Source organism: Melozone crissalis, unplaced genomic scaffold, assembly GCF_028551555.1.
Source record: "Melozone crissalis strain CALT ecotype California unplaced genomic scaffold, PUWL_Pcris_2 ptg000005l_1, whole genome shotgun sequence".
NCBI lineage: Eukaryota > Metazoa > Chordata > Aves > Passeriformes > Passerellidae > Melozone > Melozone crissalis.
Genome location: NW_026535783.1, coordinates 2,620,125 through 2,692,213, shown reverse-complemented (window position 1 = coordinate 2,692,213; position 72,089 = coordinate 2,620,125). Strand labels below are relative to the sequence as shown.

General features: G+C 41.7%; 1 protein-coding gene and 1 pseudogene across 1 annotated transcript; both read left to right on the top strand.

Annotated features, from left to right (window-relative positions):
* Nucleotides 1–15,967: 15,967 nt before the first annotated feature.
* Nucleotides 15,968–37,433, top strand: LOC128942546 (chromosome-associated kinesin KIF4-like; annotated as a pseudogene).
* A 20,921-nt stretch (nt 37,434–58,354) lies between these two features.
* PHAX (phosphorylated adaptor for RNA export) lies at nt 58,355–67,764 on the top strand. The gene is made up of 5 exons (XM_054284639.1): nt 58,355–58,469; nt 60,511–61,130; nt 62,844–62,964; nt 64,776–64,859; nt 65,912–67,764. Exons 1-5 carry the CDS (start codon nt 58,374–58,376, stop codon nt 66,179–66,181), a joined length of 1,191 nt encoding a protein of 396 aa, XP_054140614.1. The 5' UTR covers nt 58,355–58,373; the 3' UTR covers nt 66,182–67,764.
* The last annotated feature ends 4,325 nt before the right edge of the window (nt 67,765–72,089 follow it).

The window sequence follows — 72,089 nt, the reverse complement described above, 5'->3', positions numbered from 1 at the left end:
ACAAGGGTTTCCCAAGAGGCTGGGATCATAGGTCTGTTGATCAATAGGGCACACCTGATAGCAGCTTTGGAAAACTTCCTCCTGAGATAATTCCTGTGACGTCTGTTCTGATCCTGCCACGGCTGCAGCTGGGATTGCAGAGCAATCCACAGCCGGGACATTAAAGCAGGCTTTGTTTTGTGTGTCAGGGCAGATAGCCTTATCTCTGCACTAAACTAACTCTGATAAAACTGAGGTGGGTGATGGATACAGATGTCTTCACTTCTAAACCATTTAAAAGCCTTTTTTTTTTTTTTTTCCCCCAGAGGCAGATCTCAGCAATCTTCTTTTCTTACCAAGGATATGCACTCCCTCCCCCTCTGTGTGTGCAATCCCTTTTCCAGGGGTTAATCAGGCACCACAGGGCTGCAGTTCAGATCCTAAGTGGGTTATTGACAAAGTGAGTGCCTCGAGAATGCACTTCCCCTTTACTGGGAAAGCCTCAGCTGCCCTGATGTGCAGGGAGGTGTTTTCTCCATTTGGGGAAAGAAGAGGGGAAAAAAAGACAAAGACAAAGGGAAAGACAGAATGAGAAAAATGAAAAGAGGAAAAGAGAAAAGGAAAGAAGGGGAAAAGGTGAAAATAGGAAAGGAAAAATGAAGAGGAAGGGGGAAAGGAGGAAAAGGAGGAAAAAAAAGGAGGGGGAAAAAGGAGGAAAGGAAAGGAAAGGAAAGGAAAGGAAAGGAAAGGAAAGGAAAGGAAAGGAAAGGAAAGGAAAGGAAAGGAAAGGAAAGGAAAGGAAAGGAAAGGAAAGGAAAGGGGAAAGGAAAGGGGAAAGGAAAGGAAAGGAAAGGAAAGGAAAGGAAAGGAAAGGAAAGGAAAGGAAAGGAAAGGAAAGGAAAGGAAAGGAAAGGAAAGGAAAGGAAAAAGGAAAGGAAGGGAAAGGGAAAGGGAAAAAGGAAAAAACCCAAGGGAAATTGTTAAAATGCTTTCTTAAAGGGAAAGCAAGCCCAACAACAAGTTGGAGTTATATCTGGTACGCAATAGCTGAAATACCAGTAACAATTTTACAGTGGTCATTTTTTCCCCTGATCCTGAGACATCTGCATGGTCAGATGGATTTTTCTTCCCTCCCAGAAGAGCATTTGCTAACAGAGGAGTGTAGTCTGGCTCTGGGGCAATGTCCTGCAGGGCAATAAAGATCAAGGCAGTGTTGCCCCCATGGTCTGATCCCCGCTGTGCCATCCCCAGACTGCTCCTCCTCCTCCTCAGCCACTCTGATAGAGTGCTTTCACAGGGCTTTTGGTGCTATAGGAATTCCCCTCTCAGACTACATGATACATTTTAAAACATACAATATTGTCAGACAGGTGGGAGTCACTCTAAAGCAGGCTTCCATGCCTCCATCCACTGGTAAAGCTGAATTTTATAGCAGGCTTTTCCTTCCACTAATAGGAGACCTGCAAGGAAAGGCTTTCTCCCTCCTGGCTGCACTTTTTTGGGCACAAGGTGGAAGCTGTTCCCTGAGATGTGATGGGAACAGGCTCACTGATAGCCTTGGATGTGCGAGCCAGACTTCTGTGTTCCATTACTACTGCAAGCCATTACCACTTTCCAGCTTTGAGGAATGCCCCTTCCTTTTATTTTTAACAGAAGTGCCTCCCAAACACAATAAAACAACATATGCAAACTCTCCAGTCCCGCCTATTGCCCCTTCCTACTTATTTCTTCTTTTTGCTGGATGCCTACAGAATGCTTTGCTTCTGCTTGTAAACTTTCGGGAATTTGTTTTCTCTGTTTTCTTTTTCTTTTGAGGAGATGTTTTGTATTTTAGATGCTGGACACCATATTTTTATGTGAAAAGAAGATATTTCTTATAGATTACATAGATGAGGCCTTAAAAAGGATGTTTCCCATCCTCTTTCCTCCCCTTCTGCACTTGAAGCTCAGATGTCAAGACCAGAAAAACAGTGTGATAAAGAAAGAAAGCAAAGGAAGCACAAGTGTAGAGCAGCACCTGTAATTCTGAGCAAGAATTACCTGCACCAGGTATTTCTGGAAAATCATATATCATAAAATATATTTGGTAGACAAGGTGAAGGACACACAGCCATTTATTAGATGCTGGCAATACCTGATGGCAGATGGTTTAACTGAGGCTTTACTATCCAGTAGAATTATGATAATGCCTCCAGGTTTGATGTTAGGAAGCCACAATGAAGTGTCAAAAAAGGCACTGGAAGGCTCCTATTGTCCACATCAAGAAATCAGGAGGAGTATGTCATGTTCTAAATATTCCACTTTGACAGAAGAACAATTTCTCTAGATGCACCACACTGGTTCTTTTCCTTCTCTCTTCACTGAAAGCACCATTTAATTTGCTATTTGATCCATAATGTGAAATACAAAGCTGTGTTCCGTGTCAGGCACACACAGGCAATGTGTGCATTTGTGATTGCGATATGTGTGGAGACCAACCATGGGGCAGTTGCGAATTCTAATAATGACTGAGGAAAATAAAGCATGGAAGAAGGCCTTTGAACCTATCCTTTGTTTGCAATTAACCTTGGTTGATTTAGGAGCATTGGAATTAAAACGTTAAGGAGGTTGCCTTTTGCTTGTAGTTAATCCTTAAAGAGTTCTGCAATAATAACCTTTTGAAGTATAATTTTAGAATATTGCTGTATCCTTGAAACTATAGCTTTGGAATATATATAAAGGAAATATGCTTATCTCATGCCTTAATAAAGCAGAGAAAAACAGCTTGAGAAATGAACATCACCTCAAGGATTTATGGTTTCAACCAAGGGAAGCTGGACATCACTGTTATGAGATTTATAGTCCCTGCAATTAAAAGCTGGATCCACATGTGGACAGCTGGACCTCCCCAGATTGGATTCTTCTTTTTACTTTCAGAAACCAAACCACCACCAAAGGGGGTACTCCTTTCTGGATTGCATCCTGAGAAAAACTAAATCACAACAGCGTATAGAATTGTGACGTAAAAATTAGGAATAGAAACTGCTGAGAAAGCTGATGAGTACCCCTATAAATACCTGTGAGCCTCAACTATTGGTGTGCAGTTGGAGGGAAACCTTCCCCCACTGTACCCAGCGCTGTATTGCTCATACTTTACCATATTAATTAATAAATTGATTGCTGCTGGAATATTGGCCTGGTCAAGCTTCTCATTCATAACAATAACTGCAGGGATTTCTCAGGTTTCTTCAGCCTCTGTCAGTGAGGAGGGTGCTGCCTCTACCCCCTGAGGCTGAGCACAAGGAAGGAGGGATAGGAATCCATGTGGGAAGGGGGGAGACCTGCCTGTCCTGCCATGGATTTGTGAGGTGGATTTTTCCTTGTAGTTTGGTCACAGCAGCCTCTGGCAGTTTTTAGGGAATAGCAGTTTGCTGTGGAAGCACTTGTGTTAGAACGATCAGCATCAACTCCCAGCTGGAAAGTATACTTCAATGCAAAACTGCTTTCCAGGCTTCGAAAATTACCCCTTTCTCTCCCCTCACACCTAAGTTTACTATAAAATAAAAATATCTTCCCCAAACTATAGTTTTTATTTCCTTTTTGTGCTGGGGACAGGCTTCAGGTAATGTCTTGTTCAGGACACAGTAAAAACAAGGGGCTGCAACTGAAAGTGAGGGCACATCTGGCCCCTGCTTTGAAGGTTTTGCCAACCAAATAGTGAAGGCATGTGCAAAAAAAAGTGTCACTATCCCAATTTTATAGATAAGAATCCAAGATGCAGAAAAGTTGGTTTTTTCCCTATATTAGCAAGGAATGGGGGTGAGTGGGGGTGTAATTCATGACCCATGGGGGGAAAAATTATATATATATATATATATATATATATATATGTATGTATGTAAATATCTATATATATGTATATATATTGTATGCATATATATATGTGTATGTATTTATTATATACCTACATATGTGTATATATATTTTTTTTCTTTCCCAATATTAGCAGGGAACAGGGGTGAGAGGGGATGTAATTCATGGCTTATGGGGGAAAAAAGTATATATATATATGTATGTATATGTACATATATGTATATATTTATATATATGTGTATATATGTATATATATTATATATATGCATATATATCATATATATATGTATATGTATATATATTATATATATATATGTATATGTATATATATGTGTATATATATATTCTTTGTATATATATGTGTATATATATATTCTTTCCCAATATTAGCAAGGAACAGGGGTGAGTGGGATGTGGGATGTAATTCATGACCTATGGGGGAAAAATTATATATATATATATATATATATATATATATATATATATATATATATGGATGTATATGAATGTATATGTATATATTTATATCTATAGATATGTGTATATATATATTATATATATGTGTATATATATTATATATATGTACATATATATATTATATATGTATGTATCTATGTATCTATGTATCTATGTATTTTTTTTTCTTCCCCAATATTAGCAAGGAATAGGGGTGAGTGGGGATGTAATTCATGACCTACAGGGGGGAAATTATATATAAATACGGATGTACATATGTATGTGTATATTTATGTGTGTATTTGTATATATATATAATGGATGTGTATATATATATATTTTATATATCTGATGTATGTGTGTGTGTGCATATGTATATATATATATATATATATATGCACCAGACTCAGTCTTCTGTTTCAGCTTTTTATTTTTTTAATCCAATCTCGCATCTCAGAAAGGAAGTAAAAAAAATACTGATTATGAGCACAAAACTGTGGGCAAAACCCCGCCAACTATTTCCCTGCTGCGTTCTGCATTTTTAGAAACATTATATGCACATGTTTTGAAAACATTTTTAAAAATATTCTAAGCACATATTTCAGGCTTTATAACTCCGAGTGGGAGGAAGGGGGAAAAGACAGGACCGTGCTGCAACAGTTGTGTGCTGTGAGAAAAATCCACAGTGCATGAGCTCTCCCTAGTGGGATCACAAATCTCTGCAGCAAAAAAAAAAAATTCTGCTTGCACTGGGTTTGCTCCATTACTTCCCTCCACTGTGTATTCACAGGGGTCATTTCCTGACAATTAATTATTTGCAAGGAGGACTAATGATTCAATGAAGAAAATTAATTTTGAGAGTCTTTCTGTGACCCTCCTGGACAAAATCATAAGGGTTTTTTGGGAGGGGTTGGGTTTAGTTTTGGGGTTTTTGTGGTGTTTGGTTTGGTTTGGTTTTTTGGATTCATTTTTGGGGTTTTGGGTTTTTTTTTTTTTCATTGGTTGGTTGGCTTTTTGGTGGTTTTGTTGTTATTGTTGTTAGTTGGTTTGGGTTTGGGGTTTTTTTTTTTTTTCTTTTTGGTTGTTTTTGTTTGGAGGGGTTTTTTTGGTTGTCTGGGGTTTATTTTCTTTTTTTTTTTTTAATTTTTCATTTCTGTTCAGTAGGAAATTCAAATTCACGTGTTCTTGCAGTCCATCAGTGCTACTCATTTTAAATTTTTACAATTTTTGTTCACATGAAACAAACACCTTTTGAACCAGAAAACCCCTGGCTCCAGTGCACAACCTTACAGTAAATAGCAATAATACAGACAATAAAAAGCTCTTTTATAATATCAATAATAGGGAAATAAAAGCTCTTTTCCAGCACTCTGCATCCTAGGGTTAAAACAGACAATGGTTGGACCTGACCATGATTTTAGACGAAGGATCATCCACATAAAGCAATGCAGAGACAAATGAACAAACCCCTTGCCACTCAGTAAAAACCTTCCTGGGTTTTTGGAACTGTGATTTATCGGTGGCTCTGCAGAGAGCATGGTCATCCCTTTCTAAAACCACATTTGTGCATTTTGGGGGAATGTATTTCCTTCCAGAGGAGGAAAATCGAGAGTTGTTAATTTAAGGCACACGTTAAAATTAAAAAATTAAAATTAAAATTTCATTTAAAGCACACATTAAAATTAAAAATAAGATACATGTATTAAGCACAGCAGAGGATTAATCAGACCTGATGATGAAAGGGGCATTTCTCCATCTCCTGGAATCATCCAGGAAATTCAGGATGCTGTCCCAGAGGAAGCTGTTGGACTCTGTGTAAGAGGAGCTGCACAGAATTCCCTGGGCTTTATCCTGGATGAGTTAATGCTCTCTCTGGCTTTAAACCCCTGAATGTGTGGATTACAAAACCATATAAAAATTGGGAGAGATTTATTCTTAAAGGTTATTTATTGCACCGGTGTGCTGAAGCAGCACAACATTTGCTTTCCCAAAATGGAAAATAAAGCAGTTTTAGTAACCACATCTAAACATGGTTGATTTTCTCTGTAATTGGATTAAATTGTATTTTTTTGAGACCAAAAACCTCTTCATGGACAAACTTTCAAAATTATGAAGACACTGGTTTTCTACAAAGTACTGAAATCAGATGCTTAAGGTAACAAACCTATGGCCATCTGTTTCTTAAATAATCATCTCTTTATGTGGTAGCATTGTATTTACCATAAACCTTAAATTTAAGTAATTAATTTGCCTCTGCATTAAGCTACTTGAAGAAAAGTTTGAATTTTATTGAATGAGTATCTGCATTTTTCGCCTTCTTTTCACCCCCACTGAAATCTCTTCAGTCATTTAAAAACAGCATATGCACACAAAGTAATTAATAAAAAAAAAAATCCGCTTTCAAATATATTTCCTTATAAAATCAAATTCTACATCAACTCAGTGAAAATCAAGGTCCAGTCAAGCACTTTATCCTTTATGGTCAGGGGAAACTGTCCAATTGACTTGAAAGAATTTGGAAGGAAGTGCTGGCTTTAAATTAAATTATTATCTTCTTTTATATCACTGTGGCCTGAAGAAGAACTTTTAGATATTTTCTTTGAGAGCGAACCAAAATTTTCCAAGGCCTGAAAAACTGCATGTGACATGATGTTCAACTCAACACCTCATCACATATTTCACTCTCCTCCTAGGTGGGGTGCTGATTTAGAAATAAATCCTCAACTTCACCTTCAGCTGCTTCTCTACCCTAAATTTTCCTCTTTCTTTTACGAGTAAGAACAGTGGTAAAAGGATCCTTTTGTTATCATTCCTTCCTATTCTATTCTTAGCCAGCCTTCTGATGAAATCCTTTCTTCTATTCTTTTAGTATAGTTTTAATGCAATATGTATCACAAAATAATAAATCAGCCTTCTGAAATAATGGAGTCAGATCCTCGTCTCTTCCCTCATCCTAATACCCCTGTGAACACAGTCACAGAAAACATGTTTAAAAGGCACAAAATTTTGCTGTATATAACAAATCAGACTGTGAACTGGAATTTGGGATGGGTCATAAGAAGTACTGACACCAAAAATTCAAAAGGACATTTGTGCCTCGTTACAGAGACAGGAGATTCTCCTTTGGGGAAGAAACAACTCTTGTATTTTGAGGGGAAGTGGGGTTTTTTTCCTGCTTTAGTTCATATATGGCATATAACCCCTTTGTCAGAAGGTACTGGATTTATTATTAGGCATTTTTTAAAATATTATTAGGTAGTTTATAAAATATTATTACATATTTTATAAAATTTTAAGTATTTTAACTCCTGTGAGTGCAGAAGAGGGAGGAAAAGATGGAGGAAGCCCTTGGACATCCTGACTTTGCTGTGTGTTTCTTTTCAATGCCTTCCTACCAGATAAAAAGTCACAACCTGTAAAAATATCTTACACCTTCAGATAATAAAATAATAAATATATAATAAATAATAATAAAATATCACCTATACCTTGGCACATTCTAACCAGCTGCTGTGTCAAGGGCACAGGAATTTGGCAGAAAATAATTCTCCCCTTGCTTTCCAGCTGGTCCTCAGAGAGGCTGGGTATGGCTGGGCTTAATTTCTGATTATAAACAACTTGGCACACACAGAGTCTGGTCATGTCCACTGAGAGCTGTCACAGGCAGAAATTCACAAATACAGTGAATTTATAGTGGTTTGCTAATTCAATCCCATAGATCTGGCTGAGTTCAACCAGTGTTTGCATGATCCAGGATCCACGAACAGCGCAGGTTATTGAGGTGACAGGAAAGCAGCTACAGGATAAATGCATTTACTGCAGGGTGTTGATATCCATCACGACAGAAAATACAGTGACAGGAATCTGTTTGTGACACGTGGACAGACAGAAATATCATATAACTACATAAATGGATATTCCTGGGTGTGCTCCAAGGCAGCTGGAGGCGCCAAGCTCACCTGAAGGTGTCCTTTTGTTGTTGTATCAAAAGGAAAAAACATTTGCAGCAGTATTAAAACGCAAAGGTTTCTACGTTTCTGCATCCCGCCATTTCATTAAAATATTAAATTTCCACCATTTTTGTAAGTGTAATAAATTATCATATAACACACATTTTCCAATTAGAAGAGGAGTTGTTTAGGAAATTTTTCCCCAAAAAACTGCCCCATTGGAGTTGGTCCAAAGCTTCTTTGCCCCGCTTCTTATTATGTTTCCTTGTAGGTGCTCTACTCAAAAATAAGGCTAAACAGTATTTCAGGAACGTGTTATAAAGTTACATTATTGCTCTAAAATCTAAGAGAAAGGGCAGAAAAAAAAAAATACCAGGAGCTACATTACCACATATAGAAGTTCTAAAAGTCACATATACATCAAAAATACATAAAAACGGCAAAAAATCTTTAGGCATCACCTTCAAGAGAAGAGGAGAGACGCAACACAGCCCATTGACTGATTCCAAGCAGGCAGAGGCTCCCACTGCCGCCTCTTTGCAAAAACCCCATTTAAAAAAAATCCATGTTTCAAAGGAAATGGAGTCCAATTTTTTTCCCCTTATATTGCCATAAGTGAAGTACGCCCACACAGAGGGGTTGAAATGCGTGCTGTACTCTCTGAAGGCTTGCACTGGGGAAGAAACAAACAAAAAAAAACCCCAAAAAAAACCCACAAAAACCCCACAAAAACAACAACAACAAAAAAAAAAAAAAAAACAAAAAAAAAAAACAAAAAAAAAAACCAGCAGAAAATAATCCAGAGTCTGGATTTATGGGACCACAGCAGAAGGAACTGCCTGCACATTTAACATATGTAAAAGCAATTTTTCAGCTGGAGGAGCCTGGCAGGGGACAGGGGATAATTTCTGATGCACGACATAATGGAAAAGAACATCTCAGATGCTGGACCAGGACCATGCAGCCCAGGGACAGCTGGTGGGACAGGCATTCCTGCCCCTCTGTGTGTGCACACACCCCACATGTGCACACCTGCACGTATTAGGCTGATTTTAATTACATAAAATGGAAAATATGCTTGCCTTTCCTGTTATTTTTTGAATATGTGCTGCCTTTCTTGGGACTGGCAGGGCAAAACAAATGTTGAAGTGTAATCTTGAATAAGAAAAATGCCTGAGAAAGCAAAACTCACTATCATGATTCATGGGGGAAATTGTTACTAAAGAATGCTATGCTAGGAGAGGGAAAAAATGGACATTAAAGGTAGAGAGGAAATATATTTTTGGTACAAATCTGCTTTCCTTCTCTTCAGTCCCCCCTTCCCTTCTTTGTTTCAACGCCTCAGTTTTAATTTTCACCCTGTGTGCAGCCCGCGAATCAGCTGAAATGGAACAATGCATTTTGCTTTCTCTCCTCCTCCCCATTCATTAATAAATGCCATCCTTCACCTTTTTTTTATGGGGTACTTTTTTTATACTTTCCAATTAATTATACGTAAGATTCTAGTAAAGGTCAAAATTTGATTGAAGGCTAAAAATTTATAATTAAAACTAATAATTAGCAATTTTTTAAAATATTCTTCCAGTGTCTGGCTCCTTTTCCCCATCAGGAAGAGCAAATAGCATCCAAGCACCCTTAGGAAACAGGGGACAGCAATGATGGGAAAACCCAGTCCTGGTGAAATCAGTGGGACCAGAATTTGCTTCTCCCTGTTTCTTCTGCATTTCTATCCTTCTCTTCCCTATGATTAAAAAAAACAAATTGTAATTTTTATTAAGTGTATCTTTTTTTTTATGGAGTACTGCTTTGTTACTTTCCAATTAATTATACATAAGATTCTAGTAAAGGTCAAAATTCACTTGAGGGCTAAAAATTTATAATTAAAATAAAACTAAAAATTAGCAAATTTTTTAATATCCTTCCAGTGTCTGGGTCCTTTTCCCTAACAGGAAGAGGAAACAGCATCCAGATACCCTTAGGAAACAGGGGGCAGAAATGATGGGAAATCCCAGTCCTGGTGAAATCAGAATTTGGTTCTCCTTGTTTCTTTTGCACCAAGCATTTCTACCCTTCTCTTACCTATGGTTTAAAAAAAATAATTGCAATTTTTATTGTGTCTCACACTGAACAAGAGTGTGAGACATCTAATAAAAATTACAATAACTAATAAAAATTACATATCTAATTGCCCAGAACACTGTTTTGGGGAAAATACCAGATTTCTAAGTGGTGGTGGTGGCCTCCTCTCCTGTTGTTTGCATCCATTAACTCAGAAAGGATGGCACAGGGTGCTCAGCACCTCTGCAAATGCCTTTTCCTGCACAGCCACCTCCAGGCTATTTCCCAATTAAACAATCCATTGCAATCCATTGGCATCCCCTGTCCTGATATTTTGGGTTGTTTCCCCTTTTTCAACCCCCTGGCAGGGTAATGTATTGCAAGGAAATGAATAGCTGGAAAAATTGTGCAGAAAAATCGCTTCTTCACCGGGATTTATGTGAATTTCACTCGCCACATCCAAAGGCTGAGACCAAAACCATTAAAATTATTGCTTAGAGTAGCTTTTTGTAGCAGCCTGCATTAAAAACAAGGCATGGAGGGGGGGAAATTCCTTTTTTTTTTTTGCAGTTTTTAGGGTCTGAGGCCTGTCCTGGGCTGCCTGGAACAGGAATCAGCCCCTGGAACATCTTGTGCTCCTCATGGCATGGTGGACACGTGTGATCACAGCCTGTCCTTGTCACCACGCCAGAGAGGTCAAGCCAGGCAGGAATGTCTTCCAGACCGTCAGAATTTAAAAATATATATATAATAGAAGTCATATTTTGCAGAGGGTTCATGTTCTGCCCGTCCTCTCTGTCTTGGTTATTTCATTTAATTTTTTTTTAAATTCTTAAAACCCTGCACGTCAGACAGGACAGCAAATTTAGCGTAACAAATTACAGGCTTAAGAAATGACAGACTGGCGAGGAGAGGTGGGATAGCTTCTCTTCGAGTCATTCTTTCTCAATTAGCTCAATTTTGAGGCAGGGGATTGCCTGGATGGCACAAGGGAGGTGACTTGAGAAGGGAGGATCCCTCTCAGCTCTAATGATGCAATGTAACTTAAATTTTTGCTTTGTGCTGTTTGTTTGTACCTTTAGGAGAAGAAATGTCTGTTTAGATTATATCCTTGTCAAACATCTGTCTGCCAGTGCTAACTTTCTGCGCTGAAAATATCCCATAATTAGGACAAACTGCAGCAATGAGCCCTGATCCCTTGAGACCCAGCCCCAGCAGATGCTGAGCACCTCCTGTGAACTAAACAGCAACAGGAACCATCAGCACTCAGTGTTTGTTGTATGAGGCTCTGTCCCTTCCTGGGTAAATGAAGATGCCATTCAGCATTAAAAATATTTATTAGCTGCCTTCCTGGTCGTTATGAAGAAGTTAGGAAGAATGGTGTTTCCCAGACCACGATGCCTAAAAGGAACAAGGGTTTTGAGAAAACAGCAGGAAGGAGGTTTGTGTGTGTGTGTCGCAGACATCTTTTATGGAAAAGCCTTTCCTTAGGATTTTTCCTCCTGAAAAGCTGGGAGGCCTCAGGAACAAAATGCAAACAATGGCTATCTGCTGCTGTGGAATGCAACAGGTGCATCTGGGATTGGGTTCATGTTGGTTGTTTCTGATTAATGGCCAATCACAGTCAGCTGGCTTGGACAGAGAGACACAAACTTTTTTTATCATTCTTTCTTTTGCTATTCTTAGCTAGCCTTCTGATGAAACATTTTCTTCTGTTCTTTTAGTATAGTTTTAATGCAATATATACAATAAAATAATAAATCAAGCCTTCTGAAACATGGAGTCAGATCCTCGTCTCTTCCCTCATCCTCGGACCCCTGTGAACACTGTCACATGTGTGACCAGGTGAAAGGGATCATTCCAAAGTCTTTTCTGCAAGAGGCTTAACATGCACATAATCTCCAGACTGTACGTTATGTACTGGTCTATCTAGCTCTCTGCTCCGAGTTCCAGCCACGTGTTTCTCAATTTCTCTGAGCTGTTTGCTTAAAGCCACCATGTAGGTGGCCAGTGTTATCACCCCAATGTGGGTGGACATTCCCTTTTGTATTCCATATGGTCTTCCACACAGCATTTCAAAAGGACTCAGCTTTCCTTTAGCCTGAGTTTTAGTTCGAATTTGCAATAGTGTCAGTGGAAGATCTTGGGGCCAGGGTAGATTAACTTCTTGCCCCAGTCTTAAAATTTGCTTCTTAATTGAATAATTCATTTTCTCTACTTAGCTGTTTGATTGGGGGCAGTGTGGAGTGTGAAGTTCTCAATCTATGCCCGGGTGGCTGCTAATCTGTTGCACTGCTTTGGAAATGTAATGTGATCCTCTACCCGAGGTTATTGTGGCTGGAACTCTGAAGCGTGGTATTATTTCTTGTAGTAATACCCTGGTCACCTTTCTAGCTTTGACAGTTCTGGTGGGGAATGTTTCTGGCCACCCTGAAAATGTATCTATCAATACCAGTAAATACTGATACCCCCGTTTCCTTGGGAGTTCTGAAAAGTTAATTTGCCACTGCTGTGCAGGCCCATGGCCTCTCCCAATCTGAGTTTTGGCCGGGGGGTATTTTGGGGTTAGTCTGGAGGCAAGGATCACATTGTCGGCTCACCTGAGTGATAGTGGCATATAAATTCCTGACAATAATAAATTCTTTCAATCAGATGTGTGTTCTAGGAAGCCTGTGGAAACTACCACTTCAAAGTCAACACTTCATTTCAATGCACTCTGTACCACTGGCAGCCTTGGTCATTTTGGGAAAGGAGCCACACTCTATAAAAAGCTTTTAAGTAGTTAGGTCCTAGTGTGTTTTCTAGTACTCCTCCTTCACTAGTGATCACGAAAATGGGAAGGGATTACTAGCTCTCTTTCAATGGTAGCCCACCCCTTGCAGTTGTACGTCTCTTTTGATTAGTATTATTGTGTTATGGCTTACCTTCAAGGAAAATCTGTCCCTAATTACCTTACCTTTTGCTTTCTTTGCCTCTACATCTACCAGCTCATTTCCTTCCTCCAGTTCTGAGCTCACTCTCTGGTGTGCCTTAATATGCTTTTTCAGGTAGCTGAACTGCTTCCAGCAGCTGGCTTGTCTCTTCTTTCCCTGTGAGGTCAGCAGTCCCCTCTCCTTCCAGATGGCTCCATGTGCATGCCCACTCTGAATGCACACCTCGAGTCTGTATAGATGTTTATTTTCTTTTCCTTTTGCTGTTTCTGAGGCATGGATCAATGCATTTATCTCAGCCTTCTGTGCAGAGGTCCCTGTTGGTAAGGGTCCAGACTCTATTACCTCTCTGCAGGTAGTCACTGTGTACTTTGCAATGTCGCTTTCCCCTGGCAATGTAGCTGCTCCTGTCAGTGAACCAATGAACCAGGTCTCTGCGTCGTCCAGAGGAGTCCTTTAAGTCTCGGCAGCTGCAGTAGGTAGCCTCAATGGTCTCCAGGCAATCATGGTGTACTGCTTCTCCTTGATTGCCACTGAGAAAAGAAGCTGGGTTGACAATATTAGTCACCACTATCTCTACATCACCTTGCTCTACCATGATGGCCTGGTATTTCAGAAACCTCTGTGGTGAGAGCCAGTGGCCACCCTTTACTTCCAGTACTGCGGACACTGTGTGGGACACCCAGGGTAGACTTGGGTGCCTCTTGAATATTCAGCACAACTGCTGCTACAGCTCCGAGGCAACCTGGCCGACCTTTGGCTGTTGCATCTGGTTGCTTAGAGAAGTAAGCAACTGCCCTCTGGTATGGACCCAAGTCTTGAGCCAATATTCCCAGGGCAATTCATTGCATGGAAAAATAGAAAGAATGGTTTACTTACATCTGGAAGTTTCAAAGCTGGAGCTGACATGAGGACACTCTCTAGCTGGTGAAAGGCCCGTGTGGCTCCTTTTGTCCACTGGAGATCTCTGTTTCCATCGGCAATAAGAGCATAGAGGGGTCTGGCGAACAGTCCATAATTATAAACCCACAGCTGGCACCTCCCTGCCATGCCTAAGAGGGTTCGGAGTTCCTTTGTTGTCTGGGGTTTTGGGGTTTGGCATGTGGCTTCCCTGCCTTAAAGTCTGCTGCTCAGCACTCACTTCTTACCCCAGGTAGATTACCTTCTGTTTCACTACCTGTGCCTTCTTCTTTGAGATTCTATATCCTTGGAGTCCTAGGAAATTTGAAAGGCTTACCATCTAGGCCACACATGCTTCCCTCATCCGAGTGGCTACTAGAAGATCGTCCACGTACTGCAACAGCCTCCTTTCCTCTTGTGGAGCTTCCCGGGACTCTGGGTCTTTGCAAGCTGTTCTCCAATCGGAGTGGGGAATTTTTGAAGCCTTCAGGCACATGTGAGCTGTGTTTTGCATTGCTTCTAGTGCTTTCTCATTCGAATGCAAAAATGTTCTGGCTGGCTTCGTGGATAGGGAGGCAAAAGAAGGCATCTCTCAGGTGAAAAACAGTGAACCAGGTTAGCTCAGGTGTTAAACAAGTTAGTAAAGTATATGGATTTGCTACTACAGGGTACAAATTCTTTGTTATCTTATTGACAGCCCTCAATCCAGTACTGTCAATTATTAGGCTGACTCCTTTCCTATCTTCTTTTGAGGAGGTACTGCTTAATTCTCACTGGTTGTATTCCTTCCTTAAGCTTGATTACCATGGGGGGGCATTTTTCACCCTCCCGGGTACAGCAGAGGCCCATACCCTCAAAAACACTTATTTACTTATTCTAATATCTCTTTACTAATGTCTTTCTTAATTTCAAAGCCTGTTAATGTTAAGCCTAATATCTTTATATCATTTGCCTCCAGAGTAAACTCCTCATTTGAGAATGTTTAGTGAATTGAGTGAATTGTACAAAAGCTTCTAAGTACACATAGTACACACGTTACTTTAAAGGTTTGCAAAAGAATGCCTTCTCAGACTGGCCAGTTGTTCAGTTGTTCTCCACACTACAACATAAACATTCTCCACAGGTACTAAAGCTTTATTTAAAACTGAATATATGGCCCTTGTGTTGACTAAAATTCTTCCCTTTTCTTTCTTCTGGTCTCACTGCCTCTCGCAGAGGGGTCTGTTACATCCTAGTTCTGGATGAAATTGAACTCCCAGGAGGGGGATCGGTTTAAGTGGGTATGCTTTTGGAGCCTGAGTCTTCTTCCCTTTTGGGGAGGTCATCTTTATCCTTTCTCCCTTACCTTAAGAGGAGCCTTTAACAAATCACATGTACTCATTTTGCGAACTGTAATATCGCTTTGCAGTTCAGCATGATAATCTTTGTTTGACTTCATATGTTGCTCTCTTATGCTGCATGCTGAACAACACGTTTGATTTGCCTTCTCCTTGCTTTGTTTTCCTTTTCAAGGGCCAAGACCAGAGGGCGATCTGATCCCACAGTCTCTTTGCCATTCTGGGTGATTTCTTAAAACAAAAAACATATAATCACACAAAACCCCATCCCATTTACCTTCCCATTTTAAAACAATATTAACTGCAATGAGGTACTATAAATATTTTTATTTTCTGAGCTGCCTCCACTGGCAGCCTTGTTCCAGTGAGCCACTCCCAAAAAGGGGCTGGTTCGGGAACCTCTTTGCTCTAGTTAGTTCTCATTACCTCCTTCTGTCTAAACACTGTTTTACAAAATGTCAGTCTTCTCTAGTTCTCTTCTTGCATCATTCCCTGTGTTCTGGGAATGTCGCGGTGAGGGAAGATTGGACACTCAATATGAGTGATCAGCAAGCTTCGTTTATTGATGAGGGCATCAGACATTTATGCACAACAAGTAATAAGCTCATACATATTCTGTAAGCCAAGCAGTCTATTGGTTATACCATAGATATCAGCTCTTCCTCATTCCTTAGAACTTACATCTCCTTTTTCTCACGTCTCTCTCAACTTTGCTATCGTACCACAGCTATGCTCAAGGCCACAGTGTTTTGCAGCTGCAGGGACTCAGATTAGCTGGGTCCTTGTCACATAACTATTTCTCCACATGGGAATGTTCCAAAACCAAGGACATGGAGTTCACAGCCTCTCTTTGGAGGTTTTTCCTGCATTCTGGAGGTGTCCAAGGCTTGGACTGACCCTGGAGCAGCCTGATCTGTGGAAGGTGTTCCTGCCCATGGCAGGGGTGGAGCTGGATGAGCTTTAAGATCCTCCCCTCCCAAACCATTCTGGGCTATTTCTTTTAAATTATTTAAGCGATAATAATAATTTTGGAGGTGACTTCAGTGCTGTCCCAAAGCCCAAACTCACACCCAACTGCTCCTTGCTGTTGCAGTGGTTTGGCCCCCTCAGAGAGCCGCCAATCCCTGATGGAGAAGAACCAATCCCTGCAGGAGGAGAACCAGAAGTTGAGCCAGGGGCTGAGTGACGATCATCCTGGTAAGTTCATTATCCCAGGAGAGCTCTAAATTGCTGGGAGTGAATCAACAGCATCTCCAGTATTTATGACACAGTGAGAATCTCTCTTAAGTGATCCTTTCATGTTGATTCCAAACCAGTCAGAACGAAAAAGCTGCCTGAATCTGTTGGTCTTTAGCTTCCTTTTGGAAAAATCTTCAGCTGAACCTTTCAGCTCTTTAAATACTTCAAATATTTTAATATTTTAAATAGCACTTGCACACTTGTGCTCTCCCTTCCCCACCCTGCTTTTTTCTTATTGCCTGTAGTGACTATCCCTGAAAAAATGCTGTGAAATCCAAACTGGCCTTGGATTTCAGCTGATTTATGGCTTCTTATCTTCTACAATTCCGATTTCTCTAGACAGAGCAAGAAAATGAGAAGATGAACGCAAAACTAGAGCAGCTCCAGCACCATGCTGTGTAAGTGTCCCCATACCCTTTTCCTGGGATAACGTGCTTGGGAATTCAGTGTTTTCAGGGGGATAAACTGGGTCCAATCAGCTGGAGTTTGTTCGTCCAGAATTAATTCAGAGGTTGAGTGGGGAAGGTTGCTCTTCCCTGGCACAAACTCAGTATGGACTTGTTCCCCTGTTTCCAGGTGCAAGTTGGATCTGCAGAAGCTGGTGGACACTGTGGAAGATGAGGAGCTAAAGGAAAATGTGGAGGTGATCAGGAACCTGCAGCAGGTGCTGGCTGAGCTGCAGGTAAAGGCTGAACCCAGGGAGCTGTGACAACAATCCCAGGAAATCTGGGATTCCACTCCAACAGCTTCCCTCAAGGAGCCCAGCAATTAAAATATGAAATGACTCTTGAGATCCACTTTGAAAATGTCCTGGTGTGCTGTAATGCTGCAGAAAGGCCACTTGTGCTGCTTGGGAAGGGAAGGGAAGGGAAGGGAAGGGAAGGGAAGGGAAGGGAAGGGAAGGGAAGGGAAGGAGGAGTCTACATGGAAAAACCTGACACAGGAGCTTGGCATGGTATTACAGTCCCTAAATTGGATGGAGTGTTCAAAACTTCGTGATCTTTATGGACGACATAAATTGCAGGGCTCTGAAATTGTTAAATAGAAGCTTCCAGGCTTTTATTTAATGAAGGAATTTCCGTTCTCCCTCACTGGACATTCCTCTGTTCTCTCCTCCTCCTCCTCCTGTTCTGTCCAGTGCTGGAGTTCAGGGAAGATTTCAAGGAATGTTGTTTCCAAATAGACATGGAGGAGTTTCCCCACATTCCTTGAGGAGGAGGATGATGGTCTCCTCTTTCCAGAGAGGTTCTGGCCAGAGGAGAATCACATTGTCCTTTGCCATAATGTGCCAACAGACTGTTATTCCCTTCATTTTATTTCATATTTCCCTTTTCATCCAAATTTTCTTCCCTCTGTCCACCAGAGTGAAACCGCTGCTGCCACAGAAGCTGCTGCAGAGCTGCCAAACTCTGAACAGGATTCTCCAGGTGTAAGTGAGGGGCTCAGCAGTGCACACCTCACTGGGGCATGGTTTTATCTCCTCACCACTTTTATCTGCTCCCTCCTGCTCATTTTCTAACCCAAATGCTTGATAAATCATCACCCTTGTCCGTGCCGTTTCAACCTCAATATGTTCACATTCAAGAACCCATTCTCATTTCTGAAGATTTGATTTTTTTACATAAAAATGAATCTGAAGTGCTCTGTGGAAATAATGTAATTCAGGAGCTCTGGACTGGCCTCTCCTCATGGCTGTGTCTCCTGCAGGGAGCAGAGGAATCCAGGAATCCAAAAGAGCCTCTGTCTTCAGCACCCAACACGCCCTGTGTTACACGGCTTGCAAGGGTTTTTCAGGGTGAAGAGAGAGGCAAGAATGTTGACCTCATGTTCAGAAGGCTTGTTTTATTATTTTATGCTATATATTACATTATTATGATGCTAATAGGAATAGAGAGAAAAATTCTCAGAAGTTAGCTAAGCTAAGAATAGAAAAGGAAGGAATAAACGAAGTTCTGTGTCCAGGCAGAAAGCAAGAACAGCTCTGCCGTGAGTGGTCAGTAAATCCAAACATCCACAGGAGACCAATCACAGATGCACCTGTTGCATTCCACAGCAGCAGATAACCATTGTTTACATCTTATTGCTGAGGCCACAGCTTCTCAGAAGGGGGAAAATCCTAAAGAAAGGATTTTTCACAAAAGATGTCTGTGACAGCCCTGTGCCAGACACAGCTCTCCAAGGAGCTGCTGGAGCTCCACAAAGCCCTGACTGTGAAAGAGGCTATGGCCAGAAAAACGCCTCAAAAAGATACTCAGCTTGGGCCCATTGAGTCCCAGCACCAGGTAAAGCTGAAATCCTCCTTGCTCAGTTTGTTTTCCCCAATGGAGAGGGAAGGGAGGAGGTCTGTCCTCAGGAGCCTGTTCTGATTTGGGTTTATTCCATAAGCATATTTGTTCCCTGCCCTGCTGGGATCTCCCATCTCTGGAATGACTCAGTCAGGACGTGGCCCCAGTGACTCTGTGCCCTCCAAAGCTCCAGAGAGTGCTGGGCCAGCCCCTGTGACCCTCACACTGCTCTGAGATGAGGTGGTTCAGCAGCCTGCTGTGAAGGGAACGGGGTTTTTCAAGGTTTCTTGACCGGTCCGGCTTTTGTCTCTGCCCGGTCACGCGTAGGACGGCCTTGGGACAGCCCGCGCTCCAAAGGACGAGTCTGCACTCCTCAGATTTTCAGTCTTCAGTATTGTTTATTATTTCTTATCTACAAAATTTTCTTCCAGCCTGACAGAGGTCTGACCAGCAAGGCAGCCAAGGGCACTCTGACCTCCCACTGAGCGGTCATCTATTTTTATACTAAAAACTACATATATCATATTTACCTTTATTTCCCAATACCTTTCACCCATATTAGCAAGTGCACCTTCACCGTGAACCAGTCCCAAAGTGCCAACATCACCACAGAAAATGGACGACAAGAAGAAGAAAGAAGAAGGACAAGACACGCCCTGATACCTCCATCTTGTCTCCATGACCCCCCTGTACCAAAATCCTAAAATCTGTATTTTCACCCTGTGAATAATAAGATTTATGCTTAACTACGATAAAGCGAGTTAAAGGAATTCCAAGAATTCTCCCCCTCACAGCAATTCAAGCCTTGGCTCTAGTGAATTTGAGATAAAGGGTGGGGGGGTGCGTGTGTCTGTGGGCATATCAGAGTTTCGGCTGTGACTAGCACAGCCTTTTTGCAAGGCAGTAAAACAAGTGTAAGTAGGCACAGTGCTTAATTAGATTGTGCAAGAAGAGAACTAGAAAACACTGATATTTTGTAAAACAGAGTTTATATAGAAGAGATGAATGAGATGAATTAATGAGACTTAAGAGATTTATGAGACTTCAGCTGGTACTGCAGTAAGTCTGGACTGGAAACAATCTGCTGTAGGGATTTAAAGTTCTCTGTAACAAACAGAAGAGCCTGCCTTTGTGGGCGATTTCGGGGAGCCTTTGGTGCATCGAGAGGCTGGCACACTGCATGAGGTGACAGTGGCTGTCCACTGAGCACAGGGACAGCTCTGGCTACCCTGTCTACCCAGGGAACACGGGAATGGCCTGTGGGCAAAAGGTGGATGTGCAGGTAATATTGCAGTCTGGTGAAAAACACTGGCATTGCTGTTTTGCTGTTCTAATAAGTGTCAGGACACATGCCCCGAGTGTAAATTTGAGGTTTCTGGTCAAGCGGATTCAGAACCTAAGGTCTTAGAGCTTGTGTGTGGGAATCACAGCTGATACCTGCCACCTGGAGCTGCGTGTGTGTAGGAGGAAAACTGAGAAACTACTGTGAAGGTCTGTGAAAAGGTTTGACTGGAAGCGAGATAGGGCAAGGAGAAATAAATAATGAGAACTGACCAGAGCAAAGAGGTTCCTAAATTAGCCCCTTTTGGGAGGGGCTCACCAGGAGGAGGTTGCCAGTAAGAGCAGCTCAGAAAATAAAAAAGATTTATAATACTTCATTGCTGTTAGTACTGTTTTATAATAGGAAGATAAATGGGATAGAGTTTTTGTATGCTGAAATGTCTTTTTGTTTTAAGAAATCACCCAGAATGGCAAAGAGACTGTGAGATCAGACTGCCCTCTGGTCTTGGCCCTTGAAAAGGAAAACAAGGCAAAGAGAAAGCAAATCAAACGTATTGTTCAGCATGCAGCATAAGATAGCAACGTATGAAATCAAGCAAAGATTATCATGCTGAAATGCAAAGCAATCACAGTTTGAAAAATGAGTACGTGTGATTTGTTAAAGGCTCCTCTTATGGTAAGGGAGGAAGGGTAAAGATGACCTCCCCAAAAGGGAAGAATTTTATTCTACACAAGGGCCATATATTCAGTTTTAAATAAAGCTTTAGTACCTGTGGAGAATGTTTATGTTGTAGTGTGGGGAACAACTGAACAACTGGCCAGTCTGAGAAGGCATACTTGAGCAAACCTTTAAACTAACATGTGTACTATGTGTACCTAAAAGATTTTGTGCAATTCACTCAATTTGCTAAACATTCTCAAATGACAAAGGTTACTCTGGAGGCAAATGATATAAAGAGGTTAGGCTTAACATTAACAGACACTCAAATTAAAGACATTAGTAAAGAGATATTAGAATAAGTAAGTAAGTGTTTTCGGGGGTATGGGCCTCTGCTGTACCTGGGAGAATGAAAGATGCCCCCCATGGTAATCAAGCTTAAGAAAAGAACATAACCAGTGAGAGTTGAGTAGCATCTTCAAAAGGAAGATAAGGAAGGAATCAGCCCAATAATTGATAGTACTAGATTAAGGGCTGTTAATAAGATGACACAGAATTTGTACCCTCTGGTAGCAAATCCATATACTTTACTAACTTGTTTCACACCTGAGCTAGCCTGGTTCACTGTTTTAGGCCTAAGAGATGCCTTCTTTTGCCTCCCTTTCCATGAAGCCAGACAGAACATTTTTGCATTCAAACACAAGCTGACATAGTCCATGTGCCTGAAGGCTTCAAAATTCCCCACTCCGATTGGAGAACAGCTTGCAAAGACCCAGAGTCCCGGGAAGCTCCACAAGAGGAAAGGAGGCTGTTGCAGTACGTGGATGATCTTCTAGTAGCCACTCGGATGAGGGAAGCAAGAGAAGCCTGGACGGTAAGCCTTTTGAATTTCCTAGGACTCTAATTTTGTTAAGATTATTGGGTGTGGTTTTTGTACTCAGCCTCAGTGACATCCCACCAGCTGATTAAAACCAATGAGTCCCAAAGAAGAAGGCACAGGTAGTGAAACAGAAGGTAATCTACCTGGGGTAAGAAGTGAGTGCTGAGCAGCAGACTTTAAGGCAGGGAAGCCACATGCCAAACCCCGAAACCCCAGACAACAAAGGAACTCCGAACCCTCTTAGGCATGGCAGGGAGGTGCCAGCTGTGGGTTTATAATTATGGACTGCTCGCCAGACCCCTCTATGCTCTTATTGCCGATGGAAACAGAGATCTCCAGTGGACAAAAGGAGCCACACGGGCCTTTCACCAGCTAGAGAGTGTCCTCATGTCAGCTCCAGCTTTGAAACTTCCAGATGTAAGTAAACCATTCTTTCTATTTTTCCATGCAATGAACTGCCCTGGGAATATTGGCTCAAGACTTGGGTCCATACCAGAGGGCAGTTGCTTACTTCTCTAAGCAACCAGATGCAACAGCCAAAGGCTGGCCAGGTTGCCTCGGAGCTGTAGCAGCAGTTGTGCTGAATATTCAAGAGGCACCCAAGTCTACCCTGGGACAAAAATGACCGTACTAGTGTCCCACACAGTGTCCGCAGTACTGGAAGTAAAGGGTGGCCACTGGCTCTCACCACAGAGGTTTCTGAAATACCAGGCCATCATGGTAGAGCAAGGCGATGTAGAGATAGTGGTGACTAATATTGTCAACCCAGCTTCTTTTCTCAGTGGCAATCAAGGAGAAGCAGTACACCATGATTGCCTGGAGACCATTGAGGCTACCTACTCCAGCCACCCAGACTTAAAGGACACTCCTTTGGACGATGCAGAGACCTGGTTCACTGACAGGAGCAGCTACATTGCCAGTGGAAAGCAACATTGCAAAGCACACAGTGACTACCTGCAGAGAGGTAATAGAGTCTGGACCCTTACCAACAGGTACCTCTGCACAGAAGGCTGAGATAAATGCATTGATCCATGCCTCAGAAACAGCAAAAGGAAAAGAAAATAAACATCTATACAGACTCGAGGTGTGCATTCAGAGTGGGCATGCACATGGAGCCATCTGGAAGGAGAGGGGACTGCTGACCTCACAGGGAAAGAAGAGACAATCCAGCTGCTGGAAGCAGTTCAGCTACCTGAAAAAGCATATTAAGGCACACCAGAGAGTGAGCTCAGAATTGGAGGAAGGAAATGAGCTGGTAGATGTAGAGGCAAAGAAAGCAAAAGGTAAGGTAATTAGGGACAGATTTTCCTTGAAGGTAAGCCAGAATACAATAATACTAATCAAAAGAGACATACAACCACAAGGGGAGGGTACCATTGAAAGAGAGCTAGTAATCCCTTCCCATTTTCGTGGTTACTAGTGAAGGAGGAGCACTAGAAAACACACTAGGGCCTAACTACTTAAAAGCTTTTTATAGAGTGTGGCTCCTTTCCCAAAATGACCAAGGCTGCCAGTGGTACAGAGTGCATTGAAATGAAGTGTTGACTTTGAAGTGGTAGTTTCCACAGGCTTCCTAGAACACACATCTGATTGAAAGAATCATTGCCAGGAATTGATATGCCACTGTTACTCTGGTGAACCGACAGTGTGATCCTTGCCTCCAGACTAACCCCAAAATACCCCCCGGCCGAAACTCAGACTGGGAGAGGCCATGGGCCTGCACAGCAGTGGCAAATTAACTTTTCAGAACTCCCAAGGAAATGGGGGTATCAGTATTTACTGGTATTGATAGATACATTTTCAGGGTGGCCAGAAACATTCCCCGCCAGAACTGTCAAAGCTCAAGAGGTGACCAGATTATTTTTACAAGAAATAATACCACGCTTCAGACTTCCAGCCACGATATCCTCAGATAAAGAATCACATTTCATTTCCAAAATAGTGCAACAGTTTAGTAGCCATCTGGGCATGGATTAGCAACTTCACACACCATACCGCCCCCAATCAAGCGGCCAGGTGGAGAGAATGAATCATTTGATTAAACAGCAAATCATAAGACTGGGGCAGGAAGTTAATCTACCCGAGCCCAAGCTCTTCCACTAGCACTATTGCAAATTCAAACTAAACCTTGAGCTAAAGGAATGCTGAATCCTTTTGGAACGCCTTATAGAAGACCATATAGAATGCAAAGGGAATGTCCAGAATGTCCACCTACATGGTGGCATTAAGCAAACAGCTCAGAGAAATTGAGAAACACGTGGCTGGAACTCGGAGCAGGGAGTTAGATAGCCTGGGGATGATGTATATGTTGAGTCTCTTACAGAGAAGACTTCGGAACCACAGTGGGAGAGACCACTGCGAGTACTTCTCACCACCTTCACTGCAATCAAAATCAAGGAGCAGAATACCTGGATTCATCACTCTCGGGTGAAGAAGGCCCAGAAGCCCCTTCAGGAGTGACACCAGGAGACAATGAACTGAGACTAAAACTTACTCGGGCAAAATGAATATATTGCAGTCGGGAGTAGCTCACACTTTAGTGTACAGAATTGTTTTGTATGTAATTATAACTGAAGTTTTAGAACTAGAGAGTACCTCTATCCAAAGCAATGCTGAATGGCCTTGGTCCCTGGCATTTAATCAGTATACTGGATCCATGGGAAAACCTTCTGAGATAAAAGATTTAAACGTATCTACTGTAGTAATCCATGAGAATCAGGTATGTGAGGAGCAAGAATGGCAGGAACAGGAACTGTGGACACTTCAAGGAATCAGAGGAGAAGAAATCAAAGTAGGATGCCAGGTCATCAATAGGACAGCTTATGAGAGACCAGATGTATTTATAGCTATCCCTTTTCCTACTGAGATTTGGATCAGTGATCGTCCCAGTCTGAGGCGGTTGGATTCTGCTTAAAAGAGGTAGAGAGAGACCCTCCCCCCTCAGAGCTCAGCAGCAGGCTGTAGGATTTTGAGCATCACTTTTGCGCTGAGCGTTTCAAGTAGCAGAAGAAACCTGATCCCAGTTTCTTCTGAGGCACTGCAATGAATTTAGGCTCTTCTCTCAGATTTCCCCTTCATTATTTACTTGAGGCTTGGACCTGCCCTGAACACAGTCCACAGCTTGATCTTAGCTAGGGGCAAGGTGGGTGAAGTTTTGTAGACCAGGAGAGACATTCCTGCCTGCCACACAGGGAAATCAGGTGCTTTGGAGGGGGAAGGAGAGGTTAGATTCCCTGGGTCTCTACATTTCAGAACAAACATCTGCCTCAAGTATGACCTAAACCTCTGTCAGATACGCTTGTGAAGTGTGTCTGAATTTGCAGTGTGAGCCCAGCACATCCCTCTGGCAGGGAGGGATGGTCATGGACAGAAAGCAGTTCCTGTTCCCCATAACAAACATCTAACTGGCATATTAGGGACAAGATTAGGAGTTTTTAAATGGAATTGATTCAGAAATACTGATGAATAAACTGGCCACTGCAGCAGGTGGCCTAACAAAATTGAAGTAGCCTTTACAGTCATCTCTATTGACATTAGGAACTAGCCAGTGACAGATTTCAAAAGTACAGCCAAAGTAAGGAAGTATGAAAAGGCCGCGGACCAAGACCACAAGTTAATAGTAGAAGCACTTAGTACAGTTCAAGATAATGTGTCTTTAGCTTTCAGTTGTATACAAACACAGCTATAGATGCAAGCAACAGCAGCTCTGATCATACGGGAAGGGGGTGAAGGTAATTTTCCAGCTGAAATTTGGAAAATTGTGTAGGATAATGCAACTGATTTTGAAAGGAAGTTTCAATCCTGGTGGGCTATGGTGAATTTCGCCTATGATCCTGCTTCTAATGTGGCCACTGCCTTTGTGCTTACCATACGCAATGCCACTGTTTATGTTATCCATCCCATCATTGCCCTAGGATTAAACCATGAAAAAACAATACTCTATCCTTCAGAACATAGAGTGTGGGCACGAAAGATGAATGAAAAGTGGCAGACAGTAAACTTAAGAGTCCTGCATTACTAGAGAACAAATGGGATTCATTTGTGAAAGCAATACTATCAATGCCCAAGATGTGTGTCTAGACACTGAACAGAATATTTGCCACTTTGAAATTCATCCAGTCAGTGACCAGAAAACTGTGCTCGTATATACTGGAAAAGGGGAGTGTATGCCTGAGAACTGCCTGTGCTGCTGTAAAAATTGATAGCAATGATGTTATTCTGTCTAGTAGAAATCATTCTAATTTCTGTACTTGTAATTTTGTTAAGATTATTGGATGTGATTTTTGTACTCAGCCCCAGGGACATCCCACCAGCTGGTTAAAACCAATTATACAATGTATCACAGATTATCACCTACCCCTATTGGGATGGACCTTACATTGGTAAAACAATTAATTAAGCACCAAGACCTACTGGAAATCTTGAAAGAAATCCAAGAAAGTGGAAAGAAAACCTTAATTACTGTCCAACATGATACAAAAGAAATAACTAGAATTCTGCAAAGAATAGAACAAAATGCAGATCATCCCTGGTGGGATGTGATCTTTGGGTGGTCACCAACTGCAAATGGAATCTTTAATAAGTTGTGCCACCCCATTGTAATTTTGCCAATATTAGTTGGGATAAGCTTAGGATTATCTATTACATTGTTAATTTGGAACTGGAGAATACTACAACAAATAGCTGTATTAACCTCTTTATCAAACGTACATGGTGGAGCGTTAAAAGACACTTATTGTCATGAGGGTTTTCATTAAGTAAAAGACTTTACTTATTTCCTAGGAAAGGGGGTAATGAGACAGAGTAGAGGTCCATTCTGAATTAGGTGAAGTGTCTAGGGGAGGTGAAAAGTCTGTGAGGCCAAAGCTGAAGGAAAAACTCGCATGCCGAGACAGCAAGGAGACAGAGAAAGAAAAACAGAAAAAGACCACTAGGTCAATTTGCCCCCGACCTAGGAATTCCTTTGATAAAGAAGAACTGGCAATAAATGTCCGGCGCCATAAATAAACATACCGAGCTTTACAACTTTTATAAAGTTGTGAGGTTTCTTCTTTTCTCCGCAAAACACCCCGCAAGGGTTTTCTCAGTAACTCTGGACATCCGGAGTGATGTCCTGAGTTCCCACAGTTTCTCAGTCTTAAAGCTTTGTCGCAGGGTGTCTTTCCAAGGGATCTGGAACTGGAGATCAGCAACTTGCAGGAGGAAAAGGAGGAGCTGGCTCTTGCTCTGCAAATAGCAAAGAAGGACATCAACCAGGCCAAGTAAGAGGGCTCTGCCTGCAGCCCTGGCGGTTGTCAGTGTGTCTGAAAATCCAATGTCTTGCACTTCCATGATCAGTAAAAACTATTTTTTGGTGTAAAAATGTCCCTTTAATGGGCCAGGAGCTGCAGAGAAGCCTCCTGTGGGCTTTCAGCAGCAGCAGAGGTGGCAGAGGTGACATTTGGATTTGTTGCTGCTTCTCTCCAGGCTGAGCGAGCGGCGCCGGAAAAGGCTCCAGGAGCTGGAAGCACAAATTACTGAGCTCAAGAAGAAGCAGAATGAGCAATCCAAGCTCTTGAAGCTGAAGGAATCCACAGAGCACACGGTGTCCAAACTGAACCAGGAGATCAGGGTAACCAACAGGCACCTCTGACTTGAGCCAGTGTGGGCAGAGCAGCTCCCAGGCAGGAATCCCAGAAATCCCTGACAGGAATCCCACTCAGGAATCCACTTTCTGTTTATTCAGACTGAAAATAGCAGGTTTTTGGCAAGATTCTTGTGGCTACATGACCACAATATGCAGGTGACTAGTGAGATTTGGGAGGAAAATAAGTCCAAAGTATCTTTTGGCATTTCTAATTTATTGCCTCAGTCAAATAATTTGATTCCTCTTTGATTTCTCTAAATTGTGCCTGTGTTGGTCTTCCTCTTATGCCAAAAAAAAATTCCTGTATTTTAGCACTTTGAGAGTGTCCTGAGTGTGGGAGCACAGCAAGATTTCCCATCTTTCACTCCCCACACCTGGCAGGCACAGGGGCAAATGGAGGTTGAAGCTCTTTAGGATGTAAATCCTGGATAACTCTTCCAGCCACTGGTGTGTTTCAGGAAATGAAGCAGCAAAGGGTGCAGCTGATGCATGAGATGAAAGAAGACACTGAGAAATTCAGGCAGTGGAAGCAGCAGAAGGACGAGGAGGTGATCCAGCTGAAGGGAAAAGGTGAGCAAACAAGGCCCTCGCACAATTCCTCCCTCCAAACTGTGTCTGAAAGGTATCTTTAACTGGGAAGTGTCTTAGAAGAGCTGGGAATGCCTTGAAAAGAAGCTTGACTCATGTGGCTGCCACTTTAACCACTTGGACTTGTTTGTGCCCGGAGATCTTCAAGCTCTTGCCACAGCTGTGACTCTGCTCTGAAGCAGAAAGCAAAATCAGTCAATATTTTAAGGATTTACAGTTACGGGGTTTGGCCTCAGCATGGGAGGTTTTAAAACTTCCAAAGGAACGTTGTCTCTGTAGGTCAATAAAATCCAGCTGCTGAGTGCAATGGCCAGCAAACACCTGGAGTGCCACAGCAATTCCTGCCCCTCACTGCCTTGGGGTGCCCAGGCTGGAATTTTGGGGATGCAACCTTTCCTTTGTCATGGAAAATGTGACTCTTGCAGCTGTTTCTCCTTGCAGGACCATAAGAGACAATATGAGCTCCTCATTTTGTCCAAAACCACTGGGTTTTGGGGGTTATATTTTCAGAGCCGGCTTGCAAATGAAGTCGAGGTTCTTGTCAGCACTGAGGAAGCTCGAAGATACCTGGCAGGCCAATGACCCCTGGCACAAAACAGAGGAGATGAGGAGCCAACTTCTCCTGGAAATCCCAACCCATCCCTAAAGTCTGCCAAGTGGGGCTGGAGGAAGGAACAGGATACACAGAAACCTGTGAAAGGAAGTTTAGAGGCTGGGAAAAAAATAAATTCTCTCTGTAGACAAATCCTCATTTCTGCTTTTGAGGGACCCCAGTTAAATTTGCTCCTTAAGGGGCCAGGTGGCTCTGGGGGCCAGGCTCCTGGGGCAATGCAGATGCCCAAGGTAGGAAGTGGGGAATGAGTTTGGGTGGTGGATCTGCAAGGCTGCAGTTCAGAATCCTTTCAGGATGGCTTTGTAGAAGAAATTCATCTTCAACCTCTCATTTTGGATGTTTTCTTCTGCCTTCAGGCATAGCAGGAGCTTCTCTTTTAAAGGAGGAATGGCAGCAAAGGAAATAAAGGCAGGAATCCTTGAGTTAAACCAGGATAACTTGAGATTTATTAACCTTGTGCTGTCACTGTCCCAGTGTTTGCCCTGGGCTGGGAATCCCTGGTGTTTCCAGCTGTAGCAGATGATTTGCAGTCCCTGTTCAGCTCCTTGTGGAATCCTTTCCAGGCAACAGCTGCCAAAGAACACTTCAAGGATGCCCTGCAGAGGCACAAGGAGGTGGCAGATAAACGGAAAAAGAGCCAAAATCAGGGCAGGGAAGGAATTGCTGCACAAGTCGAAGTGGGTAACAGTGGTTTTGCATCCCTACCCTGGGCAAACTGGGATTTGGGGTGGGTGCTGCTGGCCTTGGCGGATGGAGCACAGCAGGAGGACCAGGGAATTGCAATGGGATTATTCAGAAGGATTCAGTCCTGAAGCTGAGCTCAACCACTGGGTTTTGGGGGTTATTTTTTCAGAGCTGGCTTGCAAATGAAGTCGAGGTTCTTGTCAGCACTGAGGAAGCTCGAAGACACCTGGCAGACCTGCTGGAGGACAGGAAAATCCTGGCAAACGAGCTCCTTCAGCTGAAAGAGAAGAAAGATGCTGGAGAAAACCCCCCTCCAAAGCTGCAGGCAAGAGGGAAATTCCCCTTTTCCCATCCCGCTCCTCTGGCTGTTCAGCAGTACTGGACTCATTCTTCTCTCTCCTTCTTGACCACCATGTTCCCTCCAAAGGTGGGGATGGATCCCATCCTTTCTGGGAGAAAGTGTTAATATTTTTATCCTCTCAATGTCAGGGAGGTGCTGAAGGAACTTGTTACTTAATAGAATTTGGGAATTATTTTTTCCCCTGAAAAGGCAGGCAGGCTTTGGGACAGGCTGCTCAGGGAAGTGCTGGAATCACCATCCCTGGAAGTGTCCAAAAACCATCTGGATGTGGCACCTGGGGACACGGGTGACCCATCAGTGTTGGGTGAATGGGCAGACTCAACGCTCTGGGACAGCTTTTCCAACCTCAAGGATTCTGAAGGATGCGAGCGGCTCACTCACTTCTGGGGAGGAACAATGGAACAGAAGCTGTGGGGAGACGCCTGGAGGCTTTTCTGGCTGGAATATCTGTAAAAGTGTGATTTCCTCCCCTGTTGCTGTCCTGCATCCCTGCGTGCTGTGCTTGCAGAGGGGCACGGACTGCCCGGCTGAGCTGCAGGGTCTGGACGTGGATCTCTCTGTCTCCAACAGATTGAGAGCCTGCAAACAGAGATGGAGCACAGGTAAGTGTGTGCTCATCCACACACACTGACACTGCAATGATGAGGGAAAACCTTTTCACCCAGTACAAGAGAAGTTGCACTGCTGTGCTTGCTCAACCAGCACCCTAACCCATCTAATTGTTTTAGAGCCGCTGCCAATCAAATTGCGGTGAAAATACAGATGTTGAAAATCTCTTTCCAAAACTCCAAGATTCAAAATCACCTTTACAATCTGTGTCATGCTGATGGACAAACCTTTTTCCTCTGCATCTGTGGTCTTTAATCATATTTACACTGGCTATCAGCAAGGAAAGCCTTCCAACGCTACCTGGAGCGCCTTTGGTGGTTGGTGGAATGGGTGGCCAAGCTCTGTCTCCACAGATGAAAAACATTCCCCATGGAAAATTTTAACTGGAAACAGAGCTGAGGTATAATTACACCAAGAATCTGCATCTTTATATGCAGGGTGACATCTGAAGTTGTGTCTTTGTTTTGTTCAAGCCCAAAAATGCCAAATTTGATACAAAAATCCATTTTTACTGAACCAAGAATTTCCTATTCTTGGGGTTCAAAGGACGCTTCAGGAAGAAATTTGGCCACAACACGCCATCCATCAGAGGGATTTACAGCAAACTGTAAAAGATGGAGGAATGGTTTTTGGTATTGGCCAGATATCTACTGGCAAACTGACCAAAAAAGTTGAAAACGGCTTTTCAGGGGGTGAAACCCCCAAACCCTTTTCAGTGGGTTTTCCTGGCTGGAATTTTTCCAAAATGTGGGGAAAACACTCAGGCACTTAGACTGGGTGTTTTGAGCTGTCAGTGAGCACCTCTGAGGGAAAACCCTCCACTTCTATTTGGGAACGTGGAGTAGAGGCAAAACTCCACAGGGACGCAACGCAGGCTCCAGGTGCTCTACTGAGCAGCAAAAATCTCAGTTTATACTATTTTGCTTAATATTCTGGGAACAGTAACACTAGCCCAGAAACCAGCCATGTTTTTCTCCTGTCTTGTAAACCCAAATCCATGGATTCTTCCCCAGGAGTGCCCAGATAGATCTGCAGCAGAAACTCCTGGATGCAGACAATGGAGATTGGGCCAAGCAGTGCTGGGACAGCATTGCCACCACCCTGGAGGCCAAATGTGCCCTGAAGTATCTCCTGAGAGAGGTAAACCCTGCATTTTCCTCTTTTTTCCCTGAAAACAAAGGCTGTAAGTCTGCTTAGCCACAAATAACAGGAAGTGGCCAAAGGAATTTGAGTAGAGCCCTCTCATAGGGGATGAGGTTTATGAAAGTAATCTATACTGGGGAGTGAAATCTGAAAAGCAGGGAAGAGGGCAGTGGAATAGATGAGGGTCTGGAGACGGCAGCTAAATGCTTGCACAGGAAAGGGAAAGGCAAATTTGAAAAGTGGAAGAGAAGAAAAAGTATCTAAAATACTTCCTGAGCAAGCAGGGAAGCAGTGGAATTGGTGTTGAGATGGGGAAAAAGAAAAATTGGGGTATTGTGGGATCAGGGAAAGAGCAACTGAAGGACAGAATTACCTGTTGCTCCCTGGTGCTTGGAAATCAAAGGAGAAGGGAGAAAGGAAAATACTCCAAGTGCTGCAGGAAGGGAGGTGAATTCAGAACTGTGAGCAAGACCCTCAGCTCCCTGGTTTGCACTTCCAAAGCGTCTGCCTTTGAATCTCCCCGGGTTTCCTTGGTGCTGAGGGCTGCTCCAGCTCCTGGGGTGGCTGGAAGTTGCAGGGATGCTTCTCCTCCACACTGCAGCCCCTGTCCCAGCAGGGAATCCCCATCCCAAGCCATGCCTTGCCCTTGTTTTCCAGCTGGTCTTCTCCAAAGTGCGGGAGAGCAAACTGCAGAGTGGCCAGGCCAGCTGCTCTGATGCGCAGAGGATGCTGATGGAAGAGAGAAACCACATAGCAGAGACGGAGGCAGAGTTCCAAAAATCAGATTTTGGTGCAGGAACAGCAACACCAGGAAAAGGTGAATCACAGCTCATGGAAACCTTTGAGACTGATCTCCAGGTCTGCTCAGAGAGGAAGGCAAAGGAGGATGTGCTGATGTGAAGATGGTGCTGAATATCAGCTCAAATTTTGTTGGATTTTTGCAGATGGTTCATTCAAAGCCACAGAAATCTCTGTATTTATCCTGTGCAAATTGGTTTCTTCAGTAACTTTCCTCCTGCTCTAAATGAGGAGGTTACACCTGAGCACAAGATCACTTTTCAAATAGATCAGGCTGGAATTGTGCTGGAAGAGGCAGGAAATTTTCCTGAGCCTGGACTTTGATGCCAAGTGCTCCTTTCAGGAATTCACCCCTGTTTATTCCAACTTGCTTTTAGGTTCTGTACCTGCTCAGACAATTCCAGCAGAAAGAAGCAGCAGAGAAGAGATTAGAAGATTCCTTGAATGAGCTGGAGAAACAACTGCAGGAGCAACTGTGGTTCCAGGTGCAGAGGCTGGGGGAGGCTGGGGTCCTTTGGGATTCTTGGAATTAGGAGAAAGATTGTGTGGAATTAGGAGAAAGATTGTGTGTTCTCTTTGCAGAAGCCTGCATGGGGTGGTTGCTGTGCAGGCTGGAATAACCCTGGGGGATTTTCTCTTATTTATCTCCAGTGAAACAAATTTCCTCTTGTCCCACAAACTGGAGGAAGAGCTGGAAAAAACGAGGGAGATCTGTGAGAAGAACCAGGAAGTCCTCCGGGAAAATGGCACTCTGAAACAGGTAGAGCCTTGTACAGACACCAGAGCCTCATGGCAGCTGGGTTTGATGATTTTGCAGAGCTAATTCTTGTCCCTTTTTACAGAAACTGCTGCTCCTCCCAGTTGCCAGTGGCCAGAAGCTCCAGCACACCCAGCAAAGGCCACCTGAGTCTCCAGAGTCTCCTTCTGGTTGTGTTCCACCCAAAGCAAGAGGCTGCACAGTTTGTGTTGCACCTGAATTCTTGCCTAAGTTCATCTTGGCTATTGATAACATGGTTTTCTTTCTCCCAAACTGCTTTTAGCAGGCACTTCTTCTGCTCATGGAAGTTCTGCTCATTGAAGTGGCCCCTTCAGTCCTTTCCAGGAGACTCAAATACTTCACATTAGTTTTTTGGTTAAAAAAAAAAAAAAACAAACAAACCCCCAACCCTGTTTCCTCATTGTAGTTCTGACTCTGTATCCTCCTTCACAATCCAGATTGTTTTTCTGTAGCATTCCCTGTCTTTAAATTATGGAGCAAGGCATTTGTTTCACAGCCAACTTCTCTGCTTTGCATGGAGCCAAATCTTAGTGCTGTGAATAAGAAATTATTTAAAACTCTTTAGACAGGAGTGTGACACTTGTTTGTTGTCATGTGATGTGTCAACAACTCAGACTTTCAAGGATTTGTCATCAATAGTCTAAATTGATTTAATTTTCAATCCTGATAATTAGATCATCTTTCCCCTCCCTCACCCCACCACCTTCTTGGCCGTGAGGGACTCTGAAAACCTGAATAAAACCCTATTAAAATACAATAATTATTATTATTATTAATGAAATAGGGCTGATTTTTGATGGCCTAACCCCTGGTGCTCCTGTGTTGCAGCCCAAGCACCGCCAGCAGATGACAGCCAAGCCTCGAGCACCCAGCCCTGAGGTGGACGTGGAGGAGTGTTGTTGTTCTCTTACTTCTAAACTCTCCTACCTTCTTGTTGATGTTCTCACAGGCAGGAGTGTTGCTCCTGCTTCTTCACCAAAGCTCCTCCAAGGCTCTCCCTGACCAACAAACCCACCCCATTTTTATCCCAGTTATCTTCACTAGCCACAGGTGCTGCCCAATTAAGGACATCACAGCTGCAGCCCACTTAGAACAACTAGGATCTGGGCAAGGCCACTTATACAATACATAGATTTTACTATGGCTCAAAGGCCACCTATACAATACACACTAAGGTTCAATGGCCACCTATATTTCCCCCTTTTCTTTTAACAATTTTACAACTACAATACATATAACCCACCATGACTCAAAGGCCATGTACCTCCACAGCTCCTCAACTCAAAGGCCATGTTTCTTCATAGCTCTTGGCTGTCTTAACCTCTCCAGCTCTCAGGCTGCCACAGCTCTTCAGACTGCATATCGCCATCACATCGGGGTCACCACTGGTTCTTATCATATTGTTGCTATCATATTTCTAGAGTCCCATACCTTCTGGGTGATTTTCTCACAACCAGCTCTTCACAGCAGTGTTGTTCCTGCTTCTTCATCAGGGCTCCTCCAAGGCTTTCCCTAACCAGCCAGCCCACCCCCTTTTATCCCAGTTATCTTCACCAGCCACAGCTGCCACCCAATTAAGGACATCACAGCTGCAGCCCACTTAGAACAACTAGGATCAGGGCAAGGCCACTTATACAAAACATACATTTTACCATGGCTCACAGGCCATCTATACAATACATACTAAGACTCGCAGGCTGCCTATAGAGGAGCTGCTCTCTGACCCTGGGGAGCTGGAGGTTCTGACTGGCTTCCTGAGAAAGCAGGCAGAGGAACCAGGAGAAATCTCATGGGGGTAAGATCCGGCTGCCCTTGATGCAGTGTCTGTGTGCAGAGGGTGGGATGGAGCTTGAGGTGTGGTGTCTCCACTGTTCTCAAAGTGGCAGGAATAGGTTATTTGGGTGCCTGGGGATATTTGGGACACTCCCACAGACACAGCAAAGGTTGTCTGCAGTCAGCAAGACTTTCCTGGACAGGTTTTCCCTGTCCAAGTCACCTTCTCCCATGCTCTGTCCTGCTCTCATGTTCTGTCCTGGGTCTGAGCTGGCCACTGCTTTAGGGACAGCCCCAACAGCCCCAGAGAGCCAATTTTAGGGGGAAAAGCAAACAAAAAAAAAGGCTAGCCTGTTGTGGATCCCTGCTTCCTTTGGCAACCTGCAGCTTGCAGTCCTGACAGACCCTCAGCTTCCATCTGTCTGTGTCAGTTTGGAGCTTCAGCCTGTGGTTTAGAAAATTCCTGAGGCTTTTGGGATGGGGACTCCTTCTTTTTGTGGAAGTGTGGCACAGAAACTGGGATCCTTTGGCATAACCTTCAGTCAGGCACTGAGTAGCTGAAGGTACTTATCCTGTAGATCTTGAAGATGGATCTGTAGGTGGAAGGATTTTATTCTGGATATTAGGAGGACAGTTATTCTGGGATGTAGTAAAATGCAGTGAAACGGCAGCGAAATGCAACAAGGGGCAGCTTGGGGGTGTCCCTGTCCTTGAGATGCCACAGCTGGCAGGACCTGGAGCTTCCAGGAGCATCCTGGGCATTGGATTCCCCCTCACAGTGCTCGTGCAAGGGCTGCTGTGGGAACGGGCAGTGTGGCTGCAGGAGGCAGAAGTTGGGATGCTCCACAGCCACGTGCAGGAACAGGGAGCGGGGCCTGGTGAGTGCTGCTGGCTCTGGGGGGCACAGGGGCTGCAGGGGCTGCATTTGGGCAGGAGCAATGCTGGAGGAAGAGATAATTCCCACACGAGTCTAGTTTGTCCAGGCAGAGCATGTGGACTTTGCTGAAACTCTGTCAATGTCACTAATTAGTGCCCCTCTGGTAACTGAGGAAAATTTTCCACTGCAGGAGCGGACTCTGCCTTTCAGGACAAAATTTTGGAGATTCACAGCAAAGATTTTCATGTTCCCACTTCTCGTCCACAGATCTGAGGATAAAAAGTTCCATTTTCCCTTTTGGCCTAAGTAAATTAAAGTTTTGTCATTGGCTTCAGACAACACAAAACCCTGACTCATTCCCAGATTTCTTTTTAAGAATGGAAGGGATGGTGTGGGGGAGGAGGTTGTAGCAGCAGGAAGGTCCGTGAGAAACTGATGTTCCAAGTGGGAATTTTGCTCTTGGATCTCAGAGACGTGGAGCAGGGACATCCCACAGTGCTCTAATTGTTGCCTATTTTATGGAGGCCTAGTCTGAGCTGCAGCATCCTGTACTGTGGAAAACTTCCCAGCTGGAGAGCAGGGGGCTGTGGTGGGAAGGGAAGGGATGGATGCTCTGCAAGAGCTTCACCCTCTGCTTCCCCTCAGGAAACCACAACATGTGAGGAGCGCAAAAGGGACTCGGAGGGGTCCTTGAAGCTGGAAGACCCCACGGAGGTGAAAGTGTCACAGTGGTCACAAGGGTCTTCAGAGTGAAGAGAGAGGCGAGAATGTTGACCTCATGTTCAGAAGGCTTGATTTATTATTTTGTGATATATACTACATTATAACTACACTAAAAAGAATAGAAGGAAAAGTTCTCAGAAGGCCAGCTAAGCTAAGAATAGAAAAGAATGAATAACAAAGGAGCTCTCCACATGCACCATGGGCCAATCACAGGTGCATGCCACAGCAGCAGATAACCATTGTTTACATTCTTTTTCTGGGGCCTCAGCTTCCCAGAAGGGAAAATCCTAAAGAAAGGATTTTTATGAAAAGATGTCTGTGACAGTGAAAGCAGAAGAGAGCTTCTTCCAGCCTGTGTCTATCACTCCCACCACCAGGGTATTCCCAGGGGAGAGCAGAGCTGCTGAGTGAGGGCCTTGGAGGGAGATCACCCCAGAGGAGAAGCTGCTGCTGGAAAACTCTGCACAGCTCCAGGCAGCTCGTGTGGAAGCTGAGAGTGTGCTGAAGTCCTCAGTTCCCACACTGAAATGATACCGCGAGCTTGCCACATTTTCCTGCAGCACCTTCAGCAAGGAGAGAGGGGAAGTGAGGAGTTTGCAGGATAAAATCCTGTCTGCCCATGTTTAAAGTGACCTCTCTGACCCGGCCCATCTCATTTCACCTCAGCTAAAAAAATCCCCTTATCTCATGGGAGCCCACTATTCCAACTGCTGTCTCATCCTGCTGCATCTTGATATTTTGTCAAAAATTTTGTCTTTTTCCTGACTTGAGTAAAAAAAGCAACTCTTGAGGTTGGCCTGGCACTTGGTGTCCTGCTGCCTCTGGTTGGTCACCTCAGCTGTGGCCAACTCCAAAGATTGTCCCTTGCTTTCCCCCAGGTCCTGCAGGACCTCACAGAGCAGGAGGTGCTCCTGAAGATTCCCAGCACTGCTGCCTCCCTGCTCGGGAGGGATGAGGAGCCCCGGGAGAACCAGAACTCCTTTGGGAGGATGAGGAAGGGGATGCTGAGCAGAAACATCGGCTTCTTCTCAGGCTGCACCCACATCAAGGAGTAGTTTACCTGTCCTGGAGCTTTTCCCATCCCTTCAGGACACATTCCTGGTGACTTTTGAGGGAGTTGGATTCTCCTGCTGGAGCAGCAGCTCCTGCCCTCAGCAAGGCAGCCAAACTGCTTCTTTCTTTGTTATGTCTCTGTAAATAGTCGCATGTTGGGGCCAGGGAGGGGTAAGAATTTTTCCTCTGAAATTCCTGGAGTGAATGGAGGTGATTTTCCAGGTGGGTGTTCCCAGCTGTTTTGCGGAGAAAAGAAGAAAACCCCACAACTTTGTCAAAGTTGTAAAGTTGGTGTGTTTATTACAGCGCTGGACGCATGCTGAGATTGCTCTCCTCAAAAAAGGCATGCGTGCGCGTCTGAGAATTTCAGGTCTCCTTTTATCTCTTTCTCAAATACATATGCATACAGTTTCACAATAGGTTCATACATACTCATTTTTATGGGTTTTGTGTGACTTTTACCACTAGTTCCTTTTTATCAGAAAGAATTCCGAGGTCAGGCTGACTTGCCCTTACAGCAGTCTCTGTCTCTCTCTATCATCTTCTGTCTTCACCCTTTATCTCGGTCCTTCGCTGAAGTAACTTCACTGAGATTAGGCCTTGCAGTCTAGATAAATAATTATGGTTTCTAACCACAGACTCAACTCAAAAATGTACATTTCAGCTAAATTAAAATGGATTTCTATCCTGGAAATTTTTCACTTTGCTTCATTCCCCCCTTTCCTAAAAGGAGGAAGTAAATTCTTTTACTTCGTACAAATTCCTATGACAACAAGTGTACTTTAGTGCTTTACCATGTACATTTGATAATGGATAATCCTGAACTTATTCTAACTAATATTAACAAAACTACAGTAGGATGACACAACTTATTAAGGATTCTATTTGTAGTTGGTGACCACCTAAAGACCACATCCCACCAGGGATGATCTGCATTTTGTTCTATTCTTTGCAGAATTCTAGTTATTTCTTTTTGTATCACATTGGACAGTTCTCTCTGCTTCCTTGAGTTTTTCTTCAAGATCCTTAGTAAGTCTTGGTGCTTAATTAATTGTTTTACTAATGTAAGGTCCATCCCAATAGGGGTAGATGATAATCTGTGATACATTGTGTAATTGGTTTCAATCAACTGGTGGGATGTCACTGGGGCCATGTATGAAAAATCACACCTGATAATCTTAAAAAAATTATTAATACAGAAATTAGAATGATTTCTACCTGATAAAATAACATCATTGCTATCAATTTTTACAGCAGCACAGGCAGTTCTCAGGCATACACTCCCCTTTTCCAGTATATACGAGCACAGTTTTCTGGTCACTGACTGGATGAATTTCAAAGTGACAAATATTCTGTTCAATGTCTAAACACACATCTTGGGCATTAATAGTATTGCTTTCACAAATGAATCTCATAGTTTCTCTAGTAATGCAGGATTCTAAGTTTACTGTCTGCCATTTTCCATTCATCTTTCGTGCCCACACTCTATGTTCTGAAGGATAGAGTATTGTTTTTTCATGGCTTAATCCTAGGGCAATGATGGGATGGATAACATAAACAGTGGCATTGCGTATGGTAAGCACAAAGGCAGTGGCCACATTAGAAGCATGATCATAGGCAAAATTCACCATAGTCTACCAGGATTGAAACTTCCTTTCAAAATCAGTTGCATTATCCCACACAATTTTCCGAATTTCAGCTGGAAAATTACCTTCACCCCCTTCCCATATGATCAGAGCTGCTGTTGCTTGCATCTATAGCTGTGTTTGTATACAACTGAAAGCTAAAGACACATTATCTTGAACTGTACTAAGTGCTTCTACTATTAACTTGTGGTCTTGGTCCCCGGCCTTTTCATACTTCCTTACTTTGGCTGTACTTTTGAAATCTGTCACTGGCTAGTTCCTAATGTCAATAGAGATGACTGTAAAGGCTGCTTCAATTTTGTTAGGCTACCTGCTGCAGTGGCCAGCTTATTCATCAGTATTTCTGAATCAATTCCATTTAAAAACTCTCAGTCCTGTCCTTAGCATCTCAGTTAGATCCTTTCCTTTTCTGCTCCTGAGGTATACTTATCTTTGTAACCACATTGTCTAGCTCTTAAAGGATGTTCTTAGGAAAGAGGAGCAGGCTGGTTGGATTTTTGAGAAGCTAATTTGCATTAGCAACTCAACACATTTGAGAGACCATTCTGGATTGAATAATAGTTGTTGTTCACCCACATTCCTCACTACGTAGGGGCCTATTTCATACACCTCAGGCTCAAGTTTGGGTTGGGTCTGAACTATTTGATTACTAGTATGGGTTGTATAAGGTCCTGTTGTTGTAAAAAGTGCAGTGTCTATTTTAAATTTAAATGAGAGCCTGATAGCATCCTGAGCCTAAAGATACTTCTACAGGCTGTATCAAGGTGAAATTACACCAACAGTCTGATTCACTTAGGCTATCGCAAACTTCCTGGTGTTTGTATACACCAGGAGAAGTTGAGGCACTAATTGCATCTGGTCTCTCATAAGCCGTCCCATTGACCACCCAGCACCCTACTTTGATTTCTTCTCTCCTGATCTCTTCAAGTTTCCACAGATCTCGTTCCTGCCACTCCTGCTATTGAAGTGAAGGGAGACGACCATCCGATTGATGCATCGAACTCCGATTTATTGATCAATCAGCCACTTTATATAACAGTGTTAATTAACTTCATGCATATTGCAAAATCCAAGCTCACGATAGGTTAACAGAGAAAACTCCAACCCCTCCTTTTGTTCTACAATACCTATGATTTGTTTATTGAAAACAGGACAGCGTTCTCACTGTGATATGAAAAGTTCCCAAAACCTCCATATCTGTTCCCAGAGTAGCTATCTTTTCCCAGAGAGCCCAAGGACAGAGTGTTTTGCCTGTTATGGGAAGACTGTCTGAGAATCTTATTGTTTATAAAGTGGTGCTTGAGAGAGCCTAATTGTTTATAGAATGAAGCTCGAGAAATGCTACTTTGCAGCTACCTTTTTTACTTTTCCCTCAGCTGTATACCTTCATGGCCTCTTTCTTTTAACCATGCTTGAACCAGACTCTCCACATCCTGCTCCTCACATACCTGATCCCCGTGAATTACTACAGTGGATAGGTTTAAATCTTTTATCTCAGAAGGTCCTCCCATGGATCCAGTATACTGATTAAACGCCTGGGACCAAGGCCATTCAGCATCGCTTGGGACAGAGGTACTCTCTAATTCTAAGACTCCAGTTATAATTATATACAAAACAATTCTGTAAATAAAATTTACAAACTACCCCCGGCCGCAATACACTCATTCTGTCTGAGTAGGCTTAATCTCAGTTCATTGTCTCCTGGTGTCACTCTCCATGGGGCTCCTGGGGCCTTCTTCACTCGGGAGTGATGGATCCAGGCATTCTGCTCCTTGATCTTGATTGTGGTGAAGGTGGTGAGAAGCACTTGGAACATCAGCTAAGGACCGCTAACGTGTCTTTAGCTTTCAGTTGTGTACAGGATTTTTTAAAGGCAAACTGTGTAGGTCTTTTCTTCATCCTTTTCGTAGGTTTCAGAGAATTTACCACCTGTACACAGATTTTTCAGCCCTACAGGAGATGCAGGATGTGCTCTGTCCATGAAAACCCTGCAAGGCATCCTAAGCACAGGAGCTTAAACTTTTATCTCTACAGTCCAACAACTCAATATTTTCCTAACTGCAAGTGGCTCATCCTCCACTTTGTGTTACATTTAGGATCAACTGACATTTTTCTTTTTTAACTGTACTTTTTTGATAAGGAAACAAGTTCAAGACTCTGCCAAGAAGATATTAAAGCAATTTTGGTATTCCCCCTGTCCTGCCCATGCCCCAGCAGATCGTTAGACAGATATCCATCTCTCTGAGATTCATTAGAAGTTAAATAGCTGAACAGCCTAAGGATGATGTCCTCAGTTGTGCAACGAAGCAATCAGGAATTATTGTCCTGGTTTCCACCCTGTTGAAGCCTGTCTGTCTTGAGGAGGCAAATCCAGTATTTTCCTGGTAAATTGCTGTTTTGTTTCTTTTCCCACACAGGTTGCAAAGATTGAAAAGATTTTCTCTAAGGAAGACATTTTGACCTTTATTATCACTCATTCCTGCTGTTCAGACCTGATAGAGTGCCTGTGAAAACCAGAATGATCAGAAGAGCAGAATAAATATTTTTCTCTACATATTTTCTGCTAAGAAGCCTGTGTAGCATTCTCATGCTAATACTGAGTTTTTGAAACAGAAATTCAGATGTGTTATTACTCCTGGAGGGAGGGAAAAAAAGCCAAAGCAATATGGTTTTTATGGCTGAGTCTGGAATAATCTTATGAAATCTTCATTATTATCAAAGGAAAATGGAGTGTCTGAAGCTGGATTTCAGAGAGCTATTTATTTTACTTGCTTTTATAAATGTATTTCTCTTGATACCCTGAACTGAGGAGTAGCATTGTTTTTTCTGTTTGATTATTGTTTGACACATTTGAAAAAACCTCACTGTGTGGGAGTGATTCACAGGCTGAAAGACAGGCATGTATTGAAATATACACTGACATATGTGAGAGGAACAACAAATATATTGAATTTGCACACGGAAGTCCTTTTGGAGGCCCAATGTCATCATGCAGCTTCAGCAGGCTTGGGTAAGGGTGGAGTCCTGCCAAAATTTGAATTATCACTGCAGATTAACTGGTTGAGTGTCAGAATTTCACTCTTGAATGAGATTTTATATTTTTTGGTGACAATTTATTTATAAATTGCATCTTCTCACAATGTGAAGACTGCTGATTGCTTCCAAGACAATCTAACTCTGTTGAAAGGGTTCTGCCAGCACCAATATGCCATCAGCAGGTCAGGCTGGTTTCTTTCTCTAGGAGCTGATAATTTATAAATTATCTCGTTTATAAATGGATAAATTTCTCTAGGAGCTCCATAAATGTGAAAAACCTTATTTCCATGAGCTCTGTTGTTCTTTCCATGCTGACCTCTCTTGCTCTTTTAAAATTTCCTGTGGGTTTTGTGCCCATGAAGTAAAACAAACAGAAAGGAGGTGGGAGGGGGAAAGGCATGTCAGGAATTCTTTGAAATGGTGACACCAGCCAGATTTTCCAACCCAAAGGTGGCCTCCCACTGTCTGCAAAACCTTCTGCTGTGTTATGTGACACAAGCCAAGGAGGAGCACAGAGTGACAAGGGCAGGAGGGGGTCCCCAAATGTCCCAGCAGCCTGGTGTTGTGGTGCTGTGGGTCCCAGGATGAGGTGAGAGACGAGAATTTGACTCCAAGTTCTCAGAAGGCTGAATATAATATAATATAATATAATATAATATAATATAATATAATATTATATTATATTATATTATATTATAGAAAATAATACATATCATCTCATATCTTCGTAATATATTTATAATATATTCCTATATATTTATAAATATATAGTTATATTTATAAATATATAAATATATAAATAAATATATTATAAATATATTTATAAATATATTATAAATATATATTGTAAATATATATTATATACTATCAAATATATGTTGTTATATATTATATTATTTTATATATTTATATTATATTCTATTATAAATATATAGTATATATAATATAAATATTATATTATATTATATTATATTATATTATATTATATTATATTATTATTATATTATATTATATTATATTATATTATATTATATTATATATGCTATACTAAAACTATACTAAAAAGAATTGAGAAAAGATACATGAGAGGCCTAGAAAAGAATGCATAACAAAAACCCGTGACAGACTCAGAGAGTCTGACATAGCTGGACTGGGACTGGTCATTAATTAAAAACAATTCACAATCAAACATGCACTTGTTGATAAGCAACTTCCAGACCACATTCCCAAGCAACCAAATAATTATTGTTTGCATTTTTTTTGTCTGAGGCTTCTCAGGACAAAAATCCTGGTGGAGGGATTTTTCAGAAAATGTCATGGTGGGCATCGTGGGCTGCTTTCGGTGTTGAGTTGTGCCAACACCACTCTGGCTCACCAAGCCTGAATTAACACCTGGATAGTGAGGCAAAGATCTGGTAGATAAGGCGCCAAGCTGGCTGGGAGACATGTGACTTGCAGTTATATCACTTTACACTCTAAAAGTCCAAATTCACTTTCATTTATCAGGTTCTTTAGGTATTTTCCTCCTTGGAGTGTGCATGTGCGTGTGTGTAGTTTCCTCCCTTGGGAAGGGGATGCCGCTCCAAGAATCCTCCTCGAGGTCAAGAGAAAGAGATTTCCCCACAGGTGTTGATTGGTAACTTACATCAATCTCCATTCACCATTTTTAAATAGCACCTTTAATATGATGGCTTTAATATAATTGCTTTGAGCTGGTGCACTGCACTACACAACACACTGCTAGTAATCTTAGCTTTTATACCACGTATTTAAAAATTCAGATTAAAACTTTTAGTCTCACAATTTTGTCATGATAAATAATTTGTTCTATGTAAATACATCTCATTTGCCATCTTTAAGTCCTGCTGGACAAAATTCCTTAACCTGCTGGCAAAATCTGGGGCTGAGATTGGATCCAGGTACCCCCGGGCTCCTCTTTGGGAGGGATTGCCAGGGGGTCCTTGTGGCAGAGCTTCTCTAGCATCCCTCTTGGATCTCCCTGGATGTATTTCCCCTTAATGTTCCCAGCAGAATTACATTTTGTTTTCCTCTCTGGGACTGGAGTGTCACACACTTGGGCAGAGGGGAAGTAACAATATCCTTGAAGGAACATTATTTGCACCAAAATATGGAACCAAATAGCCAGGTAGTAATAATTTTCACCTCGCTTTTGCAAGATGTGTTTCCTCCAGTAAAAAAAAAATCTATGCCTTTCTTAACTGCAGCATGAATGATTCCAGATATGTCCATTTTGGAGTCAGTTAAGGCTTTAAATTAATTTTTTTAATATTGTAAATATAGATCATTATCTATACACATTTATTTTTCTGGAAGATGGCTAGCAATGCCTTGCCATCATCATCATTTTGTCAAAGGTAAATATTAATGTTTTTTCCTCAGCTGAAACATTGTCTCCCTCTTCTGCTATGCAGGTTTGGTCCTCTGCTTCACATTGCAAAGGCCAGTCTGACCTTTAGCAATATATTTTCTTTACTGTATTTTAGCAATATATTTTCTTTACTGAATGGGGTTTGAGCAGCAGTCCTGTTAGCAAAGGTGCAATCTTTGTCTCCTTTTACTGTGTCTTCCAGGCTTGCTGCTCACTCTAAAATACAAATCCATGATGACAAATACCTTACCCTTTCACTTTTGTCACATTACCAAACTGGCTGTACAGCAGATTTTTGACATCTGATAGAAATTTCTAAAGGCAAAGCTCACCTTTCCAACCTTTGCACAAAATTCTTCTCAGCGTGTGTCTAAAGTGTCCCACAAAAAGTCTTCATTTAGGTGTACATCAAAATTTAGGTGTTTATCAGAATTTAGGTTTTCATCAAAAGTGTTCATGACAATCTGCTTTTGTGGGTAACCCCTTCTATGCAATGACTGCACAGATTAATTCGCTGCAGAAACAGCCTTAGTTGTGCAGTAATGGCTGATAAAAATTAGCTTTTCTTACACTGAGTTAGGTGCATTTACTGAACCTCTCTTGCTTCTGAAAAATAACCTGTAATTTTACAAATTTATTAAGTTTCACTTGATCTTTCCCAATGAAAATATCAAAACCAGACTTAATGAATAACCAAAGCAACCTTTTAAAAAGTTCCTTAAATGAGGCATAAAAATGTCATTATTTAACCAAATAATCAGTGACTTTTTCCCTATGTGTCTGCAGACATGGATACGGAGAATGCACTGTCAAGAGAGTCTGCTAATTGGTTTTTCTTAATTTCTGGAGGTTTTAGTGCTGTCTTTAACCAAAGCTTCTCAAAGAACAGTGAAACTTCAATCAGATCTACTCTGGAGTATTCTCTGCACTGGAATATTATTAATTTCCAAACCAGAAATTAATTTATTTCTTGAATAGCAAGGTTTCTGTGGGTCTTGGTGAGGTGATGTGCCCATGGATATTTTTATGTTTACATACACACAAATATCTATGTGTGTATTTTCAACTTCTGGTAAGAATTCCTTTCATCTCTTCTATACATAGGCAACAGATGTTCCAGATTCACTCAATCTCCTGGAATTCAGATGCACTTGACAGGAACTGGACTCCTCACCAAGTGATCAGCCACAGTTCTGTGTCTGGAAGTCATTTCACATCTGCTGCTTGTATATGCTACGGCATGACTCAAACAGAGCTGCAGAAATTGGGCTTGCAGCCTAAATTATTTCATTTTATTTCTTTTTCCCCCCGCATTTGCAAGTCAGCCTTGCTCCATTTAGTAAGAAATGGCTACACTCACATTCGGCCATGCAGCAAAAGCAGTGACAGCCAACGCAGAAAAGACTCTTTTTTGTTCCCTTTAGATAAGAAAGTGCAGCCAGAAAAATAGAAAAAAAATGACATTTCAGGTTCTGGATTAGGACATGTCTGTTTTCTGATGGGATCTTCAGGAGCATGGGCAAGCAGAATTGTTTCTCCCTTCCCCCCCAGAATGAAAGCAGTGACATTTTTCTCTTTGGAAGTTTCTCTGCTGCCCTTCAAAACCAGCTGCAAATCGTGGGCATTTAAAAAGACATGATTTGCCATTTGAAGAAACACACAACCCTGAATCTCTGTGTTGTTAATTTGCTACACTCTACCAAAAAAAGAAAAAAAGAAAAAAATTTATTGAGTTTCTTATCTTGAAGAGTGTTGAATGTTGATCTGACTGTTGTTCATCTGAATTCATGCAATCCATGAAAAGGAGTCTTATTCCCCTGCCAAGTGAGATATTTTCCTATTTCTACACTTTCAGCTTTCCAATCTCAATCGTATAAAAGTGCATTATTTCTAAGGCACTCCTTTACTTTCTCACTCTCTCTCTTTTTACTGTATCACCGGTCATGGACAGGCACTAAAGCCACAGGAAAAACAAGCATTTAAACCAACCACTATCTCTGCGTGTGCACAGTACAGTGAGAGAGAAAAAGCGGGGGGGGGAAAGGAAGATAAATCCTCCCACTGCTTTGACTTTCATCAATAATTCAGGGTGCTAAAATTATTCCATCTAGACCTTGTGTATTTGTTAGGTAAGCCTGGTAATCCCAGTCTCAGGCCTTTGTCTTGCTGCCTGACACCTTATCACCTTCAGCAAGAAATATGGGATGGCTTCCCAGGCAAGGGAAGGGAAGATCAGTAATGACTTACATTGAAGGTATTCTTTTTCTGACATTCATCTTTTCCCCCACTCAATTTTCGTGTTAAAAGTGAAAAACTAAGACAAGGGCTGAGGACTTTTCTGCATTCTCTCCCTGTATGCAGTCTCTGTGGATGGCTGGACATTCCTCAGAGGTAAAGCTCCTCAAAAACCTTTGATTCTCCATTTTTACCCTGAATTGTCTTCCACATCAACAGAAGAAATAAAGGCTTCCTGCCATTGCCTGCGTGCAAATTATAAATTTCAACCAGGACATGATTAATAAATCAGAGTCTTTCTGGGCTGGAAATCCTGTGCCAATGGGCTCACAGCTCATGTGTTCCTAATGTGATGAAAAAAACAAAATAATTCTTCCATAATTTTTGCTTTCGAAAATGGATTAATATATCAGTGTACTTACAATCAGCGCAAGTAATGCTTACATGGTTTTTTAGGTTAACAGTTGGTTATTGGTTTTGATACTAGGAAATATAGAGGAAAGTTAATTGAAAGTGTATTGATGACAAATGATTTGGATAATGTAGGGATATATGGTTTAATTATTTGATTAAAAAATGTCAAGATAAAAAAATGAATGCATAAAATGGAATTTAAATATTAGTTCATAGTAAATGGTAAACACAAACTCTAAAGTATGTGTTTAACTCCTCTCACAGCCAAATTAATGAGTCTTAATTGCTTCTCTGCATTAGCATGTGAGAAATATCAGCTGTGTATTTTAATTGTACGTTTAAGAGTGAGCATTTGTGGCTCAGGTCTTGTTATAAATCCATTTTGAGTCCTGTAAGAAAGAATTTTTTTTAATTAAGCCACAGATTGCAAGCCACAGTTACTACAATGCAAACTAAATAACAGATTATAGCATAAATGTAAGTAAACAGCTCTGGAGGTACTAATATTAGGAAAAGTAGTAGTATCACACAATTAAATGCTGTTTATGTAAATGACAGTACCAAGCAAATAATTTGCAATACCGCTATTTTTCAGTATAGATTTTATATTGGTAGCACATCTAAATAAGATGAAAAATGTTATCTCTGGGAGCTGGTGGCTGAAATAAAATAAACCTAAGAACACAGAAGCACTAAGTATTGCCAGGTGGAAAATTTATTTTCTGTTGTAATATAAATTAAAATTGGTCATTTGGGGGCAGGGGGGAGACTGTTCCAGAAAAGGCTCAGTGAAGAAAAGCTCTTAATACAACCAAGATCTAAAGGCAAATTACAAAGAAATTTTGTTATTTTCTCTCTCTCTCTCTCTCAAGGATGCCTGCCCCCACATTGCCTGATGAATAAAGGGAAGGAGAAACTTCTCAAACTGTTACTTTAAAGAGAAATTTATCCTTGTTGAATCATGTCACCTCTGTCAGACACACAAGACAATCAGGAACAATGGGAACCTAGTGAGAATATACAGTGTTAAACCTTTGCTCTCCTTCCACCAGAATCGATTTAAACTCGTGGGTGGTGGGGGGGAGAATTTTATTATTGGTTTCTGTAGGAAAAGTAATATATTGATAAGAAAACAGATTCTAACACTGCAACTGACATGGACCACGAGAGAGATGTGGGAAGTGCCAGGAATTTAGCTTTGAAAATGCAGCATGAAATGCGGTGCTTCACCACTTGATGTCACTGTAGCAGTTAATGTTAGTAATTCCTTGCCCATTTTTAGTAGCTGATGTTGTATCTGGATTTTGGTTTTTTAATTATCATTTTTATCAGGGTCATCGCTGCTGTTTTTAATCAAGAATGAAAGGTAGCCCTCAATTCTAACAATTAATCTTGTTGAGTATTAAACAAACAGCATAAAGCCTTGGGCAGCAAACTGTAATGAGCTGATTCGGGGGTGGGTGGAACTTGCACAGTTCAAGGTCTGGAAATCTGTCAAATCTGCTACCGTAGCTGTTGGCGAAATTGATCAAGTTTCAATTCTCTTCCTTTTACATCCACACCCTCTTCCCCCTTCCTGAAATAAGTATGTCCTGACGCTGAGGCCCCTGTGCAGATCTTTCTCTCAGTGACAGAGAGAGAATGTCTCTGTCACTGAGAGAGTTTCTATGTAAAAATTTTACATAGAAACAGTTTTATTTGACAACTATTCAGAAAACAAACTCATTTCAGGCAGCGATTGCTTCCATGCTGTGTACACAGAATATCAGATAAGAGTTTCTGGGTCTCCTGCTGCCCCCAGGTATTAGGAAAATAGAGGAGAGGAAAACAGAGGAAAAAGGAGAGGAGAGGAGAGGAGAGGAGAGGAGAGGAGAGGAGAGGAGAGGAGAGGAGAGGAGAGGAGAGGAGAGGAGAGGAGAGGAGAGGAGAGGAGAGGAGAGGAGAGGAGAGGAGAGGAGAGGAGAGGATTGTGGCATTCATGTGAAAACTGGAAACAAACAAATAAAAAATCCATGCTACAAAACATGTTCTATTTATGAACTGGTATCTTTTTATTACACTGTTTATAGATAGAAGAGATAAATCTGTGTAGCTAAAAGCTGTGTGATTATCCCACACTCTTTTCTGCTACTTGATTTCAGCTCACCCACCACCCCATACATACACACAGAAAACCTGTGTGTTTCTAAGGTAGAAAACACTAAACACTAAATGTATTTATTTAGGGAATTTGATACAAAAAGTGTTTCCTCTTTGCAGCTACTCAAACCTTACGAGCAGGTTGTAAATTTATTTTCAAGCTGCATAAACGTATCAGGTAGGAAAGACTGTTGGACTGCTCAATTTCTGTGTAAAACAGAGATGGTGGAAGATCAGTGCAAAAATGAACCTGACTGGACAGAAAGTTACATCTTAGTTAGACAGGAGTTTGGTGTTTTGGGTTTTTTTAAGTAAATATCTACGTCTAATTAGTTAAGAAATATTTGACTGTAATTTTAGCTGGTTTTGATTTAGATCTGTGTTGGCTGAAAGTAGAAAATCCTGATAAATTACCTCACTGCACCTTCAGAAAGGAACTCCAAGGACCCATACCCCCTAAAACTCAATCAATAGCTGAAGAACAAAATTCAGAAAAGAGTGTTTTAATGGTCACCATATAACCAGAGATGAATTAGATGTCATCAAACAGGAAAGGTATCTTGAGAGAGTTGAGGAGTTGAAGGCTTATGCACCCCAGAAAACTTGATTAATACACTGTAGGTGCAATAGGGGAACCACTTCAGGGGTTTGTACACCACAGAAAACTTAATTATGGTATTGGTCTAAGTTGGACTGAAAATTTACCGTTTATCTGTACAAAACTTGGGGTATCCATTAAACAAAGGTAGATGAGATCTTTTGGTAGTAATTAAAACACACAAATAACTTATGCCATCATTCAATAGGCAGACCTTTGGTAGTGTCTATAAAAAATCTTGCATGTTTTACTGTAAATAAATGCCTGAAAATGGCTGGGTTTTTGAAAATATTTACAGTGAACAAATTCCCAATTTTAACTAAATTTGTTTTATTAGTAATGTTCATCTAACAGCTTTTTGCTGTGAGATTTAAAACTCTTTGTTTCAGATTTCTCACTCAGCCGCCTCCTCTGTCTGCAGTCTCTGACAGAAATAACAAAAACTTATTGAGACTAATAAATTAAAGGGAGTAGCACAATCTTTCCTTCTCTCCAATAATCAAAATATTTATATTCTTATAATCAAGCTCTGGATGGCTCTGCAGCTCATGCAAGGACATTACCCTGCCTGACACTGGAAATGTTCTTATTTCTCACCCATACCTTTGAGGAAATCAAGCTGCTGTGCCTGTAAAAGTGGCAGCTCATTTACCAGAGCTCTTGATGTTCTCATCTCAAGGCCAGCGCCAAGCAACATCTGCTCTTGTGAGCACACTCAATAATGCTTGAGAGACCCTGACATGAATAAAGCTGCTTTTTTGGGTTTTTTCCTTTTTCACAGCCCTGGAACATGGCATTCTGTACAGCGGGCCTTGCACAGGAGCTGCCCTTCACCCCAGGCTGCCAGGGAGATCAGAGGAGGGGAGCAGAACAACAACTGCAGATGTGACCTCCTCAAAAGGTTTTCGCCTCATAACTCATCCCAGGCTGGGATGAAAACAGGTGGAGGAGAAGAAAAAAATTATAACAGACATTTAACTTATTTACTTATTTGTTTCTATGCATTGCAAAATCACCTTTTGCTGTTGTTGCCTTTTACATCAGAGTAAACAGTGAGTGAACAATTAGCCCCTGCTGGTTTACCCAAAAAAATTCTGCATGGAGATCCCTGTAATGGGGATAATGGTTTAAAAGAGATAACAAAACTTTCACTTCTGAATAGCTCTGAGCGGCCAGGCTGGTTTTGTTAGTGAATATACAATAAGTAGATTTGATTGTCCATGGCTAGGATGGAAAAAAAAATTCTGTTTGGGTCAATATATTGTTGTTAGAATTAATCTCAATTAATTAGAAAAAAATATTGTAGTACTATACTATTATTATCATAATCATTTTTATTCTTATTTTCATCATCATTATTATTATTTTCATTATTATTCATTATCATCATCATTATCAAAATAAGTGTTTCAGTATAAAGTAAGATGTATAGCTGGAAAACCAATAAAAACTTCCTTTTTCTATCCCCCTTTCACTGAGAATGCATTCTTTGGGGGGGGGGGGGGAAAGGAAAAAAAAGTGTTGAAAGAGAACAGAAGTCTACAAAGTTTTCATTGTCCCTAAAATCCTTACTTCAAGACCTTACAATCTACAGCAGTGAGATGCTGCTCTGTCATCCCAGTTGGGTTTTTTGTAGATGCACAGTAATATGAGCTGTGGAATTATTATTTCTCCGTGACAAAATCTCAGGAGACCATTTCTTTTCATAAAAATAAATTTTGCTGACAAAATTTAAACACATGCATTCATTCTCTAATCACACTGGAATAGAAAACAACGGAGATTACAATTTTCTTTCAAGGAGTGCAACGTTTTAACTTCATGATTCATTTTTCTGTTCCAGAGGGAGACAAAAGTAAACTACAGGTTCTTCTCAGAGGCTCACCTCATCATGGAATAACTGGATGTGATATATATGTACGAAAACGCATTTTCACAACTGCAAATCCATGGAGCAGCTCTGTTATCTCCCTGAATGCTACAGCCCAGTGTCATCTTCCAGCTTAGATCAGACTTTGTGGCTTGGGCAGTCTGACATACTCCTAAATATGAAGCACCAGAAATCCAAATTAGTATTTACTTTGGGAGCAATCAACACAAAACATAACAAAAACCTCCAACATTTTTACTTTCACTTAGTTGCTTTAGATTTACTGGCATGCACTGGGAAAAAATTAAATATTTTGGCACTTTACAATCTGTTTCCTGTTGGATCTCTTTCACCTAAATGTGGCACATCTGTGCTATTGATAAATGACTCAGCCTTTGTGAGCATTGTTACAAGTTCTGTTTAATGAGTTAATAATTGTCTATTTCCAAGTGCAAAGGTTTAATACTTTTTTTTAACATGCTACAATGATTGTATTAATGCCTGTGAAACTCTTTGACATAGTGACAAGGCTTATTTTGCCTTCCTGCTGACATATTTTTATCAGTTCGCAATTAACCTTTACTAACTCTTTACTGAAACCAAGCATTTACTTTTGAGAGCACATTTGAAGCGAAAAAGTTTTTCCAGAACTTCTTTCTGTTTCGTAAAACTTTTCAATTAAACTCTTTTTTATGCAGCCTTTGGGTCACACAGGACAGCAATGCTGTGAATAATAATAAAAGATGTGCCAGGAAGAAAATATTGAATGCAAACAGAAAAACTGCCAATTGGTGATTAAGTAAGAGTTCTACATGAGATTAGGACTAACATTGATTTCTGTGGTAGGTTGACCTTTGCTGGCCCCCCAAGTGCTCTATCACTTCCACAGGAAAGACAGGTGAGGAAAATAGAAAAAATTAAGATGGAGACAGATTATTTATCTACTTTACAGGCAAAACAGGCTTGACTTGGTGGAATTAATTAAATTTCCTGCAAATTAATCGTAAAAGAGTAGGACAGTCAGAAACAAAAAAATTATTAAAAACCCCCAACCAAACAAAAAGCCACAAACATTAACAGCAACAACAAAACACCCCCTCCCCCAAAAAGACAATTTAGAAAATTTAATAGACCCCACGCACCCCCACCAAAAAACCACTCCACATTCAAACACCTCTACCCCTCTATATCTAAAACCCTCAAAATTCTCCTTATGAAAACCCAGGAGATGGCTTCACATGCACTTCTTGTGCCTGTGTACACATTCGTCTCCTTCAGTTTATGACCACTGTAAAGGACTGTATTTTCACTGGGATTTCACAATTGCATATTATAAATGCACTAGAAGGGTTTAATTTTCACGAACTGGCATTGTAAAAGCCTTCTCTTAACATAGGTATTTGTTACTGATATTTGTAGGTTTGAGTATTTCTTTTTTTTTAAGCGTTTTGATTAGCTGCATAAACCAAGAAGCATTCAATTGAACAAATCCTGTTGCAAAAGGAAGCACTGAGAACATTTCTGCTGTTCTGTTTCAAGGCCACGTTGAGGATGTTAACACCCTGGCACGCCGCCTACATCTCAGGAATTCATGGCTTTTAAAAACAGGTATTTGCAGTGCTGGAGTCAGAGTGGGAGGATGAACGCTTATGGCACAGAACTGTGATTATCTGAAAAGTTTCTAGGTAAACTAAACCTATCTTTCATGCAGTGGAAGCACAGATGAAAAGCATCAGGTTCCCGCAGCCCCTCCTAAGGAGCACAAGTGTTCCTGAATAATGCCCTTTCCAAGTGAACATCCTGCTGGGCTTGGGACATACTGTGCCTGCTGAACAAATTGTTTAGTTTTATCACCACCAACTGGATTCTTAAAAAAAGAAAAGAAAAGAAAAGAAAAGAAAAGAAAAGAAAAGAAAAGAAAAGAAAAGAAAAGAAAAGAAAAGAAAAGAAAAGAAAAGAAAAGAAAAGAAAGGAAAAGAAAAGAAAAGAAAAGAAAAGGAAAAAAAAATCCTGGAGGAGTTAAGAGTCTTTTCTCTTGTGAATTCAGTTTGTGACGAGGTGAAGAAGCCATGACGACCTTGGTTGCTTTAATTAAACGCACACCTTGAAATAAATATTCTCCATCTGTTTGACTTGCTCATCAAGGCAGGCAAAACAGAATGATTTACGGATTTCACAAACAAATTGGTGACATTTTCTGAAATTTGTGCACCCTATTTGTGCAGCCAGTAAATGGTAAATGTGAGTCACAGCTGCAAGAAGTATGGAATCATCCACTGGAGCAGGGAGGGACTAATTTCCCACCATTTATTCCACTTGGTTTTAAAAATACTGCACATTTTGTTTCCATTGACATGAAATGCACTTGCTACAAAGTCAGCAGGACTCTGTCTTCTCAGAATGAAGATTCTGCAATCAGAGATGGATCTTCTGAGCCTTATCTGGACCTAGAGTGATGAGACTCCACTCAAACAAAATTGCAGTTACACAACAGAGAGCAGCTGCAGGCTGGCATAAACTACTTGATTATCTGATTTTTGAGTCTAATTATTATATGATAATATGATATAATAGAATAAATTTTTTTTGGAGGTGATATTTTGAAGGTGATATGCTCAATCAAAGGGTGTTTTTTAAGCTTTCTCTGTCAGCTTAGTTGGTTTTGGTAAGGGGAAAACTGAAGGTGTGCAAAAAAGGACATCAAGGAGACCCTGACTGAAATTAGTGTTTAACCAAGAATTTCTCTGCTCTTTCCCAAGGTCTTGCCTACCATCCCTACTATGCCTGAAGTGAGAAAACAAAATGTTCTTTACAGCTGCATTAAAGATGGAGATAGGAAGACATGCCTCAATACAGAATGTTCATTTAGGAAATCAAGATATGGGGCTGTGAATCAGCTGGCTTTTCCTTTTTTGTTTTTAGTTTTGGGGGTTTTTTTTATAGTAAACTGCACTGTTATCTGATTTATCTTACTGGGCCTGCTTCTGGATATTTTAAGAAGTGCCCAAATGAATTATTCTTCTGAACTTAAACTGGAAGTTGTGGTGGCTTCTTTGTGGTTTTTGCTCAGTGCCATGTACAGGTTATGCTGACATAGAGAACTCCTTCATGTGAGTTACTGGAGGATTACATTTTCCCTGTCCCACAGTTTCCCTTAACTTCAGCCCAGGAACTCCCTGTAACCTAGCGAAACCCCAGAGATATGATTTATTTGCAAATAAAATTAAAACCAGCTTTTTGGCAGAAGAGGATGTGACCAGTGCTATGCATGATTAAACACAATGGGAAATGAGGTGAGAACAGCACAGAAAGAAGCACACTATAATTTGTCTCATTTTCACTGGGTTTCTTGAATAATTGTGAAGCACTGCAACATGAGTTTCCTGAGGGACCAAACAGGGAAGGAGCTTTAATTGTTCCTGCTCTTTCTTCAGCTTTGTCAAGACAATAAGAAATTTAAGTCCAGGAGTGAAATTTTTAAGTAAAATACCCATCCTAAGGTGCAGAAAAATGTCAAAGGCTTGACTGGATAACTGATAATGAGAATGGCTAATTGATTACGAGAAGTGGCTTCCAGTGATTTTCATTGCAGTTAAGTGTCCAAGCACTGAAAATCCAATTAGACTAGAACAGGGATTTGAATGAGGCACTGATGGTTTGCAGTCCTCAGGTAAGAGAGTCTAAAATGCATGAAGGGAAAACAGTGTGCATGCATGGGCCTGTTAATGGTGGGAGTGAAAACCTGCACCCTTAAATGTTTTGGGTGTTCAGGGCCACATCACCAGGACCATAAATGCCCAGCTGTGATGTAACTCTTCTCAGGAAAATCACAGCTACATTTGTTTCCCTGGAGTCAAGATGTTTCCAGTAGGAGCAATTTATCGACTGTGCTGCTTTATTTTTGTTAAAATGTACCTATCCAGCAGCTGGTATGTGCTGAAGAATTGTGAGGCATCTGCTTGGATTTGGTTTTTTTTCTCTCAATCAATAATAATACCTCGAGCACTGGTATTACCATGCAATAATACCATCAGCTTAAAGCTTCTTAGCTCCCAGATGTCCTTGAGTGGGGGATGCTAAGTCCTCTTTGTTCTTCTAAAACAGAAACACAGGATGGCTGGGGCTGCAAGGCATCTCTGGAGCTCATCCAGCCCAGGCTGGGTCACCAGGTGACACAGGAACAAATCCAGGTAGATTTGGGGTGCTTCCAGAGGCGGGTACTCCACAACTTTCCTGGGAAGCCATTCCAGTGCTCTGCCCCTCCAAGGAAAGAATTTCTTCCTCATGTTGTTGTTTAGTCTATTGCTCCTTGTCTTGTCACTGGGCACCACTGAACAGAGGCAGGAACTGCCTTGGAGACATTTATATGCAATAATTAATTCCTTCATAGCCTTGTCTTCTCCACACCTTTATTTATCACATCCTTCAAGCTTATCAATTCCAGGATGCATCGAGAAGGAACCTCCTTCCTTTTGATCCGGCTTGAAAATACACCAATGTGAAAAACACCAATCTCTTGCTTTTAAAATTTTAAAAGTTTAATAGTAAGAAAATGGTTCTAAAATAGTAATGCAATTAGAGTAATAATAATTTGGACTATTTGAATTAGGACAATATAAGACAATAATAAAAAAGGAGTTATGGACATCTGGGTACCTTTTCTGGGCAGCATAAGAGCAGGAAAAAAGGACACCTGTTAACAGAGGATTAACCCTTAAAAACAATACCCTGTTGCATATTCATACACCTCATACATGATGCAGAAATTCCATTCAAACACAGGATTCTGTCTGGGCAGTGTCAGCTTCTTCCTCTTAATTCTAACGGCATCTTTAGGGTTGAGCAAGGTGGGAAGAAGTTCCTTTCTCCTGATAATGGGGCAATAAATTCCCTTTCTCTGACAGATTCAGGTGTCCTGTGGCTGTTATCTCACTGTGAGTCCTTTCTTTCCAACAGAAGTATCCTACATAGCATAGTTTCTATTTTAACATTTTGTTATAAACTAAAACTATATTTACCACACTACTTAAAGAGAATTAATACACCATTACTTTCTAACACAACACATATAATATTCATTTTAATACTTGTGAAAATCCAATCACAAAATACGCATTTTTCACACCGAGATCCCACTCCAAAAAACACTAAACTCTTCACATCCCACACCCCCTCAACCCTTGTGCCGAGCATCCCAGGGCCCCACAAGCCACCTGGGGCACGCTGTAAGGCCGATAACACCCTGCTTCCTTCCACCATGAGGTGTGGGAACCCACAAAACCAGAGGGTTTTGGGAAAGCTGCAAAGGGCAGGCCCCAGAGACAGCGGGACTGTGATGGGAGCTAAAGCCATGAGATTGGTCAGCAGAAAAATTATTTAAACTGTAGAAAAGCAAGGACAAATAGAACAATGGTGTGTGTATTAACCCTTGTCTAGAATAACTCCCCAAGCTACAGAAAAGTTTATCTGGCAAGATATTAGGAAGTTTGAAGCTTAATAATGGAGCTCTGTGCATTGTGTTTTAAGGCTCACAAGCAGGTATTGTATTTGAAATAAGCAAGCATTGTTTAACCAAAGGTACCTGTGCTTATAGTGGCTGGATAGAACTACTGTCAATGTGCTTTTGCTTTGTGTGATTGGTCAAAAATCTTATAAAGTGAGTTGTGACATTGAGTTCTGTGTCTGCTGCCTGGGATGTGAGCTGCTGGCATCTTCCCATTGCCATAGCCATGGAATGAGACTGATGCTGGAAAATCAAAGAGCTCGAGGCAGCTCCTCAGCAGCCCTGTCCCGTTTGTGATTTGTACAGAGACCCCAGCCGGCGAAATGAGGCACTTCTGTAAGAGCTGAAATGAGGGATGTGGGGCTCCAGGGGCTCTCCAAAATGCAGTTTATTGCACCCAAGATGTCACAGCAGCCCAAGACTGTGAGTGACAGAGCTGTGCCCACAGCTGTCAGCTCCAGTTACAGGCAGGCCTGGAGACCCTTTGGTTTTGGTTACAATGCATTCTATACTTTTCTTTTGGTTACAATGCCTTATATACTTTTCTTTGCTGAGCATCTTAATACCGTAGAACCAATCTACACCTTGTTATCTATAGCCTATCATTACTATAATTACCATATTCATGTTACTGTTCTCCAATCACTAAAAGTTAGTACATTACAGTTTAAGTTAGGAGTTGTTTTTCAGTTTTCTTGCAGTGGAAAATCCTGAGACCTTTTTTCTACTTGCAGCTTTGCTGGCTTGTTTGCTGTGCTCTCTTTCTGCTTGATAAAAACATCTTGTTTGAGGTGGGTTTATCCTTTGCTCTAAGTCATAAAAACCCCTTCTAACTAACACACCCTTTGCCTTCTTGGTTATGCAGTAAGAATAACTCAGCAATTCTTTTCTTCCATATCAAAACTTGCTTCCATCTCTATTCCTTCATCAGACTCTACATTTAAAAATCTTTCTGCCAAGCATACATATCTGCGAGACTTTCTTGTCAAACTTTCATCCTTCCCAACACATTTCCACAGGGCAGGAGCCGGGAAGGAGGAGCCGCAGCCGGCCCGGCCCCGGACGGACGCGCTATCCCGCCCCGCCGCCGCGCTCCTCCCTTCCGCCGGGACATGGCGCAGGAGCTGCGGAGCATGGACGGCGACGTGGAGGACGGCGAGCTCTCGGGCTCCGACTCGGACATGCCCGGCGCCGGCTCCCCCGGACAGGTGAGGGCGGGCGGCGGCCGGGGCGCCGGGCGGGGAGCGCCGGGCCGGGGGGACAGCGGTGCGGGAAGGCCGCGGAGGCCGCGCCTCAGGGGGTTTTGGCGCCGTGGGGCGCTCATTCCCGGGCTGCTGGCTTCTCCCGGGGCTTGTTGGCCTCTCCCGGGGCTGCTGGCTTGGCTGTCCCTGCGCTGGTGGCTGTCGCTGCGTTGGTGGCTGGCTGTCCCTGCCTTGGTGGCTGTCCCTCCCCGGTACCGCCGGGGCCTCCCCGCGTGGTGCACGGGAACAATGGGGGCAGCGGCGACCGTGAGGGCGAGCGGCCGGGGGAGCGCGCAGGAGAGCCCCGAGCGCTGCCGGCTGTCAGCACCAGCACCCCGCGGCTCTTCGTGCCTGGGTAGAGAGGCCAGCACTGTCCCCTTGTCTCTCTCTATGTCCCCGTTGTGTCCCCTCCGCCACCAGCCCGAAGTCCCCAGGACAGGGAGAAGCTCTAGCCAGGCCAGAGGGGGCTCCGGCACGGGCACAGGGATGGAGCGGCTCTGCTGGCACCAAAGGCTGCCACAGCCGCCATCGCTCACCTGGGCACCAGAAGCTCTGGCCTGAGCTCGGGGCGGCCTCGCGGGGCCCGGAGGGGCCGCGGCAAAGACGGACACGGACGATTGCCGAGGGCCGCGGGGACGGCGGCCGGGGAACGGCTCCCGGTGCCAGAGGGCAGGGCTGGCCGGGATCTTGGCAATGAGGAATTGTTCCCTGGCAGGGCGGGCAGGCCCTGGCACAGGGTGCCCGGAGCAGCTGGGGCTGCCCCTGCATCCCTGGCAGTGCCTGAGGCCAGGCTGGACACTGGGACAGTGGGAGGTGTCCCTGCCATGGCAGGATGGCACTGGATGGGATTTAAGATCCCTTCCAACCTAAACCAGTTTGTGATTCTCAGAGGATATGAGGAACTTAATCTGTGAGGAATTTTTACTAAGAGTGTGAGGTATTCACAGCAGTGTACAGACAAAGATTTCAAAGATCAGTGTGTGACACTGTATGCATAACAAATTTTATTTTCTCCAGTTATTTTGATCTCTGCAATGTAGCCTGAGAAATGAAGCGCAGAAGATGTTTTTTACAGAAATGTTCAGTCTTTTTTTATTGATGCTGTGTTTGGGGTTGTTGCATTACACTTGAAGTTAAAAGTTTATATTTCATAACATGGTAAGTTGAATACTTCCCTTTTCTGACTGGAGAAAGAAGAAACAGCACCGTGTCGATGAAAACAGTAAGACTAAAGAAAGAATTTTCATTTCACCTGAAAGTGAAGAAAGAGATCTTATTTTGAAAGATAATGGGACAGCATATAACTTTATATTAAAAACTCAGTCAAGGAATTAGGAGTAAAAGCATTTCTTGAATATTTGTATATCAGTGGAATGATTTTTTGGTGGGGGGGATGTTTGTTCTAATTCATAAGACATAGTTAAACCGTGGTGTCTTGTTGGTTTAAAGGAGGAAAAGTGGGTGGTTCTGTAAAGGTTCTGCTGTCCCCAAGTTGGTCATGTGCTGTCGTGACTGAGGGATCACAGAACACACTTAGTCTGAGCACCATCCCAGTATTGTGGGTTTGATTTTGGGGTATATTTTTTGGTCATTTGGTCTTCTCACTGAAAACTGCAGAGAGATTATTAACATCTCTGATGTTACACAAAGTTCTGTTTAGTTGCTGTGTTGTTCTGGTATTTTCCTGTTCTTAGAGCCTGCTGTGCGTCCTGCCCCGTTTGCGCATATTCACCGCTTTTCCAGTTCTGTGGTAACTTTTGCTCAGCGAAGTTTGCCTCAAGGGGAAGGGCAGCTCCTGATGTTTTTCTGTGTCAGCCGTGCTCTGTTTCATGCTCATGCACTCAAAATGCAGCAGTTTCAAAGGATGCTCCTGTGCTGTGGCCCAGGAGATGCTCATGGAGGTCTGCTTGGCCACAAGAGCCTGAATTACATATTTTAGCTAATGGATGACTTGATAGGTCTTCTAATTTTCATTAATAATGGGTTTCAATTTGCTTTTTGATTGCAGAAGCTGCACGCTGGCAGTGATTCCTGCAGGCCCTTCCAGAGCAGCCTCTCATCCTGTGCTCCCAGTGTTCCTTACAGGACCACCAAGAGCCTGGACTCCAGCGAGGAGAGCGGCTCCGACTCCGACGACGACGGCTGCCTGTGGAAGAGGAAGAGGCAGAAATGCTTCAACTTCTCCTCTGCCAAACCCGAGCCCTTCCAGCTCAGCCAGAGCCACCAAAAACAGACTGCTGTGCGTGGGAAGAAGGTCAACAACATCTGGGGCGCCGTGCTCCAGGAGCAGAACCAGGATGCGGTGGCGACCGAGCTTGGGATTCTGGGCATGGACGGTTCAATTGACAGGAGCAGGCAGTCTGAGACTTACAACTACTTGCTGGCTAAAAAGCTGATGAAGGAAGCCCAGCAGAAGGAGGCAGAGACTTTGGATAAGGAGCTGGATGAATACATGCACGATGACAAGAAGACGTGTCCAGCAGAGGAGGAGAACGGGCAGGGCTTCCTCAAACGGAAGAGGCCCGTGAAAGACAGACTGGGGGAAAGGCAGGAGATGAAATACAAGGGAAGGTATGAGATCACAGAGGAAGATTCGGAGGAGAAAGTGGCAGATGAGATTGCTTATCGGTGAGTTAAAAAATGGTGCATCTTCACTAAGTATTGGTGGTTGCTAGAAAGAAGTGGGGGGAAAGTTCCCCTGCTGCTAAATGAGGTGTCACAGTGGATTGATGCCTCAGGTTTTGGCTTTTATATTTCTCAGATTCTTTAGTGCTGCTTTAGTGTGTTCTTCTGAGCTTCGTGTTAGGGGATGGTGAGCTCTCTTCACAGAGTAGGGAGACAGAACAATTGCTGCTCTAGCTGGGGACCAAGGACAGGTGATGCAAATCTCAGGCCCAACAGCATTATGAGCAGTGGAATGAAGAAAGAAAAACAAGCAGGATGGGACTTACGGGCTGGAGCTGTAATTGGAAAATTAACTTCAATGTGCAAATGGAGCAGAGCTTATAAAAGTTTGAGACCCTGTGCCTGGTTGTCCATTTTTGTGACCATTTTGCCTTTACCTGGGGTGTGGCCCTGGCTGAGCTCTTGTGCTGCCCAAGGTGGATCCATTGAGGCCTTTTAATAAATCCCTACTTTATTCTTTAACTCTGTCTAGACTCTGTTCTAGGTCAGCCTTCTCAAGGCATAAAGATGACAAAAAGCATTTCCAAAGTCCTGGGATAAAAATGCATCACTGTGGCTGGTGATCTTGCAGAAACATCCAAATAATACTGCCCGTTTCTTCGAATTATTATATTTTTATTTACAAAGCCACTAGGGTAGTTTGTTATTTAGGAGCAGGGCAAGGAAAAATACTGCTTCTCATTATACAGATTTAGTAGTGGCTTTTTTTGGGAAATACCCAGTGGTTGTTTCGAGTTTGACACTAATGCACACACGCTGTGGTCACCAAAAAAATCTGTTCTAAACCCTTGAAACTAGATAACTTGGGCAGTGCAGTGTTTTGGATGGAGTTAAACTGCCATGCTCCTCTTTAAAGTGGTGCAAGGGAAGAAAATTACATTAAATGAGAAATAAGACTTAAATGATTTACTGACAGCTTGACATTTAAATAAAACTTGGGTTTATTGGTCATAGTTGTTTTTATACATGTGGTATTAGTACAGCAATTAGTTATTAATGCTGTTAATAGTTCTGGGTAGTTCCTCATTTCTTAATTTGAAAAGTTTAAACATATTTCTTGCAATAAACTCCTTTTTGTTGTATACAGCTTCATTGAAATAGGGCAGAAGCCTCTTTTTTTTAATTGTAGTAGCAGTGGCACTGAGCTGTATCGGTAGGGTTCTGCTGTAGTGTAATTTTTTTGTTGTTTTGTTTGCTTTTTGTAGATTATTGTAGATCAGTCAATAAACTGATTTCTTCTTTGTTATGTAGGTTTGACTGAAATGGCACATGATACAGGGGAACTTTATACTTCCTGTTTTGTTCAGTTGCTGATTGAACTGTAAAAAGTTAATTTTAACTGTTAAATGCACAAGAAGCTTTTATATTTTGATTTCAGAGGTTTATGCACGTCTTTGCAGTTTCGTATTTGGTTTGATACTTCACATGTCACTCGAAGGAAAATAACCACTCAAGGCATTTTCATTGAAGCAAGTTCAGAAGCACAGTATTTTGAAATCTGATTCAGTAAACCATTTAAACACATTTGAATGCATGGACTCTTCTGCACAAAATGAATTATTCATTGTGGAAGTTCCACAGTCGGTTATACTCAAGGAATTATCCTGACAATAAATGTACCTCTTTTTTATTTTTATCTTTCCTCTGTCTGTTCAGACTTTGTGAGCCAAAGAAAGACTTAATTGCTCGAGTAGTGAAAATAATTGGGAAGAGAAAAGCCATCGAGCTGCTGATGGAAACAGCTGAAGTAGAGCAGAACGGTGGACTGTTCATCGTGGTAAGGAAAATGTCATCCTGTGGGTTTGCCAGGGATGGGCAGGGCAGCAGCTCTTCACTTGTGGAATTTTCACACTTGTAGAATTTTCACACAAGCTTCTCGTGCTGGACATGTTCTCCTGGAGTTTTGTGGCCTCCCCTTGCCATGAGACTCCCCTAATAAACATAAAAAAATAATGTGTGTAACCCCTAAAAAAATGATCTGTGTAACCTTCCAGCAGGATTTGAGCAAACAGTAAGATGAATGAACCTGGAAATTACCCAGGTTCTTGTGCAGACACTGGTGTCTGACTTGCAGGGATAATGTTGTGTCTGTTACTGTGCCTCTCCTTGGAATCTTTCCCTCACCCTTGAGGATGAAGGATCCTCAGGTTTGGATAAAACCCAGCATTTTCAACATCCCAGTTTCAGAATAACTCCCTAAAGGAAAACTGTTAGCTTTATTAGGGAACCACTGGATTGTGTTTCAGGAGAGCAAAGCTGAGCACTGCTTTCTGTTTAAAATAGTGTTGAAAAACCCTATACTCCTTGGTTAGGTTGTCTGTTATTGTTCTTGTTAAATAATGAGCCTCAGTGCAAAAAACATGGTGGGTAAGGAAAGCTGTGGATGAGGAAAAAGTGGGCAAGAATGAGGAATTGCTTTCACTTGATTACAATTTTTAAGCTCCATCACTTGGAAGTAGAGAGGAGGCAAAAAACAAGTAGGGGAGCACAATCAAAAAAACCCCCGAATAAACTAAATAAAAAACAAAACAAAACAGAAAAAATCACCTTCCTCTTTCAAAAAACAAAAGGCAACAAATTCCAGCTAGCTAGTTGTGTTAGAAGCATTCCATTGTCTTTAAAGTTAAATTAAAAAGTGTTTAACAGAGGAGATGAAGGGACGCAACTCCTGGTGGCACAGGTTGCTTTGGGAGCAGATCAGAGTATACCCTTTGAAAGAAGGCAGATCACAAAAGGCACCATGAAATGCAGGTGATAAAAAGATGTTCACATGTGCTGTTTCAAGAGCCTACTTAAAACCTGACCATCCCTCTTGGAATTTTTAGATTATACAGTACATTATTTATCAGGAAAGCATCACACTTTGCACTGGTATCATCCACTTTTTTCTGGAGTAAAAGCAGCGTTTTATACTGCAAATTTTAATTGAATAATAATAATAATTAGCACTTGTAATTTACAGAGGTTTCAAAGCTGAGCCCTTTCCATGCACTGCTGTTGCTGCACTGAAAACTTCTGGGTCAAACATGTGGTGGGGAGGAATTTTAAAGTACAGGTTGTGTTTCCAGTGCTTTCAACAGAAATGCAAAATCCTGCAGCATTTTTCAAGTTGTAGCATTGCTGAGCACAGAAAATTATAAAAAAAGCCTGGGATTAACATAATTTTGTTATATTTGTTTCAGACAATTTACTGGGCCTATGTGTTAGGAATGCTCTGAGTTTTTAACCTACTGCATAACTTGTTGCAGATAGCTGTGAGAGTAGTTAGAATATTGTTTGTATTTTGTTTCTTCACTACCAAAATCAGGGTTAGTGTGTAGTTTTAACAATTTAACATTATATTCTAAGGGAATTTTTTTGTAATTTCATTATTTTCCTGTCCAGATTTAGCAGGCTGATTGTTGACGTTCATATGACTAATTCAGTCACAAATGAGACACAGCCAAGGTTATTTTCATCTGGTATTTGACACACCAGAACTGAAATTGGCTTTATTCTGCCTCAACACTGAGTGTTGCCTTAGGGCTATTTTTTTGTCAAAACTTAGCATTAAGCTTGCTATTCCTAATTTCCTCTCTCCCTATTAAGAATGGCACCCGGAGAAGAACACCTGGGGGTGTTTATTTAAACCTGCTGAAGAACACACCGAGCATCAAAGAAGAAAAAATCAAGGTAAAAATGTCAGGAGTTCAAATGTACATTCTCATTTGGGTTTTGTCTTCCTACTAGAAATGTCATGACTGAAGCTCTCTAACTTCTAACAAATGTAACTGTGTATTCCATTGAAACCAGGCTTTCACAATCAAAAGACAGGCAAAAGATAAAAAATCTACTCAAAAATTATTAAATTGCCATTAGCTAAGCAGGGAGAGCTCATTTTTGCGTGTTGCCAGTCTCAAAAACCTGTTGAGGAAGATGAGGTTGTAGAGTCTGGCAGAGGTAAATGTCAGATTTTCCTGGTTTGTAGATTTCTTTTCTTTACAGCAAAGCTGTCCACATTGTGTTTCTCCCCTTGGAGCTTTGTGTCATTGTGCATGGATTGAGTGCAGGTCTCCCAGCAGAATATTTTTGTCCTGTATACTTATACTCTCAACTGTGGCACCAGGCAGAATTTCTCATTAAAGTTGATGGTCTCAACCTAATCTGAATTGCTCACTGGGCTCATCTGTGGTGCTCTTTAAATCAGTTTTGTAAGCTTGTAAATACTATTTCTCTGAGATCTTTTAACTTAGCGTAGAAAATACCAACTTTTTTTTTTTTTCTTGTGGCGTATGCTACTTTATTAAAAGAGTTTTTGTTAGAGTTTTTATTTTGCTTATAGGTGGGTACAGGTAATTCTGTAAACCTTTCCAGAGTCTGGTACTGGGAATTGAGAAAAAAATCATCTTTGTGTCAACATTGAAATTGTTTGAAGAAAAGAAAAAGAGAAAGGAAACTAAAACTCCAACATCCTTCCAAAGCTTGCAGTGGTCAGAAAAAATTTTTAAAAGTTGCAAGGCTGATCACTTTACACTAATAGAAAGTAAATACTCTGTTCTACCCCTTTTCCTTAAATGCAGTCTTTTCTCACACTTCTGCTCTCAATAACAAGTGGCTTACTTAATATTTAACTAAGATACTTAAGTATCTTAAGTATTTTCTTTTTATTACTTCACCTTTTTTTAGGAAATACAAGTAAAATGAATATGCAAATATAATTTGCTGTTTACTTCTTTTCTTTCAAGGAAATATTCTATCTGGAAAACCAGAAGGAGTATGAAAACAAGAAAGCTGCCAAGAAGAGGAGGATACAAGTTCTGGGGAAGAAGATGAAGAAGGCCATCAAGGGGCTTAACCTGCAGGAATATGATGATGCATCCCGTGAGACTTTTGCCAGTGACACAAACGAGGCTCTGGCTTCCCTGGAGGACCTGCAGGAAGGGCACCACGAGGCAAAGATGGAACCTGAGGACACTATTGAAATTGATAATGCCCACGATTTGGAGATCTTTTAGTTACTAGTAATGTTCTTGATAGCAGAGTCTCTATAAAAACATGTTAAATGAGGCTTTCTTGTAATCCCGTGGCTTCTTGTTTTCAGAGCACGGGGAATACTTGATGCTGAAGAACAGGAGATAATTCTTAGCTAAATTTAACAGCATGAAAGACTTTTCATTGTCCTGCTACTTGTTTGCTGAGTCCTCAGAAACAGTTAAGATTTTTCTAGATAAGAGCTCTGCGTCACCTTAGGAAGTGTTTTTAGTCATATGTTAGGTTTAGGAGTTAAGGCTGTGTGTTTTAACCAAATACTTCTCATTTAATTTGCTGGAGTACACAAAGTCATCAGGTGAGCAGTGCTCTTTACTACACATGAACAGAAAAAACAGAATAATTTTAGTCTTGATATAAATTATCATATATTCTTAATGTGGCAGTGTATTGACAAAAACAGTATTTATAGGATTAAGACCTGTAAAAACAGATTAGTTTGTGAAATAATTTTAGTGGTCAGTGACCTTTGAATAACAACTTTGTAAATAAGCAGTATTGAGCAATGTATGCTTCAGATTTCTGCAGTATTTTTAATCTTTGTATTCCAGTGGTGACTTGAGCTTCCAATCTGTTCTGTCTGAACATTTTCCGTGATTAGACACACACCTAAGTTCCATGAATCTTTTTGTTTGCAGACAAACACAACTGAAAGCCTTCAGAGTAGTGAGATTTTACTGAGCTGTGTTCCCTTCAAAGGTCTGTAGACTGTACATGGAGATATAAACCCTTTACTTTGCAGTTCTTGTTTCTGTCCTCCTCCTCCTGTGTGCAGTGAGATGATGTTCAGCTTTCAGAAGATCTGGAGTTTTTCTGTGCTGACTCTTGCAGGGGATATTTTTTTTTTTATTATTTACTTGATGCAGGAGGCTGTTGTGTAGTTTGTTAGTTCGGCCGAAGACAATTTTTATGTTGAGTATTGTTTTTAATATAGCTGAAGAACATGTGCAACACTGATACCTATGTCTAAAGTATTGTGTCACTAATAAGTTGTGGCTTTTCTTGTGAGTAGACACTATTCAGCCCAACTTTTGCTCATAAATTTTGTTCACCTTTGAGTCCTTGAGTTTCAGAAGGAAAGTGTGTCACTAAAACACATCATCTGTTTATAAGATTGAACAATTCAGTACTGCCAAGAGCTGGCATTTAAAGTATTGCAGCATTTGAAGGAACATTTCTTACACATAACAGCACATTCCATTACCTGCCTTACTAAACCTGGGTTTTGACTTTTCTGCTTTTTATCTGTTCACATGTCAGAGCTCCTAATTGTTAAAAAGTTAATCAGATGTGCAGCATGCCTTTGCTGGTAGTAGTTGCTCGTGCTGAAATAACAAAAATTCTTATTTTTTCATTAATTTTCCAAACCAGTGATGGTCAGAGTAAACTGGTAACTCCTATGTGGGAAACAGAATTTTGTGCTGTTTAATTGCTTTGAGACTGTACCATTTCATCCTGGTTTGGGGAACTGCTTGGGGATATGTCTTATCTTTCTTCTGGATAGAATCAGCAAATTGTAACATTGGTTTAAGCAATTTTTTTATCGTTATGTAATTTGCACTGTGTATTTTTTTAATGTTAATATTTCTAACGTTGATTTCCCAGGCAAGGGGTACTGAATTGGTGTGTAAAGCGTTGTCTTTAACAAAAGGGTGATACGGGCATTAAGCAATTGGAGAGGCAGTGAGGATGGGGAGGGGGCCTAGGGGCTGAGGGCACTTGGAGCTGCAGGAGACTGAGGGGAAACTCCTTGGGGTCTTCTAAATCCTCAGGAGGGGAAGATGAGGGGCAGGCACTGATCTTTTCACTCTTGACAGGACCTGAAACCTGAAGGTGGGTCAGGGTTTTCAGGTTTAGTTTGGGTATCAGGAAAAGGTTCTTCCCCCAGAGGGTGGTTGGGCACTAGAACAGGTTCCCCAGGGCAGTGGTGAGAGCACCAAACCTGACAGAGTTCAGGGAGGGTTTGGACAGGGAGGGATTGTTGGGGCAAGGAGCTGGACTGGGTGGTCCCTTCCAACTCGGCAGATTCCATGGTTCAGTTCCTGTTACCACTACTGCATCTGCAGTTTATTTTCATGAGAATGCTATATTTTTGTCAATAAGAGCTATTTTGCAAAAACATCAGGCTACAGGACAAATGGAGAGTAGGAGGTGTTTTCCATGTGCCTCCAAAGAAAAAACACATACTTCTTTAGACTGTTAGAATCATTCCACAGTTCAGTTTCCTCACAGTGTCCAAGAGACCTTTTCTTACCTCGTGGTTGTTCTCTATTTTCCCTGTCTTTCAGTGGAGTCCTTCCAAAAGCCAAGCCAGTTCAAGATGATGAGTAGCCAAGTGTTCAGGCTTTGTGCACCAGCAATCTTGTGTTCGGTATCAAACAGGTTGCATTAAGCAGCACCAGTTTCTGTGTGGTGCTGCAGTTGAGACAGAATTTCTTTCTCAGCTCCTAATTAATCACCTTCGGTCTTCCTGGGCTGATCCCTGCACAGGGATCTTGTTTTTTTTTTCTGGGAGCAGACCTGTGTAGATTTTGGTAGCTGGTGTTCTGCAGACAAAAAATGCAAGCAATACAGGTTGGGGTTTGAGCTCTTCAGGTTTCTCTGATGAGCAGAGGTTGAGGCATTATTTTTTCTGGAAATAAAGACTCTGTACTGCTGGTAAAAACACCACCCTCCATCCCATAAACTATACCAGCATAATGAGCCATCTCTGTTATATCCAAAGAAGACGCTGAAAAAAATGAGGGAAATGTGCTTTGGTCTGGAAACACAAAGCTTGTTTATAACCAAAGACCTTTTGCTACCTTGCATCCAAAATTCCAGTGATTTTTGGTATAATTGGAAAAAATAGTTTATTAATGATTCAGTTTAACTGTGGGTCTTGAAAGCATCATTTGAAGTATAATTGCAATCTTACAGATTCTCCTTCCCCTTCCAAGTAGGTGATCTCATTAAGGTGTTCTTATGCTCTCTGGGCTTATTAACTGCTGTTCACCAAAATTCTCAACCAAGCATGGAATGACGCAGTTCAAGGTATAAAGGTGATGGGAAAAGGAGATGATTGTATTAAATATGACATTTTGAATTCCTTGTATTTTTTCAGAGTATAGGTGAAGGCATAGACTGAGTAATAAAGACAATTCCTGAGGGGTTTTTTTATATTCTGAATTTCATCAGTCATACAACTTAAGTATGACAATGCTCATTATTTGTCCCCTTAACTCAGACCATCCTATGACTCAGGCAAGTCTGTCAAAGGCAATATTTAAAAAAAATACACTTATTTCAATGTATAGATGAGAATTCATGGCTCCAGTGCATAGAGGCTTACATGGTGCCCTGCTTCTGCTCCTCTTACTGGTCAGCAGCACCTCAGAGATCCAAGCCTTTTCCTGAACCACTCTGGGGCTTCAGTGGATCTGGGAATATCCATCCAGTCTTGGAGCTTTGGCATCACAATTTCTTAAAGGGATTCCAGGAATGTGGCAGAGACAATTTCCTGGCACCACCTCCTGGATTCAGCAGGCAGCTGGAAAACATGTGGCTGTGACCTCTTGGTGACTCTGCACCTCATCCTTCCCACCTTACTCGTGACCTGCCAGACCTAAGAATTTCTTGCAGAATTTCTTTTTTTATTTAAAAATTACATATTTGAAAGTTTCTTGTCCCCCCCATCTGCAATGCAGATAGATGTCATTTTTTCAGAGCTGTGGGAGGAACACTCAGCTTTAATTATTACCTTTAATATTGCCCAGCCAAATGCATTTCTAGAATCACAAACATCTGGACCTAAATACTGACAAAAATGAGGAATGTGTGTCTGAAAGGAGACTCTACACAAAATTTACCTATTCTAGATGCCTTTCAGGCTGTTTGGCTTCTTGTTTCTTTTTTTGCTTGACCAGAAACATTTATTTAGTTATTTAAAGAAACAAAAAAAAACCAAAACAACAATTTTGTATCATTACATACATACAGAAAAAAAATACTATCTTGAAAACTTTCCCCAAATAGAATTGAAAACTCTATTAATTGAATAAATTTAATAAAAGTTTTATTAATTGAAAACTTATTAGTGACTCAATATATCAGCATTGTTGTTAAAGACCTAATCCCTTTGATAGGTATTCTCATTTTTCTGTGGAAGTTGCATTTTTTTAGTTTTTGAATCTGAATTTTTCATTTGTTCTATTGCTGATTAATGGTGTTTGGGTTTTGGTTTTCTCCCCCAATGGATAGTACAGCTATTTACAGTCATTATTTTACATTTGATGTTTAGTTACCACTGATGAGTTTTGTACTGATACCATTTCAGCCACTAAAATATCTTTATTCAACAAGCAGAACTGGGGGAAATAGATCCTGGAAGACCATTCTGTCTTGGAGCACCAGGAGAGATCTTACCACAGAGATGAAAGAAATACCTCAAAAAAAAAAAAAAAAAAAGCTTTGAGAAATTTTAATTGATATCCTCACACATTCCCATTTCCAGATGTTGGGCAACTGTGATTGCTTTTCCATTTGGAAAAGTCATGAGCTGCTTTTTCCTCTTAGAAAACAAACTGGTACAGAATAGTATGTAATATTTAAAAGGCATACAAAACTGCACCAAACTGTTGTGTGGAGTACTTTCTTGCTAAAGAAAAATAATTTTAAAACCCCACCAATTTGTTGTTATGCTGACATGCTTTCCTTGTTAAAGAATATGACAAACCTAAAATATTTAGTACTCAGGGTTTTGGTGGAAAATCAATATCTGTGTAGATGTACAGGAGTTACGTAGCAGCCCAATCTTCTTGTTTTTTCCTAAGTAGCGTCAAATCTGAAAAACAAATTGCATTTATATTTACTTAGGAGAATATATAAAATTTATCTTGCGCTTGTTGCTGCTCCATTAGGAACTGCTCTCATGGTAGATAAAGATCTATGGTTGACGCAGCCTTCTTTTCTACAGAAGTTACTTCTAATACTATTTCCATGCTTTAAGAACAGGTAACACCTTCTGGCAAACCTTATTTAATATATCAGCATTATTTGGTTTTTATTTTTAATGTCATTCCTCTGAGCTGTTTTCTGCAAACTGCCTGATTTCTTACCTTACACAGATACTCCCCAGTGAAAGGCACTTGAGGATGAGTTTCTGTGCCAGAACACCCCCAGCACCTCTCAAAGGACTGGAGCTTTTTGCAGGCTTGGATGCCCCAGTTAAGCCAAAAGAGCGCAGAGCAGATGAATTCCTGAGCACCACAGCTGCAAAGTGCAATAATCTGCAGTTTGAAGAAGGATGGAATGAGAAGATGAGGGAGCAAAGCAGGTAAAAAAGAAGGGTCTGGTTTTCAGGATTCCTTACCTTGAAGATTTACTTTCCTGGGTTCTGCCTGCCCTGACTGCCTGCCTGGGCTCTCAGGAACACTCAGCAGCCAGCTCTGGCAGTGACCTCCAGGAGTTTCCTGTAGATAGGTCCAAAAGCATTTATGGGATAATGTCCATGCCAAGGGCCCTGGCCCCTCGGGACACCATTTCCTCCCTTCCTCCCTCCCTTCCTCCCTGCTGCGGGTTTGTTTCCTCTCTTCACAAAGTAAAAGAGGGAGTGAGATGTGAACCTGCTGCAATTTTCTCTGCGCAGCAACCCTGCAGAAACTGGAGGAGTGTGTGCACGTGAGACAAGACATAAGCTAATTCTTGGAGCCATCTCAGCAGTTACATGAGGAGTTAAATAGATGAGATTAAAGCAGGCATGAAAGAGGCTGTTCATGTAATTAACAGATCACTCGGCTGCTATCTACAAAACCAAAGTCCCTGCCCAAGTGATAGCCAAGAGAGAAATCAACAGGTTCCTCCAGCAAGCCCTTAAAAAAATGGGGAATTAGAATA

Coding starts and splice junctions, on each gene's coding strand:
- PHAX (XM_054284639.1), top strand. CDS start 58,374: ATGGCGCAGGAGCTGCGGAGCATGGACGGCGACGTGGAGGACGGCGAG. Junction 58,470..60,510: donor GCGCCGGCTCCCCCGGACAG/GTGAGGGCGGGC, acceptor TTTTGATTGCAG/AAGCTGCACGCTGGCAGTGA. Junction 62,965..64,775: donor ACGGTGGACTGTTCATCGTG/GTAAGGAAAATG, acceptor CTCCCTATTAAG/AATGGCACCCGGAGAAGAAC.